The sequence below is a fragment of the Arachis stenosperma genome, chromosome 1, assembly GCF_014773155.1.
Source record: "Arachis stenosperma cultivar V10309 chromosome 1, arast.V10309.gnm1.PFL2, whole genome shotgun sequence".
Lineage (NCBI taxonomy): Eukaryota > Viridiplantae > Streptophyta > Magnoliopsida > Fabales > Fabaceae > Arachis > Arachis stenosperma.
In genome coordinates this window covers 3,239,578-3,300,550 of record NC_080377.1, presented here as the reverse complement: position 1 = coordinate 3,300,550, position 60,973 = coordinate 3,239,578, and the positions used below count along the sequence as shown (strand labels likewise).

The window sequence follows — 60,973 nt, the reverse complement described above, 5'->3', positions numbered from 1 at the left end:
TGACATATCAAAACTAATATGTTGTGAATTTGAACTTCATTTAAAAATATGCTGCTGATTAATAAATTGCTATAATATAAAGCAATATTCAAATTCTCGATACTTATTTAAATGAATGAATGAATTAGTCACAAAAAAAATGAATGAATGAATTGATTGCTCATGTGTTTTTAAAAGTTTAGGATCGTACAAATTAAAAAATAATAATTATTGAATAGAAATGTTGCCTTGTGTATCATTAATTCATTAGTAGTTTAAAAAAAATTTAAAATTTAATATCTATAGATACTTGTAAGTAACCGTCTTTTTCATAGAGAAAAATAACCGTGATGGAAATGAGGCAGGAACAGGAAGCATTTTATTAAATGGGAATAGGAACAGAAAAAGAATCATGTTATGCAGATTCATTGTCATCCTTATTTAAGATTCTCATTTTTTTTTTAAATTAAGAAATTTTTTTATTTCAAATTTTTTTTCAATCTGATGTATCAAGACTAATATGTTGTGTATCTGGACTCCAATATGTGCTTACTACAAGCAGTTGATCAACCAAACGTCAATCTATGTTGTTTGCTTGTAACGCAGTACTTACAAAACGATAAGTTTATCGATTTAAGCCCAGAAATGAGATTACGCTCCACAAGGATCTTCATGCCTCGTTCTGACATGTGGCCCAGTTTGTGATGACATATCATCGTCATTTCTTCTTGACTTGCTGAAGCAACTGATGCCTCTGCCTCTTGCATAGTATCTCCCATAAGCATGCAAAGATTTGTGGCAATCTTTTCTGCTTTTATTACCACAAGAGCACCTTTAACAACTTTCAATATTCCACCTTCAATATGGGTCTTGCAACCAAGTTCATCCAGTTGTCCAATCGACAAAAAAATTTTCTTCAAGTTTTTCACATGTCTTACCCCTTGAAGTGAACGAATAGAACCATCAAACATTTTTATTTTGACAGTACATATTCCAATAATTTCTAAGACATGATCGTTTTCCATAAATACAGATCCTTCAAAGACAGGTTCATATGTACAAAATCAATCACGATGAGGAGTCGTGTGCCAGGTTGCTCCTGAATCAACAATCCAAACATCAGTGAGCTGTTTGCTGTCTTTAAAACCAATTGTTGCTGCGGCATACAAGATTTCTCCATCATCATAGGTACTCACAACACATCCTTAAGAACTTGATCTTTGTGGAACCTTCTCTATACTCTTCTTATTCCGACAATCTTTCTTGAAGTTCTCGCTCTTGCCACAATTGTAACATTTAAATTGCTTCTTTCCTTATGACTTTGGTCTACTTTGGCTCCCATTGGAACTACGCTTCATTGATCTCCCTCTCATCATCAACAATGCCTTTATTTGCTTTGAGCTCTCTAATCTATCTTCCTTATTCTTGCGCCTAGATTCTTCTTCAAGAATCGCATCAACCATATCATCAAAGGAAAGATAGTTTGTCAAAACATTATTGGTTAAGTTAATGATGAGATGATCATATAAATGTGGTAGACTTTGAAGTAAAAACTCTGCACGTTCGTTTTCTGCTATGTTGTAATCTAATGATAAGAGTTGAAAAAATAGTATATTTAGATTTTTGATGTGATCGGTTGTCGATGTAGATTCATTTATTTGAAGAGTATAAAGTCTTCTCTTCAAGAATATCTTATTGTGAAGTGACTTGACTTCATATAATTTGGTGAGAGCATCCCAAATTTCTTTAGCTATCATTTTTTTTGCTATACTTGACAAGACTAAAGCATCCAGTGCTAAGGGTAAGTTTGCAATGGCATTGTCATCCATCTCCTTCCATTTTTCATCTATAATTTCAGTGGGCCTACCTTCAATTGCTGCCATACAATTGTCTTTCTTCGCAATTGCTTTTATTTTCAATTTTCATAAGAAAAAATTACTCTCACGAAATTTCAGAATCTCATACTTTACTACCATTTTTTTATACGTGGTAACTCGCAACGAAAGAAAAAATTATTAATAAGCAACCTTTGGCTCTGCTACTACTGTTAGGTACTAAACAAATGACACAGCAAAATATAGAGATAAAAAAATTAGAAATTTGTATAGAATAACTTTATTTAAGAATTATAATTTCTCTCTATCACAAAAAGATTATAATAACACTCTTTCTTGATAAAAGGAGAATACACCTCTCTCTAAATATAGGAGAAAACATCTCAAAGAAAAATCTCTCTATGTAACTATATGTTGCTATTATTCTTGTTGGATGAATTGATTGAAATGAATTAAGAAAAAACTCAATTTATAGGTGAGTCTCTTTAATATGAAACATCCGTCAATTAAAGATATATAATTCTTCTTTTTTTCAATCATTAAAATTCTATAATTCTAAAATAAGATTGTTTATTACCTTTCATTTTATTTAGTTATTATTTATTTATTTTTTAAAATTAGTCTTACTAATTTTCACAGAGTGTATAAGTACTGAACATATCTTTTATACAGATTGGATATTCCTTTGATATAATAATTAATTCAATAATGCTAGGGAACCAAGATAGTTCCAGCCAAATGCCTTTGGGTGAATCCAAAATCTCTATGTGAATGGTGTTTATGTTAGGCATTATGATGTTTCTTTTCTTTGTAAATTGGATGGTTCTGAATCTGTTTTCTAATTTATCATATTTTAGGCATTTGGAGAGATAAGGAGGGTAAAGAGACGGAAGCTAATTGAACCAGTTTCCGTGATTCACGTTGCAATGATACTGAACGTATCCCCTCCTAATTTAAATGTGGTGAAATATTTAATAACCAATATTTTAAATCATAAATAAATAAAACTAATTACTATACTTATAATTAACTAAGTTGTTCCATTCTTAACTGATTTGAAATTGGTTTCATATACTTTTCCTAATTAATTTGGTTAAGAAATTGTATCGAGAATTCGTGATAGAATTTGTGTGAGAAATTAACTTTATGATTATAAAACTCAAAAACCAAATTAATTAAAGATTGAAAATCCAAAGACCAAATTAATTATATCTATTTCATTTATTGTTATAATGTATGGTAATACTTAAGAATCAAGATATTGAATGCTAATAACCGTTGTTTTCATCACTGAGGTATTTTGAATGCTAATAACCATGGAAAATTTTGCTTTCTTGACTAGATAGACAGACCACAATCGAAAGAAGGTATGAATATATGATTATGCTTGCAATTTCGCATACACCAATGGTGAAAGATTGATCAAAACGGTAAATTTGTAATAACCTCTCTATGTGATCTATGATGTGTGTAATATTTGTATTAGTTTTTGCTACAGCTTGGGAGAGATTGATTAGCAAAAATATCTTACATGCACTATGTTAAACTTGATATATGATGTATTAAAATAATCTAATATGGCTCATCTAAGAGTATATCTTTTTATATATAAAAAAAGGGAAAAAATAATCTAATAGTATAAATCTAATAAAATTATGGGTTAAGTATGATTTTGGTCCTTAACATAGAGGTCGAAAATTTATTTTATTTTTGGCTTTTTTTTCACTACAAAATAGTCCTGAAAGTTCCAGTTTGTTTTAAAATTGTCCTTTGCACCAAAAAATAAATTTTAAAGACAAGTTTGCCCTTGATGGTTTCTTTCCCTTCATGTCATTCCCGCGAAATCATTTCGCCTTCCTCAAATAAGTCAGTCTTTGAGAAAACAATCGGTCTCTGAAACGTTTGTGTCAAACCCTACGAAAGCGTTCCTACGAGAACGATCTAGGCTAGTGGTTGAAGGCCGTCCATTGTTGGTAGTTCGAGCGAGGTTGTTGAAGACCTTCTTGCATTGGTCACTTGCCTTCGTTGCTACAGATAGCCCTTTTTGAGATAAGCTTTTTATCCATGCAATGTTGCCTTCGTTTATGCATCTAACTGGTGTAGGGTTTAATCTAGGCTGCGTGAACCTCTGTACAAGGCTAGGGTTTGTACTGATTGTTTTTGTTTTCCTTGTTATTTGGTTTAGTAACGTATTGTGTTGAATAATAGAGTTGTTTGAGTAGAAGATGGTGCTCTTTAACATGAGGGTGCATTATGGAGGTGCATTCGGATATGAGAACGGTGTCTTGAAGTATTTGAAGCGTCAAGCAACAGTCATCGAAGACATTGACGGCGATCGGTGGTCTATGTTTGAGGCGTACAAGGAGCTGAGACAGTTTGGATACTTGAAGTCCACCATCGCAGCGTTATGGTACAAAGATCTAAATACGGATGATTCTGAGAGTAACTTGAAGTTGTTAAAAGGGTCACTCATATGCAATTAAGATGTGCAACATAGCCGAGTTGAGGGGCTTCGTTGACTTGTTTGTGGTGCATGAGGTTGGAGAAGCCGATGGGTTTCCGGAAGTTGGTTATATTGACGTGGGGGAGATACTGGGAGTGTCGAAAGTGAAGAACCTAATGGTGGTGGTCTTCAGATAGTGGTATTTGAAGGAGACCAAGAGAAGACTGCTGTTGTTGGCAATGCGGTAGAAACTGAATGTCAAAATAAGGGTGTTGGAGAGGAGTTAGGCCAGGAAGGACAGATTGGAGGTGGTGACCATGAAAGTAGTGGTGAAGACATTGATGATCCAACATACTTGCCATTTAATGACGAAGGAGATAGTGCCAAAGACATCCACTTCCCTAACAGTGAGGAGAAGTATGACTATCATAGTGGATTTGGTGAAGAAAATTATGTGCCAAAGGACTCTATTTTGGACAAGGGTAAGAGGGTTGTGACAAGTGATTTGGAGAATGAGGAAGTAACAAACAGTGATGACTTGGAGAACGATCACATGATTGGAGGACATGACTTGGTGGCTGATGGTGCAGAGGAGGATGCTGATTGTGAAGGGTTGATGTCTACAGTCCATAAACTTGAAAAAGACATGAGAAACTACAAATGGAAGGTGGAAACACTTTATGAATCTAGGCAATAATTTAAGGACACCGTGGCAGCCTATGCAGTTCAGACAGCTAGGACTATTAAGTTTAAGAAGAGTGACTTGGTAAGGGTCTGGCTGTTTGTCAAAAAGACTTCCCCTTTTGGCTATATGCACACAGGGTTGGAAAGGAATCAACATAGTAGCTAAGAAGCATGAATTTGCAACATACCTGCATGCAGACACACAGGGTTGGAATAATACATTCCAAATTGTAACACCCTACAACACAAAATCTTATGCTTAAGTCATAAGACAGAAGTGGTGAGGTATTACGACCTCTAAGAGTAAAATTATATATATAATATAGTGAAAAAGGTTTATAACTAGGAGCATTTGAAGGAAAGTTTAAAACAAAAGTCGTAACACTCACGTAAACGAAAACTTGTGTATGAAGGAACGTAAGAGATATGTATATGAATAATAAAAAGGGAGTGTCAAAGTCTCAAAGATATATTAACAAAGCTTCCAACTCAGTTCGCGAAGATAAACCAGCCAGAAATATATATATATATATATATAAAAGAGGATCCCAAAATGACCCAAAGTAGAAAAACGACAATTTGTTTCTCCGAGTCAACCTCTAAGAGGGACAAACATAAAATACAAGGTGGAGATCCTATATACATACATAAATATAAACAAAGATACGATCCTGAATTTCAAGAATTCTTCATTTCATCAGTGTCTCCAGAATACAGAGTGGTGCTTCTAAACCTGCATCTGAAAAATCACAAATATTGTATGGGATGAGAACTAGGGGTTCTTAGTATGGTTAAGGTGCCCACATATATAATAAATAAGGTCCTAGAAAAGCCGAAGGTGATCCTAAAACCCCGACACTCAGATATGATATAATCTTAAAGGAAATAACTAAACCATAAATTCGGTTATAACGCTCTAAGGTATCCAAGTCATAATATAACTCTAACCCTTGCTTCCACTTTCACCTAACATAACATTCTAAGGCATTTTACCGCTTTCTAATAAATCATTGTTAACCAACCTTTACCATTGGTCCAACTAGTCACGACCTAAGGCCTAAATCAAACCAGCTCGACCTTCGGCCCAAATAAACTCAACCCGGCCTCTGGCCCAAATAAACTCAATCCGGCCTCTAGCCCAAATAAAAACAATTCATCATTATTATCAGTCCACCACCAAAGTACCCAAAATAGAAAGACAATTACAAACACAAGGAAATACAAGGCAAACATATTTAAAGAACAGTTACAACAAGTATCACAATTACCAGTTATACAGAATTTATCAGATAGGCAAACCAAAATTAGTATGCACACCCAAACAAAGCAAACAAATGCAACATGATGCATGCCTGTCCTACTGGCCGTGAGCTCACGTGTCGGTTATATCGCCAGAATCCGACACATCTGGTAGCTAACCCAAACATTTGTCTCTAGGTTGCGCATCTCCAGGAGGATTATAAACGAAGGAGAGTGCCTTTCCACATCGAAGGAGTGCGCCTTTCCACCTTGCAACCAGAGAAGAATGTAGGAAAAAACAATACGAAGGAGAGTGTCTTTTCACTTTTTCCACACCCTCATCATGACAAGAGAGGGAACTTCTATCCTCAACTTGCCATCCGAATACATTTTCAAGTTAACGAGCAACCAGGATCGCACCCAAATCTTGCCCTCTCAACCATTCCGGCCATACCAGGCATTGCCAGTCTCAACATTCACCCCTAAATTCTAATTTAGTCACATTTTTGCACTTTTTATTCTTAATTCGTCATTTTCCAAGTTTACTTCACCAAACCTCTTAAACCTCCATTTTTACGAAAATCAAATTTAATCAATGTTTTAAGGTTACAAACCACTCATCATATCACAGTCATATTGCCTCCACAACTTACCATAATCAACTATACCTCATTTCTACATAATTCTCAAGCATGAACTTTACAATTATAACAATAATTCATGCTCAATCATTTACCTATACATTCCATCATTTTCAACGTATCAAACATCATTAACCCATCATTTATCATCCTACTCTTATTATGTATAATAACCACCAACAAATACTTAATATATATCAACAATTATCATTAAAGGAGCTAGGAAAATATCATACTCATGTATTCACACCTATCATACGGTCATCTAGCCTAAGTTTTTACAGAATATTATATATATTAAATACGAGAAACCTAAACCATACCTTGACTGATTTTTCGAAGAACCCGAGACACCACCAAAGCACCAAACACAGTTCTATAAGGTCCAAAATCACCAACGCACGTCACCCAAACTCCACCGAGTTCCAAAACTCACAATTCAAGCTCCAACATGTACATATATACACCTAAATATATATATATATATCACACATACATACCCAAACTCAATACCCAATAAACAAATTCAAGGAATTAACTAGGGTTAGTGATCCTTACTGTATATGTGCTTCAATTAATCCAAAACCTACCAATTCCTCAAGTCAATTTGATCCTAAAACATCAAATTAACCAAAATTTCAATACCCCAAAACCTCAATATTTTCGAATTAAAGAAGAGAGAATAAGAGCTGGAAATATGATTTTTTCACCTTAAAAGGTACCAGATTTTGTAGAGCTCGTCACTGCAAATGTGTGGCCGCAAACGGTGCAGCGATCGAATCTCCGGATTGAAAGTTATGGCAAATTGAAATCAAAGCAAGGGGTTTAGGGTTCTTATTTGCTCCCCCATACCCCCATTTCAGCGTGATTCCCTGTTCTTGAAGGGAGGAGTGGCTGAAAGCATGGTTTTATATAAGGTGGAGTAAGTGGGTTTGGACCTTGGGCCCAATACGGGCCCGGTTCGCTCGGTTTGGCCTGTTTGGCCCAATCTTGGGCCAAATTTTTTAAAATTAGTGTCGAAATTATTATTTTAATTTTCTCTATCATATTAAACCATAAAAATCATATTTCTAATTATCTTGATTAATAATTAATTTATTGGCTAATCATTTACTAATTTCTCGGGTTTTACACAAATAGCTAGGCAACTAGTTTAAGAAGAAAGTGGAATCCAATCCAAGAATCAAGGTAAAAGATCTCGTGGCAAAGGCACACAAAAAGTGAAATATGACCGTGACTAGGGCAATGGTAGCAAGACCAAGCAAGAGGCATTGAGCCAAATCCAGGGTACATTTATGGAGCAATACAAGAGGATTAACGATTACTGTGGTGAGCTACTAAGAACAAATTCAGGATCATCAGTGTACCTGAAAGTGATTCGATCCCTAGATTTTGCTCAGGAGAGACAGAATCCAAATTTAATGAATTACTATGCCTTTCAAAGATTGTATGTCTGCTTTGATGCATGTAAGAAAAGCTTCCAACACTGCAAACCATTTATTAGATTAGACAGATGCTTCTTAAAAACTCCTCAAGAAGGACAACTGTTGACTGCAATTGGAAGAGACCCAAATGAGTATATTCTTCCAATTGCTTATGCAGTTGTGGAAGCCGAGACAAAGGACTCTTGGGTCTAGTTTCTGCGTCATCTTGCCAAGGATTTGGGTCCAGAAAAGATTGGAAAATGCACATTTATATCTGATCAGCAGAAGGTAATATTACATTTTACACTTAGCTTATGCTTAAACAAATATAGGTAAGCCTAAATGAAATAATGATTTATGTGCTAATCAAATTCATGCTCACCTTCTGGTCATAGGGTTTATTGCCGGCGTTTGAAGAGATCATACCAGGGGTGGACAACAGATTCTGCGTCAGGCATCTCTATAACAATTTTAGGAAGAAGTTTCTGGGTTTGGAGTTGAAGAACAGAATGTGGAGGTGTGCTAAGGCAAGTCATTGGAAGGATTGAGAGAAGGAAATGAAATGTCTGCGAGCTGTCAATGAGGGGGCATTTCGACATCTGAACGGCATTTCACCCAAGTTTTGGTCCTGTTCCAGGTTTACTTTTCATTCAAAATATGACACCCTTGTTAATAATATGAGTGAAAGTTTCAATGCTGTCATAATTAGAGGAAAGAGAAAAACCTATTATTAGAATGTTAGAAGATATTAGGGTGTATCTAATGATTAGATGGGCTGCCAATAGAGATAGGATTCACACTTATCAAGGAAACATTATGCCACTAATTAGGAAGAAATTGGAGAAACGAGCAAGCTTAGCTAGAAACTGGAGGCCATACTGGTCCGCTGCTAGTAAATATGAGGTTATGTGCGGATTGGATAAATTTGTTGTGGATCTGGCTGCTGCTGAGTGTTCTTGCAGGAAGTGGCAAATGAGTAGCATTCCATGTTCTCATGCCATCAGCTGCATCAGCTTTAAAGGACTTGATTTGGAGTCCTATGTGGATGATTGCTATAAGAAGGATGCTTACCTGAAGTGCTACCAAGAGGTGATACACCCTGTTAATGGACCGAATCTATGAGAGAGAACTTAGTATGATGATGTCATGCCACCTCCCTATAGGAGGCCAAGCCACAGACCTATGAAGAAGAGGAAGCGAGGCCCTGCAGATAAGGAGAATAGAAGCCAGAATCACCTATCACAGAGGGGTCAAATTCAAAGATGCTCCAACTGTAGTGCAATGGGATACAAAAAAGGGGTTGTACAAAGCCTAAAAAGAGGGTATGTAACATTATGTTCTAGGGTTTACTTCTATTATGCTTTCTATTTATTTCACTACTTGGTTATGTATCTAACTCTATGTATAATTGCCATTTCCTTAATAGGCCCAAACCTCAACACAACAAGAAGGGGGAGCCACAAAAAGAGGGAAGAAGGATACATCCAAGCTGACCCCTGGTCAAACAGTTCGAACAAGGAGAAAGAGAAAGACTTCAGCATCACTACCCAACCTTCCAACAACTCAGCCCAAGAAACCAGCAGCTAAGCCCAAGAAACCAATACCTCAGCCCAAGAATGTATCCACTCATCCCAACACCCAAGTCCAGTCTATTCCGAAAGCACCTTCAACCCAATCATTGGCCAATAACAAGGGTGTAGCAGTAGCAACCTCCTTTAGCAAGAAACAGTCACTGAGCCAGCCATCTGAGAGGAAGAGGTATTTTTCTGTCATCCAAAGTGGTGCACCACATGTTCCTCTACAGAAACTGAAGTTGATGGCCAAATTACCTCCAAGTCAATGAGGGACTCTTTAGATATTGCTTGTTATGATCTTTTGTTATCAATGTCTTACTAATATAGAAACAATATTTAGTTTTAGAACAATGCTTTATAAACACTAGTTTATGTCTGTATTTTGGTATTAGGTGTTTTAGCACACTTTGTTGAGTACTATTTTTTGTTTCAGTGGCATGACATCCAATGTAATCTATGTTATCCTCTTAGACTTATGGAAACCAACATCTGATTTGTGTTTGTTTTAACTTCTCTTTAATTAAAACAAGCCATTAGGTTATTACTGGATTCATAAATCTCATTCATGCATATTGTACTTTACTGCACTTCTTTATTAAGATTGCCAATTAAAACATCACACCTGATACACCATTAACCAAGTTCATATTAGATACCCCATTAAATAATACTTTCATTCATCAATTCAAACAGGTTCACACATGATACACCATTAAACCATTGTAACATCACAAATTATCCTCTAACTTTAACCCTACAACACAACAGATCTCCTAAAATTTCCTAGCTAAATCATCTATAATTTAGGTGCATTCCATATGGTTGCTTTAACTTATATAGATTCTGCAGCAATAAGAACAAAAACCCCATCTATCCAACAATCCCTAATGCAGCAACAATCTTAAGCTTCCGTTCAACATCCTTCAATCTTGATTTTAAGTTTGTAATCTTCCTCTTGATTCTTGCAATTTCAATCTCCTGCTGAGCTCCTCCAGGTTCCAGATTTACCCAACGGAAAAAATCACAACCATCCTAAATCTGATAAAAGCCAAAAAGATAGATGAAAAACTCCCAAAATTCACAAACCCAGAATCGAAAATGAGGAACAACAGCATACCTCATAGTATACGCAGCCCCAAAATCTTCGTTCCAGGTTATCTTTCGTGGATGAAGTTCACAAAATTGGCCTCTCGCCATGTCCGCATAGCAACTCCTTCGCATGTGAATGAAATTGTACAGCTCTTGAACTCTAGGAAGCCATGGACACTGTTTGTTGAACCCTAGCGCTACTGCTCTCCGTTGAGCTTTCGAAGAAGACGCTCGTGTTGTCCACTCCACACACTACACCCTTATTTAGTTTCATTATTTATCTATTTATTGTTTTATTATTATTATTATTGTTGTTGTTGTTGTTGTTGTTGTTGTTAATTAATATTAGGATAAAGTATACTTTTTGTTTTTGAAGTTTGGCAAAAGTTTCAAAAATACCCCTAAATTTTATTTTGTTCCATTTTTATTCCAAAAATTTTCGATTTGCATCAAATATACCCTCGATGACTAAATTTTCAAAAAATTTAAGACCAATCTAACAATAATGCATGAAAATTATGCTTGATTTGTTTTTGTTGAAGGTTGTTCTTATGAAATTGTTGTTGAATTGGTCTTAAATTTTTTGAAAAATTAGCCATCATAGGTATATTTGATGCAAATTGAAAACTTTTGGAACAAAATAAAACTTAGAGGTATTTTTAAAACTTTTGTCAGATTTTAGGAACAAAAAATATACTTTACCCTTAATATTATATTTGTTAAAAAGGGTGTAATGGACACTAACGAACTAAGGGGTCTCGAACGATTTTAAAACAAACTGGAACCTTCGAGATCATTTTGTAGTGAAAAAAAGGCCGGAGATGAAATAAATTTTCAGTCTCTACGTTAGGGACCAAAATCGTACTTAACCCTAAAATTATCAATATAATATTATGCTACAATCTATAATATTAGGTTCTCTTGACGCATGATGTACCAATTCATCATTGCAATGTCCTTGATTAGAATACTCATTGAATTAAAAATATACCCGAGGATCAACAATTATGTTAGAAGACATGATGAAAACCATCATTCTCCCCACCATATGAAGTGTTACCATGATTATATGGTTTTCTACTACAGAAGTATTTGCTAATGTAAATAGCGGGGTATCAAAAAAAGAGAGTAGAAAATCATCTAATATTTTAACAGCTAGGAAGCTAATAATAATTTCCAGAAAACACAATTTGGACATGATGCCATGCTTGTTTATCTGACGACAAACACAATCCATAAATATATAATAATGGTTACAACTTACAGCAGAAGATACAAAAGGCTCACCTAAAAAGATATGTACCCCTCATGATGGTCCATAGAATTAAACCAGGAAGAATAGATTGAGGAACTGGGAATGGACATAACTAGTGCTACAACAGTTAAGGGAAAGAATTTACTACTAGAAAAATAATTCTGGATTACTCATATGGGATCTGAATTCTGAAGTCAAAACAGCTTCATGCTACTTAATCCAGAAAGAGATGGGCAAAAACTAGGGGCTATAATAACAAGCACAATCAACTCTTTCTTCTTCCTTTCTTCCCTTTTTTTCCCCTCAATTTTTGTTTTGTTTGATTTTTCGTGGGAAGTTGCTCAAACCTCAAAGCAGAAGACAAGCTACAAGCACAGCCAAAGGGGACAAAAGGAAGGAGATGGTGACCTTAACCTGTGCATTTTTCGGTGACTGAGCTGCTGAATTGTTTCCTGCAGAAGATCCAGATGGTGTTGGTGATGGGGAAGCAGAAGGCAAAGGTGGTTCTTTCACTTCAGATTCTTTCAGAGGAGGGAGTGGAGCTGAAGCCGGTGGCAAGTAACCTTTGGGAACAGCTTGTAGAAGACCACCTATTTGAACAGGTAGCATGTAAACAGGCATGTTGTCACCCATAGTCAAGCATTTGTTTCCTGCAATAGGAAGAAGAATAAATCATATCAGTATATCAAATATGAGTTTTGCAGAGCTGAATTTTACACCTATGAAACTGGACCAATATATAACATGGAACATTGGATCCGCTAGTTCCAAGAATAAGAAACATGTTTTATATGAACTTACTTCTGTATCTGTTAGCTGTTTTTGGGAAATCTGTGATGACTCCATCAACTAATCCTTCCTGAACAAATGTATTGATTTCCACAGTTGGATCCGAGAAGAAATCCCATGCCTGAGATACGAACTCATTGCTAAATGTTTGTGCATAGACGGAGAGATTGGCATGATGGAGAGTTGTTACAATCTTCGTAGAGACAGTAAGGAAGAGATCAGAATTGGTAGGATACACAGATTTCTTCTGGAGAACTACAGAATTTGCAAAGCTTTTGATGTCGTTTACTGCCGAAACAACAGCATCACCAACTAGCTCATCGATTTCGTAGACACGTTCATAATTTGTTTTCCCTTTAAATTTCATTAGTACAGAACTATTGGTGGACTGAATCATAACCCTTGGGGCCCCAGTTTTATCATAACCAGCTTTGCTCAAAGTGTTCATGACAGCATCAGTCACACTCAAATCTTCTTTCTCTGCAAGATAGGCAGCATTCTGACAAAAGTGGAGAACAGCATAATGTTAGCAGACTTTAAGTTTCTACTTGGATGCTAATTGAACAAAGTAATGCAAGACAATTTTCATCTTTTCCTGTTCTTATTTCCCTCACATCTTCACATCTTTTAAAGCAATACAGTGCAATATGTAAAATTGATTATTAAATTAATAGGTAAAAGTTCTCATCTCTCAGTTTCTCACTTTCTCTATTGATGTACTGATACTAAAACGGAAAACTATGACTATTAACATAATTGAAATGGCATCTCTTAAAGATTCAATCAGCAATGCTTTTGATTATCCAAATTTTAGCACCATTACCAATTGAGGAACAACAATGATAACACAGAAAGCATTTCTCTAATAATTCACTTGAGATATTATTTGAACATGAATGTGACAATTTTGTATTTTCCCTTCTCTTACTGTGGCATGAATAAACCAATCCAATCTCCAAGACCTTATCCTATTTAAATCTGTCTACCTTTGCCATTTTAAGAGTCAAAAAGCTATTTGCAAAATAACTGAATCATATATTCTTGTGAATATCTTAGAAGTGATGCTTGAGATTTATGGATGTGAACTATTCTTCCCTTCCTTTATCCCTTTCATAATATATTCTCTTAACTAGACTCCTTAATTGAAGAGTGAGTAACTGTAAACTGTTCTCCTATTAACCCCAAAAGTTGCCGTTTGCAGGTAAAGAAAAGCACCCTTAACCACATGTAACTTCTTAGAATGGAAATCCTGCATAAAATATTTAGCAACTTCTATATGTTTGGAGAAACCATCTACTAAACACACACACCATGGGAGAAAAGCTACTTTGACTAACATTATTTCTCATCAAGGAATCTTGAAAAGGCTTACATAAACACACATCATCCAGGCACTTCATGTGTGATCCATTCATGTAAGAATCCAATATTTGGTCATATGTTATATTGTTATGTAATTACAGAACATAGTAAAGACCGCATTTACAGTGACATTTGCGTTTACAAAATTACCAATTGCAACATCATTCACGTACTTGAGATGTTGCCCCTCATTTTTGCCATAATAAGTAGAACTGTAAATAAAACAATGGTTACCTTTTAGTGTTTGATATTTATTTGATCTCATTTAATGATGTTTTTCTACAGTGCATGCCTATAGCAACGAGGGGAAAAAAACATCTGGGGTTGCATTTGATGCTAGTCAGATCTACTTCTATAATTTTGATCTCATTTTTATCCAATTCATTAGACATTTGGAAGAAAGGGAGTCTTGGAGCAATGGTTGAATTGTCTCCATGTGACCTCAAGGTCATGGGTTCAAGCTGCGGAAACAGCCATTGATATAATTATCAGGTTAAACTACATACATCCCCTGACCCTGCGTTACGTGGGATACTTGTGCACCAGGCTGCTCTTTTATTACACATTTGGAAGTAGTTTCAAAATATTAGCAACAATTTTTGACTCTCTTCTCAGTACACTTTGGTGTGTACAAGGATGATACTGAGGTCACTCATTAATCATAAGATCCATCACAATGTTGAAATGATTTAGCAGATATGAACAGGTAATGGAATGAGCTGTAAACAGAAATTGCAGGCATGAGCATAACGTACCTCAATGATGATCACAACACTCGATAGGGAAGTCTTGTTTCTGGCCAAGTCCAAGAAATCTGACAGACTTAAAAAGTTGATATTGCTCTTGTCATATTTTGGGTTGCGGAATAATTTGAATTTAGAATAAGGGCTTGATATTGAGGCTGCAAGAAAAATAAAAGTAAAACACTGATATCATATACTTGTCCACAAAAATTAAATATATCCACAGCAGGCAACGGATAATAAAAACAAACAAGGAGAGTCTTTTTAGAAGCTATAAAAAGAACTCAAGATGAGTAACAGGCTTGCAGCAAGATTCGATATGGCCCCATGCTGCCTTAAAGCGTGCCTTATAAGACATAGCTGTAACATTACAGAATATTTAAGTCGTTTTTTTTTCTTCTTAAAGTATGATATGTTTGTTTTGAGTTTATATATACCTCTTTCTATATGAATCCTCAGTAAATTGAATAAAGCATAGCTGACTATTTGACTTACGGGTCAAGGTTTGTATATCTTTCCATGTCAAGCTAAAGGTAAATATGCCAGTGCCAGATTTGATCTCTGGGATAGACTTGGCAAGCCTAGCGAACCGTGTTTGAGCAACTGTTGTGCTCTCTATAAGATCTGCAGAGCTTAAGCAAAACGGTGTTCCATCCTTTGACATTTGAACAGGACAGTCAATGACATCTGCCCCATCCGATATAGCCTTTTCATATGCCTTGTTGGTGCAACCGGGAAAATCTCCGCTTGCTCCACATTTTGAAATGACTGTGGTGTTAACTGAAGAATGGGCAAAATGGGAGAAGTAAATCATCAATGATGGAACAGCAAGAAAAAAGGTTAATGAAAAATATAAGAATACATGTTGATGAAGCATAAGATAGAAATGTACTTGTCTTTTTAGCATTGGCGCCTAGGAGAGCAAAGCAGCCTGCTCACAAAAGAAGATAATTCAGTACATACTCAAATAGAGGTCGAGTGAGAAGTGCTTAAGTGCGGAATCCACATACAACTTAAATCAATTATATACAAATCTTTGGAACGCGCAGAAATGTAGTAAAACAACGAGACAGAATTTTAACATGGGGAAATGATGAACATGCAAGACCTCGAGCAAAACATAAAGATTTCTTTTCCTCTTTATTTTTGTTAATGCGGCATGGAAAATGAACATAATGATGATTTTGCAATGTTTGCTTAAAGTATGCAGTTGAAACCTGCCTAAAGGAGTGTAGTCTAAATAGACTGTTGAGTCAAAAGGTTGAGGAAGAAGAAAGTTAATAAAAATTCTACTGGTGTTATTTCTTTGAATTGCACATGATAATATGATATAAATCTCAGTTGGATCATCTTGAAATCTGCCAATGTATATAGATCGATAACATATATCCTTACCAATTATTTTACACTTTAAGGTAAACCACCTTATAGAGGAATCAATATTATGAGGCATGGTGATCACATTATAAATCCTAGGTCCTAGGCTTAATGGATGCACGGACATTCAGACAATAAAAAATATGATAAATTAAAAATGCATGAAATGAAATTTCAATTGCTACACTGTCCAAGAAAAAATGATAGAATTTAGCCAGAATTTTCCAAAGCTGAAGGGTGATTTATAGATAAGTCAAATTCACAGGCACCACTCATCTATCAAACAGTCAATCAGATGACGACTCATTCAGCCAAAAATATTTGAACATATGCAACATCTCAGTGGAAAAAATATTAGGTGAACAAGAGTTGATCAGTTGAAAGGCATTATATGTATGCAAGGCAGAATGAAACAAAAATGATGAAGACACAACTCACCTACAGCTTCAGCTGGTGTTATGGGGAAGTCAGACAACACACCATCAACAGAGAAGTCTCCATTGTCAATGAATTGGAGGTACTCTGCTAGAGGGTCATAACTGTAATTAAAGGCAGACGGAACATCATTCACAAAATTCGATGCAAACACTTCCAGCCCCGCTTTATGTGCATCAGCAACCAAAGAGGTATGCGGTTGTAGATAAAGGTTTCCGTCTACAGGCCATATGTAATCCTTGGGAACAAGAATTCCCGAAGCAAATGTCTTGATAAATGTTAGATTCTTTAAGTAAGAACCATAAGTCTGATTGGTCGATGGATCTACAACATCTTTATCCATAAACCTGAAGACCAGTTTTGTAGTCTTTGCATTAAAGCGCGAAACTATACCTCTCAGGAAACCAGCTTCAGGTGATGAGATATAACTGACAACAACTCTTTTAGAAACAGTAAGTACAAAGTTTCTCATGCTCAAATTGTGCTGTGTATAGAATGCATCATGCTGCAAAATGTCAATTATACAAAACTTAGTTTCAGGACTAACACCCAGACGGAATGACAAAAGTGTACTATGCCTCAATTTACCTGAATATTCAACCACAGGGCTGGTGGCTTTGTTTCTTTAACTAACTCGTCGACAGTTAAAATAGAAAACAGATTACCATCAAAGTCGTTACTTCTGGAGTAAACTCCTTGAACCACTGTCCAGAAACCAAAACAATTGTCAGCAATATATATACATCTATCTATCTTTAAATATTATATGAATAGTCAACACTCCATAAAGCAAGCGAAGAGAGCAAGAAGTTCAACAACAGCTGATCAGGAAAACTGATTTAATTATGCTGGCGCAACACAACACAGCATCTAAGTGACACAACTTAATTAATGATCACTGCCTGAATCTTTAGTAATTGTTTTGGAGAACAAAGTCAAAAATACCAATTTATTAATAATTACTGTACAACTCATTTCAGCTCAAGCTTGTCCAAAAATCAGCTATTGCTACATATCCTTGACCCATGTCCCATACTCCCATACCTAAAGTATAATGAGGAGATATAACTTTACACATAAGCCTAAGCGTCTAGAAAATTTCAATCACCAAGAAACAATATCCCCTTCTAGCCTTTTTTTCAAAGAAGACATTAATGGTCATGTACCAGCTATAACTAGGAGACATGTCTTGTTACAGTTTGTTCCACTTTGCATAGGTCAGTTTTTCAATAATTTGATAATATGATTACCAAGTACACTATAGGTTTAGCTTATGAGGTGTTTCATTTGGATTTAATAGCAAGTTACTAAACTAATAAGGCAATAAGTTTTCTATCTCATGGGTAAAGTCTAGAATTGTTCCTCCCTCTACATGGTGTACTCTAGGATAACTAAAGGCTAAAAGAGTTTGAAAGTGGAGATACAATAGCCTAGTTTCTGAATGTTTTCAGCACTATCTTCAAGGTCCTGAAGTCCAATAATCCCAAATCTTCCTAGGTTTGTTCTTCTTCACTTCGTTCCACCATAATCTGAAGTGTTGGCAATTTTCAAAAATATCATAAATTGAAATCTCGTAAAAATTTCCCAGAGTTACATGCTTATATCGATTAAAGACCACTATATCTTGCAACCTCACATCATCAGTCAATTAACATCTTCCCTGCTTGATCTACTAGATCTTAACATCAGTAACTAAATAAAAGGGTATGACTTCAAATTAGTATATCAATTATTAATAATCGAATTAATATTTAAAATTACTTACAAATAACATTGGAAAGATCCTTGAGATTGTAATCCACAGAAAAGTATCCACGGACTGGTGCACCGTTAACTAGGTAGGTTTGACTTTTGTTTTGAAAAGCTTGAGCAATGCTTGTAGCATTATCAAGCTTGATATCCGGAATGCAAATCCCAAATGAATCTTTTGTTAGTTGAACATCACACCATGCAATGTAATTATTCCCTGATGTCTCTCCTACCAGACTATAGGCTGCATAGCTGGAATCAGGAAACACTCCCGAAAAACCACCACGTGCTATGACCACTGGTGGACTTCCTGCAAAATAACAGTACAAGTAAGTTGCAAGAAACAAACTACAGAATTGAAATTTCTACTATGCTGGTGGGCAGAGCTGCCAGATCCCACCCACCATATCTACCTACCACTTCTCAATTTGTGAAGTTCTCTCCATTGCTTACTAAATTGGATCTTTTATCCATAGAAAAAGTATCTAGCATATCTCTATCTCTTCATTTTTTCTTTTACTTTTATATTCTATATTCTATGAAGTTTTTTTGTTTGCTACAGCTGATAAAAATCGTAGTTTTGAACGATATATATGTACAAAGCCTTTTTTTTCTATAATGAAGATAGTCGCACGTAATGACAGATCATATGGCCATATATGTACAAAGCCTTTTTTTCTCTCTTAATTTGGTTACTCATAATTTTTTCTGTTATTAATTTATATATAGGCCAATCTGGGTTGAAAATCCTGAATTGTAAATTTTGCAAAATGTGTCCCAGAAAATTAATCTGAATATCTGATAGAAAACATGATACAAACTTCATAAGTTTTGATTAATGCCATGCAAAGTAAAGTAAATTGATCCATTTTCAATTACACCAACTTCTTTCCCGAACCATCACTTCCCTACTCAACTCAAGAAATCATCAAACCTACGATGCACACATATTCCAAAATGAGGAGTGCCAGGGAGCCAGCAGATTTTGTGATTTGTAGCCATCAATAGAGTTTTTAATAATGTAAGATTATATCCAATAGTGTGAGATTACTCACTTTTCTTTTGATGGTTAATTGTTGGCCAAATTCTAATAAAAATGCTGGTTCTCTAAACTTTCTCTTCCAAAATTGATGGCGTATTCGTATTATATACATATACATCAAATTCAGTGACTCAAAAAATTCAGTATTAACTATTAACACACTAAATTTTTCCTTAATAAATTCTTTTACAATCTTATCCTTGTCAAAATAATCACTAAAAATAGCAAACATTTACCCCCCCCCCCCCCTCTCTCTCTCTCAAGCTTTGATTATAACAGTTATAGTTATATTTTTTTTTTACTATAATTTTGTAACATTTTATAACTTTTCAATACATCTTTCTGCATAAGCATCTTTTCTTACCCAAAAAAAGAAATCTATCTTATTTGCACATTTATGACATCCAACAACTATTTTGTAAGCACCACCAAGCGCTACAAAATCTCAGCTTCAATTGTTAAATATCCGTTTTCCCCGCACCAAAATGAAAAAGTAAAAATAAATTAAGAAATAATTAAAAAAAAAGGAAATTCGTATTCATGAATTGAACAGATCCTCGTTTTGGTAACCGAACAAACACAGTAACACCTTCTCAACAAAGCTAAAAAATGTTACTGCAAATTAACATTTCGATTTTCGAGTAAGCTAAGCTAAGCTAACTCCCTCTAAACAGCACCAAGAACACGTGCCTCTTCAGCTTAATTTCTTAAATTAAAAAAAAAAAGTAGTGAAAGACAGAGACTCACCGGTGAGTGTCTTCCATGCGTTTGTTTTAGATCCCTGAGCAGAAGCCAGAGCAAACAATGAACAAAAGAGGAGCACAGAGAGCGCGTGATCAACGGCGCGTGGCTTCCACATTCCGACGAATTTTCAGTCTCCGATTAAGTCCCGGCCGCACTAGCCGGAATTTAAAAACTAAAAAAAATTATTATATATATAAAACAAAAAACAACACAAAATGAAGTGTGCGGTTCTCGGGAACTGCGTGAGTTAGATATAGTGCTAGTTGCACAATGGCTTGAGAGAGAGAGAGAGAGAGAGAGTTCTGTTGCTATTGCATAGAAGCTTTACAAGCTGGCTTTTCTTTCTATATTCGATTATGAGTCATTATATTTTTTTATTTATAGGCGGAATTATTTGACCTCTATTATGTACGAAAGTAACATTAGTTAATTTCAATTATGGTAGTTATATATTAAAACTAGTCATTAATATTATTAATATAAAATAATATATAAAAGTTTTGTTGTTGGATAGATATTTTTTTTTTTTTTTAGTTAATTGTGATTTGGATGCCGTTCTGGCGTTCTTTGTTGTTGCTACATTAAAGTTCTGTTAAAGTCTATTTTTATTTCCATTTTAGAAGGGAGTAGGTGAGGTACATAAAAAGTTTTCACTTTAACATGTTCTTTGGATATAGAAATTTAGATTAGACGAGAAAGTGGTGGGAGGGGATGATTTATTTCTGAAATTTTTTTAAATCTTTTAGTCATTTTAAAAATTAATTATAATTAATATATATTATAATATTTGTAAAATTGAGATTAATGACTAAAACTATTAAAATATTAATATTTTAAAAATATCTAAAATGCTTTTAGTTTTCTTTTTATAAAAACAGCTTAAACGGTTAAATTTTAAGATAAGAAAAAGATATGTGTCAGTTGAAATTGGTGCTCAATATTTAAGAAATTTCGAGTTCAAATTTTAAGGGAAAAAAAACAAACTAAAAGGATTTACTATTTAGTAATTATAATTAAATTTGAGTGGATTAATCAAATTCTTCATATAAAATTTGAATGTCAAACACCCCCTCCCCCCAATGAGTAAGTAATAATATAACTAAAAACAATTCTATTATATTTATACAAAAAATTAGTTTTATATATAAAATATTTGTTAAAATATTAAATAAATATTAAAAATATATAAAATAACACATATATAAAGTACAATATCTGAATTTTAATATATAATTTTTTTAATTTAAATTTGTATAAACTCAGCAATATTCGACTTAACTATAGAGTATACTTAAAATCGCTTAAGAGAAATAATCAATGAAAAAAAAATCAATGAGGGAAAAAGAATTTAGGTCCTGTTTGGTTCATGAACACTGTTTGTTTGTTGAGACATAAAATTTTGATGAACACGGTTACACAGATGTACATAAAATATATGTATTTTGTGTATCTCCTTCAAACTGTGACACTGAGACATAACCCATGAGACACAAATTTTTCAATTTTATCCCTAGTAATTTTTTAAAATTTCAATTTTATCCTTTACCCTATCTTCATAACTCTCCCTCTTCTTTTTCAATTAATTCCACCTTCCAACCTCTATTCTACCCTTGCCTTCTCTTTCCACCATTGTCACCGCCACCACTACAGGCTTCGCCACCTCCTCCTTTCTTTGTCCGTCTCTCTTCCTTTCTTCTGCCTTCTCTCTATTCTATCGCCGTCGCCCTCATCTCCCTCTCAGCGTTGTTGCCGTCACCATCATTGTGCCGCCTCCCTGTCGCCTTCCGTCATTTCCGTCGTCGTGCCGCCTCCAAATCTGCCTTGGTTCGCCTCTCTTCTTCGTCGCTTGTGTCGATGTTTCTGTTGCCTCGTTTTGCCTTTAGATCTACCTTCATCCACCTCCACTGCCTTTGTTGATTCGTGTCGACGCTGACGCCTCTGTTGCCTTTATAGATCTGACTTTTTTGTTAGTTCATGCCGGCGCTACCGCTTCCGTATCTGTTTTTCAAGCTTATTTCTTGTATTTTTTTTCATTTGATATATTTTGATCAAGTTTTTTTTTATCTCTGTTTTAATTTTTTATATATAAAAAAATTATTGATTTGATTATTCGATTAAAGATTTCGATGATATTTCATAGTTCTTTAGATTGAGGCTGAAAAGTTAATGACAGTAATAGTAGAAAATAATGTTAATAGTAATGTTGCTTAATAAGAATAAATATAATATTTGATTGAGATCAATGTGTCTTATACATCATTACCAAACATAACAAAAAAAATTGTGTATTATGTGTTTATGTCTTCCTGTGTATTTATGTCTAAAAGACATTATCCAAACACTACCTAAGGCACCTAAGCAAAGTTACTATCAAATACGTATCTTTTGCAAATAATTTAATAAAAAACAACAAATAATGTAATAGAAATATTTTGCAAGAATATTTTCACTCTAAAAATATTAAATGAATACATACCTTCACAAAAAATTAGTGTGCGTTTACCTTATATTTTTTTTCTTCTGTTTCTGCTTTTCAGTATTTTCTTTTTTAAAAATTTTATGAATAAGAAAGAATAATAATATAAAAATAATTAATTTTTAATTTTTACTTTTACCTTCTCTTTTTATTTTTATTTTATAAAATCCTAAAAATAAATTATATTAAAAATAAAAAATAAAAATATAAACTAAACACGTTCTACATTCTTCTTCTTTTGTTTTGTTTGAAAACTTTTTCTTCCAAATATATCTTAAGTACAGGATGTTGATTAATTATCAAACGAATATAATATTTAATAACCACACACGTAAAAATTGAAATGATAAATAATGAACAATTATGTAGTCATTCTTATCATATATAGTAAATAACTATGTTAATAATATACACTAAAAATCAATATTTAAACTAGTCATTCCTATAGAATATAAATTAAAATATAAATATATTAAAAAGTAAATTAAATAATATATATATATATATAATACACAAATATATACTAATTTATTTTTTATATGGACATGGTGTTCTTGTAGAACGAAATATTATATTTATGTAAATTGTGTAACACATGAAAACTACTCACGAAAATTCATGTCTGAAAATTTATTTATAAGTAGAATGAATTACCCAAAAAAATCATATCACAAGCAAAATTACTCATTACATAATTTATTCTTTCATAATAAATTCAATACTTCATTCTAGCATTTAGAAAGAAAAGACAATTTATTTATGGTTGAATTATTTTGTTGGTCTTCATAGTTTTGCGAAATTTTTAATTAGATTCCTATAATTTTTTTTTAATTGAGTTTTTGCACCAATTTTTTTTTTTAATTGAGTTCCTATACTTTTTTTTTTATTTTGGTCCTTGCATCAATTTTTTTTTTAGTTGAGTCCCTATAAAGTTAAGCCAATTACTATTAAGAGGGACCTAAATAAAAAAAATTAGTACAGAAACCTAATTAAAAAGAAAAAAAGTATAATGACCTAATTAAAAATTTTGCAAAATTATAGAGACTAATAGAATAATTAAACCTTTATTTATTTATGCAAAAAAAAAAGGTCATCGAGAAAATGCGTTTTTTTTTAATTAAAATTGTGGAACAAATTATCCTGACTCAACAACAAGAGAAGAAAATATTTATCAGAAACATATTTATTTGTACCTCCAAATAAAAAGTGTTTCTTTTATATGATTATCTATAGTTGTCATAAGTTAGACCTTTCAAAATTAATTTTGCATATAACATAATGTCTATTTCTTCCCCGTCTGAGTTGACTTCAACGTCTAGTGTTTTTTTGTGTATAATGTGACGTCGTCTCTACTTGTATACCTTTCTTTTCTTTTCTTTTTTCCCCATTCCATTAAAAGGTCATTATTCTTGAAAATGAGATAAATGTAAAATAATTATATATGCTGCTTATCGGTTTTAATATATATAGTTTATTAAAAAAGCTTATCATTAATGATTAATATATAGTAAACCTATGTACCCCTTAAGTAATCATTTACATCAATTTTTATTTCTGTTTTTCTTTTTCAGTCTTCTTCAATCCAACATGATAAAGATTAACTCATGGCAGATTTAAATTTTATTTAAGAAATTGTTGCTGGTATCAATAAATTGCTACATACACAAAACGATATTCAAATTTTTATCATTTATTTAAGCAGATTAATGAACTAATAAATAGACTAACTCAACTTGATTATCAAATAAATATGTTATCAAATATTAATTCGATATTATAGGTTTTGGGCCGTGGGATATGGAATTTGGGAGAAATTTTAAATAATTTTTTACCAAAAAAAAACATCTGTGACTTGTGTATTAATTATTTATATATTTAAATAAAGCAATAAGCAAGGAATATTGTTCGAAGCAGACTTAAAGAAAATTAAATGTTTTGTTTACATAATCATAGAGAATTAGTTCAACTGTTCATCAAAAAAAAAAAATAATAATAATAATAATAATAATAATAATAATTAAAAAATAAAAATTAGTCCAACTCTCCAATGCCATCACTAAACCGCTACGAAAAGTCCAGAATGGAAGTTGATCACAAAATGCAGAATTTTCTATGAAAGTAGTATATATTCACTTAAAATATGTTTGGCCTTTATTGTTTTTATTAAGCTATAATATCCAAATATTTATAGCTCAAATGGTACCGTATTTCTTCTTCATTTAAAAGTTTCGACTTTGAACCTAAAAAAACAAAACAAAAATTGGATGAGCGAATTCTCGGTGGACTCCGTCAAGGCGTCAACGAGCTGAGGTGATGACTGACGAGCAAAAGAGTAAAGACTAAAGAGTAAATAAATAGTTATTGTTTTGGCTTTTGACTGATGCAAAGAAACGTGTGCTTCAAATGTAATAATACAACCTTAATATTAAGGAGACAAACAATAATCAATTTGAATAATTTAAATTTATTTTATTTAATATTTATTTATTATAAATATAGTAAATAAAATTAAAAATAATAATTTTTAAATTTTTTTTGTTATTAAATATTTTCATAATAAAAATAACGTGCTACAACCTAAAACTTTGCTCAATGTAAACATTTTTCTTCTTCTTCTTCTTTTTCTCTGCTCTGGTTCTTCCTTATTGATTTGCATTGCCTTCATCGTTCTCCTCTGGTCGCGTTCATCTTCTCGTTTTCTTCTTTCGATTTAGTTATGTTGCATTTATCTTCTTCCTATTCTTCTTCGTTTTTTTCTTCGATCTGGACTTTTGAATTGAAACAATGAATGACTTAACTTCAAATCAGTTGAATGAGAGCCATTTGGATTCTTCTTCTGAAACGAATCAAACTAACAAAGTTTGGATTATTCAATTTTGAATCGAATTGAATGAAATGCAATTACTAATTTGAATTGAATTGAATGGACGGAAGTGTGCTGAATTGAATTGAATTGATAATATGTAAATTGTAGGCAGAGCTGTTTGAATTTGATTTTATACAATGGATTATATTTCGTTCACTCAATACTATATCATTGTTTCACCATGAGTACGTGTTTGGTTCATTATGCAAAAAACTATTTGAATTTGATTTTATATAATGGATTATGTTTCGTTCACTTAGTACTATACATTCGATTCATTTCTGTTATGCACAATTCAAAATTCTTCCTCCTCAGCTTCTACTACTTCTTCACCAGAGAGAAGGAGGAAAAGATAAAAACATTATAACAGCAACAACAACAAAAGAATGATGATAATGAGAAAATACGTGAAGAATAAAGAACGCAAAAAAGAAGGAGGAGAATGAGGAGGAGAAGGAAGACGAAGAAGAAGACGCTCCGTGTGTATAACGAGCGTGAGAAGAAGAAAAAAAAGCGCGGAAAAAAGAGAAGAAAAAGAAAAGATGCGTTGGGCAATAGCAATTTTGTGTCTATTGGACGCATGTATTTTCTATTTTATTTAATGGTATTTGATTTTTTTAGTGTCGGACTAATTTAGATAAACTTAAATACAAAATTACATGAATGTGTAGCATGACCGATAATATTATATGTACACTAATAATCAATTACTAAAAATCCAAAACAGTTACCATATATCGTTGTATTAAAATGTAATAATACAAAGTATTTTTAAATTATTAATAAATATAAATAATAGTAAAATTGATCCCCTGTTTTTTATCTCTAAATTAATTGAAATGTCTCTCCTATTATATCGGCTTTTGTAATAATATGGAAACTTTTTACATAAAATTTCTGTTAGTTGATTCAAAATTTAAAATTTAGAAGATTGAAATTCTAAAATAGGAGAATTGATTGACCAATTTAAACATTAAATATCAGCATGATAATTAGGTAAAAATTAAAAGATGAATTTAAGTATTTAACTGTTAACAGCATGATTAAATAACCAGCAGCATATTGAGTCTCACACAGATAGTGGTGGGTCACATGAGTGTGGACTGTGGAGCACAATGCATGCAATTGGATAACAGGCTAGCAGCTATGGTCTGGGGTAATATGCAAACTGTGGGGTCCACCATACGCTATGGCGAGTGGGCCATCATTTGATTGGTGTATTTGTGGGCCCTGCACTTGGTGTTAGTTAGTTACCTCAACGCGCAAATCGAAAAGAGAATGGCAATAAAAAGCAAAATAGAGAGATATTGGCTAATTTTTTTGGTTATGAAGGAGGGGCAGGTGCTGTGTTAGGTTATGGAATGAGGGAGTGTTATACTAAAATGTGGAATAGTTTTTGATTTAGATTTGATAGGAAAAAATCGGATCTTCTGAGTTCTTTATTTTAAAAATTTTATAAGCAAATTAGAGGATCTGTTTTACTTGTAGTATACGAAATTTACATAGAAAAAATAGACTGTACGATATGTCCTCACCAAAACAATCCGTTTTCTTTGGTTTTTTTTTTATTTGGTTATACTAGTTCTTGGGTTCGATTTGTGATCGAGAGAAAAAATTTTTTAATTTACAAGAAATCGGAGGGTCCGAATTCCCATCAGCAAGTCACAGGTCCAATTACTGTGTTCTTGACACCACAGCTCAGTAAAACTCCCCTCCTCTCCATATCCGCGTCTTACACTAACGTTGTCTCCATAATAAAATTTATTTGCAAGAGATATTAGCCACTTAAATAAATATTAATAATTTAAATTTTATTTTATATATACAATAAATTATTAATATACAATAAATTTTTAAGTAAAACTCAAATTTACAATAACTTAATTTTTAGTATGTGAAATTAAAAGATACATGTATATACATGTTGAGTTGATTTTGATTCTAATGGAAAATGAGAGAATGAAGGGGTTACATACTTGGTACTTACATAGTGTATGACTGTGTGCTAGATCCTTAGACCTAGTCAATGGAGCAAAAACACAAAACACATAGTACCTTTCTTCCTTTAATTTATTTTGTCTTAGCCATTGTCAACTATTTTTCTTCCTTCTTCATATGACCGATTCTTCGCTTTCTTTTAATTCACAATTTTTAAATCCACATTTAAAATCTCTTATTAATTTTGAAGTGGGGTGGGAAGAATTGGAAAGTGAAATGTCACTATTAAATATCTTTTCCCAAGATATAAGTACGTACATATTTGTTTTTTAAACACAAACGCGATGGTTTAATAATATACTACTTGAACGAGATATACTATTATATTAATATTAATATCACAATTTTGTATAGTCGTCGTTGATTACTCTATACAAGCCAATTATATAAACCATTTAACAAGCGCAGAAATACGTGTCCGCCGATGATGATGGTGATTAATTATTTGTGTTATAATGATGTTTACATGTAATTTGGTTTATTATTACAAAATCTAATTCAAGTCTTTGAGATATTTATTTAACTCGTTCTGAGACCAAGACTAGTTCAAATTAAATGACCTTTCTTGCTAAGCAATGAATACCAATGAATTGTAAGCAATATATAATAGATAAGAAAATGATGTCTTTTATATATTTCCACACAAAAAGACATTTAGCTGAGACGAAGATTCTTTAATTTAATCACCCGTTATTGCTGAATTGTCATGCATATTGGAAAATAAGAGGCTTTTATATTGGCAATAATGATCATCAACTTGTAGGAAGTGCAAAATGCTAAGACCTATTACTTCAGATTATTCTACTATTCTTAAATAACTATAATTTTTTATTTTGACTAAGTGTGTTAAGTAGGACTTTACGAGAAAGTTATTATTATTATTATTATTATTAAGTTTTTTCCTATGAAATATTTTTTTTTATTATATATAATTCCTATAAAATTAAATTAAAAATCTCTCTATTTTAATTAATGTCGTTATAGATGACAATATAGAAGATCGGAGATGAGGATAACCTCTCATTCTTTATCATGAGTTAAACTCTAAAATGATATTCGAGATTGAATATTTACACTAAAAAAAATTTTAAGATTATAATTGTACCATAAAAATTACTCAAATTTAAAAAATTGTCCTATATATGTTGATCTTCATTCTTTTTCCGTCGAGTTATTCATTACGTTGTGAATGACCTAATACATACTGTACCCTTTTACACTAACTACACGAAACAACGTTGTTTTAATTTTTGCACTAAATATTTGATGAAACAATATTATTTTACCTTAATTTAACCACAAAACATGTTATCTCAAAAAAAAAAAAGGTATGACCTAACCATGTCATTTCATTAAATATTTAATGCCAAAACTAAAGTGATGCTTCATTTAGTCTAATATAAAAAGAATGTTGTTCGGTGGTTCGTTGAGTCTATCGGTTGTGAAGTGTTGGAATGAGGATTAGAAACTGAGCGCCGATTCTGAGGTGGAAAGCTGTGCTAGCGGGTCATGAGTTGGTCGGCAGATAGAACCACCTATAAAGATTTTGTTTGGGAATAATACACTATTTTTCCTTGAGAAAATATCTTTGCCAGAGAAATAAAATAGACATAATTACAACACAAGAATTTAACGTGAAAACTTCAATTATTGGAGAAAAAACCATGGCCGTTGCCAAATAATAATCAGAAAATATCACTATGTGAAAATTGTTACAACACATAGACTTCTTTCTCTCTAACACCGGCACTCCAGTACACCCACACTCTCAAAGCAAATATTTAACTACACCTCACAACACTCTCTAATCAAAAGGTATAGAGGAAAAGAAAAGTCAGATACAAACTTTAAGTATTTCTGACTGGTGCAAAAAATATGAAGAATTTAGCCTCATATTTATAGCCTAGGCCACCCACTCCATTTGTTATCCTAAGCAATATGGAACTAATTCAACCAAATCCTAACAAAAAACACTTCAATATTTAAATTAGTGTTCATACGTTGAGGCAATTAAATTAGGGATAATGATGACGTACTTGAAGGAAAGGGTAAGTTCTTCTCCCTATTCGTTCGGGTGGATCTCCCTTTCTTTAAGGCTCAACCTTTTTGAAGCTTCTACTAGTTCAAAATTTTCGAAGCAGAAAAATGAATTATGTGAAAGACATTTGTCTATACAGATATAAGTGTGTGTTTGCTCAATCGATAGACTTCCGACTTTTATTGAATTGGCTAGAACAAATATATCAAATCACTAATAGTATAAAAAATAACTCAACAAAAAAATAAAAAAAATTAACATGATATAATTTTTTAAATTTTAAAAATATTTATAATTCAATTAGAATATAAAAAATCTTTTCAATAGAAGTGTCCAATATTCTTTTACCACATACCGTGGAATTTTTCTGTGTTATCATTTACATTCCCACTACAACCGGGATTTCTACGTGAATAATTTATTTTAATAAAAGCTATTTAGTTCTAGTATAATTAAGATTAATAAATTTAATATTTTCAACTATATCAAATAGTATAAATAATAAATGTTAAATTTTTAAATACTAAATAAATTTTAAAAATAAAAATAATATTATAACTGTTATTTGAATTTTGTTACATGATAACCCCTATATATATATATATATATAAACACACGAAGATATTCATAGAGAGACATAGTCTTCATTCTCACTTTAAAATTCTTTAAATAGTGTTTATTTGAAAGACAAAAACTAAAAAATAGAGACAAAAATAAGTATTAGTATTGTGTTTGATGTGAAAGTATATAAGATAGATTTATATCTCACTATCCTATTTAGTTTGAAACAAAAGTAGAGACTAAATATTTAAAATTACTAAAATGCCCTTAATTTTAATTAACAACCCAAACCCTCAAATCCAATTTCATTTTTCTCAGCATGCAATCCTAATCCTCTTTCTCCTCTCCTCTACAGTTCTATCCTTTCTCCTCTCCTTTCCTGTGAACGAATATTGTAGTCTGACCCGCCGCCGGTAGCACCTCCAAGGGTCCGAACAACGACGGCGCCTCTCCAAATCTCCATCGGTTCATCTTCGTGGTGTCAGTTGCTCCCCTAGGTTTGGAACGTTGCTTCCGTTTGCATGCTCGTGGGTTTGCGTCGCCACCGTCTCGGAGCTGTGTCTCTGGTCTCCGCTGTTTCTCTGTCAACGGACCTGGTATCTTCTGTCAATTTACCTTATTTGCTTGTTAATTTTGTGAAGTTCAAAGATGATAATTTTGAATGGAATTTTTTATTCCCTCATTTTCTGATTTGTGAAACCCTCATTTTTTGATTTGGCCTCATATGGATGAGAATGTGTAAATCTCTTATTATCTGATTTGAGATTTATCCTGATTTGCTTAAAATTGCTGATTTGTGCTTCACAATTGTTAAAGATTTTTGAAGTTGTTATATCCGAGTTCTTATTTGTCCTCATTTGCTTTATATTTCAGATTTCTGTTTCATCTTTTTTTTTAAGATTTTGGAATTTGTGATTGCTGAGTGTTGATTCTATGATTTGCGTATTATATAAATTTTTTTTACCTTATTTGTGCTTATTAATTGCTGATTTGTGAATTTGTGATTGTTATATTTGTAAATTTATTTATGATGATTACTGTATAGAAAAAAAAAAGATGATTGGAGAACTATTTATCATAATTATGTTTCTATTATCACTCTTTTTTCTTATCAAAATTAGTACACAGTGGTGTGTTATCTTAAATTGGAAATGTATTTTTACTACTGTCTAACATATTAGGAGTGTGAAAATTTATTGGAAAAGCTAAAAGCACCAACATTTGATTTTAAATATGACAAAGACATATTTTCCTTGGAAAGAGAATGATCCCTCTCCTGGCCATTGAATTATAGCATCCGCCGCCCCTTGACTTGAGAAGAAGTCTCCCTCCCCTCCTCTACTTCTTTTTGTACATCGTCATCCAAAACTGAAATCCAATATTTCCTTGAATCAAACCAGGATAGTTCATAACAACAATTTCTAAAGCAAAAAGAACAATGTAACAAGATGCAAACATTGACAAGATATCAAAACTGAGCTGCCTTACCACTAATGTCAATATTGTATACCAAATCACCACATGCCTTAACTGGTGTAGTTTCATCTTCAAACATGTAGGAGATATCTTGAATTGAAAAATTTATTTTGATTAGCTTCATTAAATAATTTTATTCGTACTAGTTGATTCATTCTTGTGTTATGTTATTGTTTCTTGATAGCTGTTTTGATTTTTGCTTACTGTTAAATGTATAGCAGCCTGGTTAACAATGGCTTCCACAAGTAGAATATCTACAACTGGTTCGTACGGCAACGGCAATGTAACGGGAAAATATTTTTGTGAGTGTGGTTTAAGAGCTCCGTTACGATGTGGATGGTTTATATGGGCAGGTCCAAGTATCCAACATTGGAGATGATCGCTCTTGTCAACTGAATTCTAATTTGAAGATGATCGAACGAGTTGAAAATCTTCATACTGATGTTGTGTATCTGAAATATGAATCCTTCATAGAAAGTTATGATACTCAGATATAGAATCCTTCAGGTAAATATGAATCATATACAACATCGAGTAAGCTCTACCTTAAACCTTCTCCATGTGGGGTCAAGACAATCCTCTTTAACTGGTGTAGTCTTGGCAAACAAAATGCTTTGAATACGTATTACAACCTTCAAAACTTTATTAAAATACTTACTAACTATCTCTCCGGACCTACAAAATCTAACCTGCAGACTACGATTTTTTTGTGATGCGCTAAGATAATTAAGAAAGTCGCAACCTACTCCGGCAGGCTTACATGACCATCCTCTTTAAAGTCCTCCTTGAATTTGGAGCAACTCACACAAATTAGCATAGACATTTATGTTCATTCTCAACTCCCAAATACAATTCCTATCTAAAGCCTCACGTCTAATTCTACTATTCATTCTTCCGCCTAATGATAGTTGGCCGCTAGTTCTATCCCTAAAGTAAACAAATAGCGTAAGCACAAAGAACAACATCAAATATTCATACTTGGATCTCATCTCTTCATAAAAATACACGCATTGCTTAATAATCTCTGACAGCTCAATTTCTTCCTAACAAAGTCATTACATTAAAAAACGCATAAACATTCAAATAAATCTAATGCTTCTTGATACAAAATCTGCTATATCTTCTTAGAACAAAAAACAAGATCAAGAAACTGGAACCAAAAGACAGTTAACACTATTTACTTCTCAATTTTAATTTAGTTTCAATTGAAAATCAAAACAGAAAATACAATAGAAATACACATTAAATGAAACTATCGATTTTTCTCTCTCATTTCATATACTGAAAGTCACTTTTTTCAGATATTTTAAGTAAATCAAAGTCTTCCAAAAGCTGTTGCGATTTAGATTGAAAGAGTTGTGTTAAGAGTTATTACTTTGAACCATCCATGATTATCATACAAACTATATTAATGTTGTTGAGATTATTCATCTTAAGAAGTTAACCAAGAAAATGTGAAAAGGCTATTAGACTTGTGCAGATTCTAAAAAAAGTAGTTGGAGTTATACTAACTAACAAGGTCTTAATAAGTCACGCAACTAAAAAGAGAAAAGTTAATTAGACTTGTGCAGATTAAATAATTCAAATGAACTTAATAATCATTAATTTTGAAGATTCAATAGACTCAAGACTATCTTACTTTTTACCCTTTAAGCTAAAATAAAAATTCCACTTCATTTGATAAGAGAGGGATTTAGTAAAGATAACGACAACTTAGCCAACTCCTAAAATATGTTAAATTTGGAAAACTGATGCTCATTAACATGTTTCCCTAACAAAGTGCAACCCAACTTCAAATAAAGTGTTTGGTGCAGTTATATAAAATTTTATTAGCTATAGTTGAATATCAAAGTATATTACCAGAGTACCACTACTCTTTAAACTACAATTAAGCTAACAAATTTTTCATCCATACGTTTTCAGAAATCACTGTGAGTGAGCTGGTTATAGCCACAACAATCATACATTTACAAAATAATTTACACAATTTCACAATAAACAGACGTAAATTATGCAAAAAGAACATCAAAAGTTCAAAATCAAAAGCTACATAAACATGAATTCCAAAAAAACCAAGCATGACCAAAACCAATTCATAAGAAGCACAACACAAACGAAATTAATGAAACAAGACATGAGAACATAAAACCAAATCAACAAAAGTTATCTACGCATCTATACATTAGAACAACGAACCAAATCGCATTGAAAAGAGAAAAAGAAAGATTCTTTCTATGCATCTAGTAGAACAAAGAACTAAATCCACAGAACATTAGTCACGACATAAAAAATGAATAAAATCAGTAAAGAAATTTGGCCACAACTAACCTAAGTTACACAAGCTATGACGACAACAAGGAAGTTGTTGAACTTGATAGCAACAAGGAGACTCTTTCAACTGGATTCCTCGAACGTTATCCTGTGATGGAGAAAATGAAGGCATGAAAACACGTGGCCTATGAAGACGAACTTCGACGACGACTCACTTACCTTGCGGTGGTTACAATGGCGGTGACGAGGTGGCTGTCCTGACACTGGCGATGTAGAGGCTGCAACCTAGACTTCGAAGAACAAATGAGAAGATGGAGTGAGAGGGCTACTAACACTGAAGCCCTAATCTGGAGAAAGGGTAAAGTTGACATTAGTTAATTAGAATAGGGGTATTTTAGGTACAAAATATTATTAAAGTTTCTCTCTTGTCTTTAAAAATCTCAGTCTCCAGTGTCTCTACTTTTTGGAGGTATTGAAATATTAAAATTTTGGAGACAGAGACACAAATTTAAGTACCAATATCTAACTCAACAAACATAATACCGAGTTCTTGTCTCCCAGTCTCAGTTCCATTCTCTGCAAATAAACGCTACCTTACAGAGAGACTTTTACCCCATCCTCATTCTCACAAGGTTTGTGATTTTTGCTCTAATTTTCGTCGTCGTCTTTAGGTATTTTGTCATATTAGCACTTAGTGTTTGTTTAAGTATCATTAAATTTATAAAAAATATTTTTAATAAAAAATTATTTTTTAATATATTTAGTAAATTTTTAATAATAAAAATAAAAATATTAGAAAAATTATAAAATATATTGTTAAATTTTTTTTTAAAAAAATATTTTTTACATAATAAATACATAAATAAATAAGTAGTTTTATATTATTATATCTAATTATAATTGATAGATAAATTTTTTTTGTATGAGATATTCAAATACAAAATTATTTTTATTTTTCTATAATTTTTTAAAAAAATAACTAAAAAAAATCTTTTTTTATAAACTCATCCAAATAAATCTTTAATAAAATAGATTAAAAATAAAGCTTTTACATATTCTGGACAAAAATAAAAAAGAAGAGATATATAAAGACCAAAAATTTATTTAAATCTTATTATTATCAGTAAAAATAAATAGAAAAAAATAATATTTAAGAAATAAAAAAAATTAATTTAAATAGTCTACAATTATATTATTTAATATTTATTAATTATTGATAGAATAGTTATATAATTTTAGATGTATAAATATATAATTATAAATATTATGTATATAAAATTATAGATATTATATTATATAAAGTAATTTTAGATATTGTTTCTCTAATATATTATTCGGAAAAAAAACCTTTTTGAAAAAAAAAAAAGAAGGAGGGATGGCAGCGGCACTTTAATGTAGGTCAATTTCAGTGTAAGAAAACAGGAATTATTGCTTTATAATTAGTAAATCATGCACGGTAAGCCAATAAAGTGGGAATCTAACATAGCTAAGTAGAAATCTATAAATTTCAATCGTTATAGATTTATAGCAATGCCACTTAGGCAGCTATAAGTAATATACATGTGGTATGTTGATAACCACCTTTCAACTAAAAGCTCAGAGAAAAGATAAAGACTCTTTACTCTCAAAATAGTACTGTGTTTCAGCTTTGAAAATTTTTCTTTAAAAAAATCACAATTTGTTTCTCTGTAAAATAAAAAATTTAGGATGCTTTAGTTTATGGGAAGTTAATATTTTTTTTTTAATTGATTACGTTACTTTTCTCTTATAATTTACAAATTACTTTTTTAATAAATTTTTTCTCATTCTGTGGAAAACAAATAAATAGTGAAGGTGGAAATTAAAAAGTCATTTGAAAAAATAAAAAAAATAATGATAATGTTAATTTTTTTTAAAGATAGGTTATTGCATTTTTTAATAAAAAAAGAATATATTGTCTAAAGAGGAACAAAATAATAAAATTGAGATTCTCCCACAAAATTTTATCAATAATAAAAAACAAATCCAAAAATACTTAAAGAGAGAAATAAACTCAAGTGAAAGATTAGGACACTCAGAAGTTTGTATGTTCTTCTCTGCCATGGAGATTATAATGCATCCTTCTCGCCAAGGACAATTTCTGTCACTGGTGTTCGTTTATTTTTAAATATCTCCAATTTTTTTGTCTTCCAAATATTTTAGGCGATACATGCAAACAGATCCAAAAAAGCATTTCTACTTGATTTGATTTTCATTGCTGCTAGCCACCACGTCCCAAAGTCTGAATGGGTCTGATTTAGCAAATCACCTCTAAATGGATTGTAATTTCATACTTCTGAAGCCGGGACACATCTCATCAGGTAATACAGGATCAATTCTTCAGCTGATTTGCATATGGGATACATTGCTAAAATTGTTGGAAATCTTTGATGCACTAGTTTTAAAAAAGGTAATTTTTCATGATTTACTCTCCACATGAACAACTTAATTTTTATTGGAATCTTTAATTTCCAAATTGTTTTCCATATTTTGGGTTTTCTCATCACTATTGGTAGATGTTCAATTGGGTCATTGAAGAATTTATAAGCAATCAAATTACCTGATGCAGTGTCATATTGTTTTCTCATATTCCAAATTCATTGTAATTTGTCAACACCATCATGGTTCACAGTTACGGAGAGAATATGAGAGCTTAAGTTAGAAGAAAAACGTTGGTTGATTAGAGTTTGATTCCATCGCCTTTCTAAGGTAAGTATGTCTTTCACCCATTTAATATCTGTACTAGAATTGTTGTTGCACTTGAGGTTAAGTGGGTAAGGGCAACTAGGGATCTTGGTATATTCGAAGTTTCGAACATGTTCTCTAGATCATGTACTTCAATTTAGTCTTTTTTTCAACTACTTTTCTCCCTTCTAATACACTCTTCCATTCCCAAGAAGGTTGAAACCCTTTCTCTACTAGCATAACTATAGAATATCGATGATATTTATCCTTTAGCATCCAAGCTAAAAGACAATTAGGATTTATTGCAATATGCCAGAATTGCTTGCTTAGTAAAGCTAGATTCTGCACCTTTAGATCTTTAAATCTCAATCCTCCCTTCTTCTTTAGTCTTGTCATATGATCCCAACTAGTCCAAGACATTTTCCGTTCCGATCTTCGTTGGCCCCACCAGAATTGTGTTAGTATCTGGTGAATTTTCTCCAAAAGTGTATATGGCAACCAAACGCATGACAAGGTATAAATTGTAATAGCTTCTTCAACTGCTTTAATAAGCACATATCTTCCACCAGCTGACAAAAGATTTCTCTTCCAAGCCTGTACTTTCTTTTGGACATTGTCCTTGATTTCTCCAAATGTAGCCCTTTTAGATTTTTGAACTACTGAAGGAAGTCCAAGATATTTATCTTGGACCCTTACATGATCAATATTAAGCAAATTATCCAAAACCTGTTTGAGCGGGGTAGGGGTGTTCTAACTAAAGAAAGTGACAGATTTTGTCAAGTTAATCTACTGGCCACTAATCATCTCGTACTCGTAAAGCAAAGTCAATATATTAGAATACGATTCTTCTAATGCCTTACAGAAAAGGATAGAGTCATCTGCAAATAGGATATGATTAATTGATGGACATCTCCTATGAATGTGAATTCCTTAGATACTTCTGTTTTATTTTACCCTGTGTAACAGATAGAAAAATTTTTTCGCACAAAAAAAGAGAGAGATATGATGACAAGAGATCTCCTTGGTGAATGCCCCTTGTTGGCCTAAAATAGTCGTAAGGTTGTCCTTCCATAAGAATAGAGTAAAAAACAGTAGTAACAAGTTCTTTTATCCAAGTAATCCATTTCTCCCCAAAACCCATCCTCTCCATAATATACCATAATAACTATCATTCGACTCTATCATAAGCTTTGCTCATATCTAACTTAATAGCCATCTCATATGTTAACCCAATTTTCTTGGTCTTTAAGTAATGCATGCATTCATGAGCAATGAGAATATTGTCAGAAATAAGTCTACCCTTTAAGAAAGTATTATGGTTTGGGCAAATGATATTATTCATGAAACTTTGAAGTCAATGAACTAGAATTTTTGAGATAATATTATAAAATACTGAGGATAAACTTATAGGTCTGACCTGTGACATATTTCCGGCGTCTGGGATCTTTGGAATCAAACAAATTTGGGTATGGTTAAAGCTTCTTAGAATTTTTTCTCCTCCAAAGATATTGCATACAACTTTAAACACATTACTCCCAACTATATCCCAATAGAACTGAAAGTACTTTGCTGTGAATCCATCATCCCCCAGAGTACTGCTACTATAGACACAAAAAGTTGCTCACTTTGTCTCTTCCATTAATACTGGCTTCGTCAGTCTGCGGTTCATGGAAGCTGTCACTATAGAGTTGAAATCTTCAAATCTATCCCCTGGATCAAAGGGATTAGTGGTTGAAAAGATTTCCTTGAAATAAGCCTCAGCCACCATCGCTATGCTTTCAAGGTCTGAAGCAATCTCTCCCTTATTCCCTACCATTCCCTGGTTTTTATTTTTCCGATTTCTGGTTTGAAATTTCTGGTGGAAGAACTTCATATTTTCTATCACATTCTTTAATCCACTTGCATCACGACTTTTTCTTCCAGTATTTCTCTTCTCTCCCCAAAGCTTCCTCCAATCTATTCTCCAGCATTTTAATCTCATTACCGCCCGTGGTTTTCTCCTTCATGCAGCTGCTCTAGCAACATTGCTAATTCTTCTATTTCTTTCTTAGAATTGGTGTGGCTTTGTTGTTGCTACTAAACCAACCGATGACGACAAAGCTTCAACTTTTGGGTTAGGCAAACATTGGTGAACCTTGAAAAATCATATCCCAGGCCTTTGAAATCAAGCTCTTCACTTCATCCATATCACATTACCTTTCTTAAAATTTGAAGTAGAATTCTCATTATGCTTTGTGTTAATTATTTGCTTTTGGACTGCATTAAGTTTTTTTTATTATTGTTTCAGTTTGTTGTTTTAGTCAATTAGTGGTTCCTGCACTTTAGGAGAAAAGTAGTTTTTGTTATTCCACTTCCTTATCTAGTGGGTATGTGGCAGTTTCTGTTCATCCCACTTCCTAGTTTAGTGGTGATGTGGTAGTGTCATGGATTAAAATCCTATAAATGTACTGCTTCAGTAAAGTAAAAATGTGTGATTCCCATTCCTTTCACCTACGTATTTTTCTTATATCTCTGTCCTAAATATTTCTATTTATACCATAAACCAACAAACTGGTATCACAGCATTCTTCTTACGGGGCCTGTGAAAATAGAAGGTGAAGCAAGTCTCTCACAAATTGCTCCGCCCACCTTTGATGGAGAAAACTATGACCTTTGGACAGTTAAAATGGAGTCTTATTTGGAGGCATTGGACCTTTGGGAAGCCGTGGAAGAGGATTACGAAATTCCTCCGCTGCCAAACAATCCTACCATGGCTCAAATAAAATTGCACAAGGAGAAAAAAACAAGGAAGGCAAAGGCAAGATCATGTCTCTTTACTGGTGTTTCATCAATAATCTTCACCAGAATCATGACTCTCAAAACACCAAAAGCAATTTGGGACTATTTAAAGGAAGAATACGCAGGGGATGAGAGGATTCGAGGCATGCAAGTGCTCAACTTGATGAGGGAATTCGAGATGCAGAGAATGAAAGATTCTGAGACAATCAAAGAATACTCTGACAGGTTGCTTTCTATTGCAAACAAAGTTAGATTACTCGGCACCGAACTCACTGATTCTAGAATTGTGGAAAAAATTCTAGTTACAGTGCCAGAGAGATATGAAGCATCAATAACTACTTTGGAGAATACGAAGGATCTGTCCAAAATCACCTTAGCAGGAGTGTTACATGCCTTGCAGGCCCAAGAGCAGCGAAGGCTTATGAGACAAGATCACGTGGTTGAAGGTGCTTTACCAGCCAAGCATCATGAAGTTGGAAGTAGTTAAAGCAGCCAAAGCAAAGACAAAGGTAAAAAGAAAAATTACCCACCTTGTGAGCATTGTGGCAAAATGGGTCACCCACCCTTCAGATGTTGGAGAAGACCAGACGCAAAGTGCAACAAGTGCAATCAGCTTGGACATGAAGCTGTAATTTGCAAAGGCAAATTTCAACAACATGAAGCTAATGCCAATGTTGTAGAGCAAAATGAAGAAGATCAAATCTTTGTGGCAACATGCTTCTCAGCAAGGAGTAGTTCTGAATGCTGGCTGATTGATAGTGGTTGTACAAACCACATGACATATGATAAAACTCTTTTCAAGGATTTGAAGCCTGCTAAATTCTCAAAAGTCAGAATTGGGAATGGTGACTATATTTCTGCAAAAGGAAAAGGAACAATTGTAATTTCAACTAGCTCAGGTATGAAAACCATTTCAGATGTTCTGTATGTGCCTGACATTGACCAAAATCTGCTTAGTGTGGGTCAATTGTTAGAAAAGGGATTTAAAGTTTTTTTCGAAAATCTACAATGTCTTATCTTTGACACTACCGGTCGGGAGATTTTAAGGGTTAAAATGAAAGGAAAAAGCTTCTCATTTGATCCAATTGTGGAGGAGCAGACAGCTTACATCACCCAAGTCAGTCCCACTGAACTCTGGCATAAGCGACTTGGTCACTGTCATATTCAAAGGATGCTGAACATGAAGAGGAAAGATATGATTGAAGGTCTACCAATACTCTCTGATCATTTGCCAAATTGCAATGCCTGTCAATTTGGTAAACAAAACAGAGTGTCATTTCCCAAAACAGTTTGGAGAGCCTCTCAAAAGCTGCAACTCATCCACACTGATGTGGCAGGACCTCAAAGAACTCCATCGTTACAAGGTAGTCTATACTTTATTCTTTTCATAGATGATTTTACAAGAATGTGCTGGATTTTTTTCTTGAAATTCAAGCATGAAGTGGCTGGAGTCTTTGTAAAGTTCAAGAATATGGTGGAAACTCAAAGTGGGTGCAAGATACAATTTCTAAGATCAGATAATGGGAAGGAGTACACCTCAACACAATTTGATCAATTTTATGAAGAAGCTGGTATTGTACATCAACTCACAACCCCATACACTCCAGAGCAAAATGGAGTTAGTGAAAGGAGAAATAGATCAGTAATGGAGATGGCCAGATGCATGCTGCATGAGAAGGAATTGCCTAAAGAATTTTGGGCTGAAGCGGCCAACACAGCCGTTTTTCTTCAAAATCGACTTCCATCCAAGGCTTTGAAAGACAAAACTCCTTTTGAGGCTTGGTATGGATATAAGCCTTCACTAACCTTTCTTAAAGTGTTTGGTTGTGTTTGTTTTGCACATGTTCCACAGGTTAAGCGCGACAAGCTTGACAAGAAAGCAATTCCGGATATTTTTGTGGGTTATAGTTCTGTTTCAAAAGCCTACAAAGTGTATCATCCTCAATCTGGAAAGTTGACTGTGTCTAGGGATGTGCATTTCAATGAAGATCAACAATGGGATTGGAAGAACCCACGAAAAACAATTGGACCTTGTAACAATATTGAAGATGATTATGGCGGAAACCAAACAACAGAGTTGTGTCAAAATGAATTAAAAGATGATCATCCCATCAGAGGCACAAGACTGCTGTCAGACATTTATCAAAGATGCAATGTAGCAGTATGCGAACCTAGTTGCTGTGAAGAAGCACTCAAGGATCCAAAATGGAAAAAGGCAATGGAGGATGAGATTTCAATGATTCAAAAAAACAACACATGGGAAAAGGTTGACAAGCCTCAAGACAGAAAAGTTATTGGAGTTAAATGGGTGTTCAGAACAAAACTTAATGCGGATTGCTCTATCAATAAATACAAGGCCAGACTTGTAGTAAAAGGGTATGCACAAATTTTTGGTGTTGATTATTCTGACACGTTTGCACCAGTGTCCAGATTAGATACAATTAGATTGGTGTTAGCAGTTGCTGCTCAACAAGGCTGGAAAGTATTCCATTTAGATGTCAAATCAGCTTTTTTAAATGGAGTTTTACAAGAAGAGATATATGTGGAGCAGCCAGAGGGATTTGTTATGCATGGAGAAGAAGATAAAGTCTATCTACTAAAAAAAGCCCTTTATGGATTAAAACAAGCACCAAGAGCTTAGTACAGTAGGATAAATGAACACCTATTGAGCATAGGCTTTGTAAAAAGCTTGTCTGAGGCCACTCTTTATGTAAAACATAAGGGAAAAAATTTTCTCATAGTTTCCCTCTATGTTGATGATCTTTTAGTAACTGGAGATGATACAAGTTTGGTTGAAGAATTCAAGCAAGAAATGATGCAAGTTTTTGAAATGACTGATCTTGGTCTTATGTCGTATTTTCTTGGAATTGAGATCAAACAAAATGAGGATGATGTGTTCATATGTCAAAAAAAATATGCTAAGGAAATCTTAAAAAAATTCCAGATGGAGGAGTGCAAAGCGGTTAGCACACCAATGAACCAAAGGGAGAAGCTGAGCAAAGAAGATGGTGCTGATAAAGTTGATGAAGGCTATTACAGGAGCTTGATTGGATGTTTAATGTATCTCACTGCAACAAGGCCGGACATTTTGTTTGCTGTAAGTCTTCTCTCTCGATTTATGCATTGTGCTAGTGAAATGCATTTAAAGGCAGCAAGAAGGGTATTGAGATATATTAAAGGTACTGTTGATTATGGTGTGAAGTTTGAGGCTATCAAAATTTCAAGTTGTGTGGATTCTCTGATAGTGACTGGGCTGGATCCATTGATGACATGAAGAGCACTTCCGGATATTGTTTCAGTTTAGGCTCAGGAGTTTTTTCATGGTGCACAAAGAAGCAGGAGACAGTAGCACAATCCACTGCAGAATCTGAATTCATAGCAGCAACAGCAGCTGTAAATCAAGTTTTGTGGCTGAAAAAGATCTTATGTGATTTACACCTCCAACAGAATCACAAGACAGAAGTGTTTATCGACAACCAGGCAGCAATTGCGATTTCAAAGGATCCAGTGTGTCATGGCAAGACTAAACATTTTAACATCAAGCTCTACTTCTTAAGAGAGATGCAGCAAAATGGAGAAATAACTTTGGTTTATTGCAGGTCAGAAGATCAATTGGCAGATTTGTTTACAAAGCCACTTCCTGTCAGCAAGTTTGAGCTATTGAGGCAGAAAATTGGAGTTTGCAGATCCTAAAGCAAGGAGGAGTGTTAATTATTTGCTTTTGGACTGCATTAAGTTTTTTTTTATTATTGTTTCAGTTTGTTGTTTTAGTCAATTAGTGGTTCCTGCACTTTAGGAGAAAAGTAGTTTTTGTTATTCCACTTCCTTATCTAGTGGGTATGTGGCAGTTTCTGTTCATCCCACTTCCTAGTTTAGTGGTGATGTGGTAGTGTCATGGATTAAAATCCTATAAATGTACTGCTTCAGTAAAGTAAAAATGTGTGATTCCCATTCCTTTCACCTACGTATTTTTCTTATATCTCTGTCCTAAATATTTCTGTTTATACCATAAACCAACACTTTGGGTGCCATTGAACGGTTGGCACCTTCCACCATCTCAAGCTCCATAGGCTACTCAATTGAAGCCATATTCCAGATTCATCTATCTTCCGTATCTTTTCCTACTATTTGCTTATTCTGGCTCCATGTTCTAGTTTTTTCTTGACCACTTCTTGCCATATATTTAATTCTCTTGAACTGACTAGTGTGATCTCTACAATTAGAGTTGTTCGTACGATTTTCAATGAGGATTCCATCATAGGTTGGCTTCTTGCTTTTGCGAGCATAAGGAATATGTTGGCTTGTTATCACAATAGCATTATGTCTGTTGTTAGTACTATTTTCTTTATCAACTGATGGAGCTTTATTCACTTGATTCACTTATTACTAACCACAATATGATAATTGTACAATGAAAGATAAAAAGATAGCTAGTTGTTACTTGATTCACCCCTTGTGGTCTCCTTGACACTTAGCCCTGAAAAACCTTCAATAATACAATCTGAAAGGGGTTTTTTGATGAACAGTGCATGCAATTTGAGCTCCCTTCTCCTGATTCGTAATTTCAGCCTCTTTCAACTCCACCCTTATGCCCACTTGATTAGCTAGCACCCACTCCCTAATTTTATCTTCCTTCAGCTTATTCTCTTTTGAATCCTCCATAAAATTAGGACACATTCTGTGATCATGGCCTATTTTTGCACAATAGGTATAAACAATTTCAAGTCTTTCATATCAGACAATAACTTCAAGCGGGTTTTTATCTAGTCCAGTCATTCTAACCGAGTCTTTCACAATATTTTGTCACATAATATTAAATTTGAGAGTGATAATTTTACCTTTCTAATATTTTCGACAACTACTTGTCTTAATATGGTAGGTTAGAGTGGTATTGAAGATAATAGTTTAAATATGAATATAACTTAAGATAAGTAATTTAGTCAAATAAATTCATTATTTAATAATTAAAAATTATTCTAACTAGAGTTAAAATTCAAATAAGTCTTTAAAGTTATACTCGCGTTTCAAATTGGTTCCAAAAGTTTTAATTTATTCAATTTGGCCCCTCAATATGACATTCGTGACTCACGTTATTTTATAGCCCTGTTTTTATCACTAAGCCATTAATGTTTATTGAAATAAATTGACCAATGTCACACTGAATTTTCTAATGGCTATCTGATATTGCAATTAAAATTTTTTACTTCAAATTTTTCCTAAAAATCTTTTAAAATGCTCAAGTAAAATTAGAACTAGGGTTTAGAGACTTCTAGGGAGAAAATTAAGGTTAAAATATTTCAATTACAATATCAAATAGTTGTTAGGAAATCAAATGTGATAACTGTCAGTCCATATTAATATGTAGTTAATAATTCTTTGACGAAAATAAAATTAGTGACCAATGTGAGTTATAAATATTAAATTGTGAGATCAAATTAAATAAATTAAAATCTTAATAATCAAATTAAAACGCAAATGCAACTTCATAAACCAATATGAATATTTCTTTAATACTCATACTATCACTCATTCTAATTCTTTTTGTGAGTTTAAAATATAACTTTTTGTTGTACCGTTCCGTTTTTTGTCATATAGGGCCGGTCCAATTTTATGGACTAACATTTTGCAAATTTCTATGATCCATTCACAATTTATGTCAAACAAATCTGTAAGTAATTAAACGAAATATGCCAAAATTTTCAAAAAATAAAATAAAACACGGTCCTTACCAAAATAAATAAATAAATAAATAAAATAAAATAGAGTCCCTTGCTATTTATTTTCATTGACTATTCATTGGAAAGAAATTTTAAGAGGTAACATTTTTATTTAATCAATTATAATATTATTTTATTCTAAAATTATATATTGATTAATTTCATGAATTCATGAGTGCTTTTTATAGTATTCATGAAGTTTTGGCTTTAAACCTCATTGCCATTAATATTAAAAAATGTTAAACCAAAAAATATTAAAAAAATGTTAATCAATTGAAATCCATAAAAAAATTAACCTATTTCAAAATAGTTCAAATGTTTTTCAGAAAAAAGTAAAACACAAAAAATACTAAATTCATATATATCTTTCGTTAATTATTGAAAATCGATTATCGCTCTGATTTATAGACTAAAACGATTTTTTTTTCTTGACAAAAAATTCGATGTCCTTCTCTTCAAGAGGGTTAGTACTTAGTAGTTCTTTTCTCTATAATATTTAATCAATAATTTCATATTACACTTTATGCTTTTTTTTATCAAAAATCAAAATTAATAAATTTATTTTTTACCAGTTATATTTTTCTTTTCCTTTACTAAAATACCATAGTTTTCTCCCATAAAAAGGGGAAAAAATGAATAGACAAAAAGAAAGGGAAAAAAAACCTGAAAAATGATTATAATTATTATGGCCTCTCATTGCAATAAACTCGGCTGAAAAATCACCAATAATTATTTGTAATCAATAAAAGGGCTCTTTCGCCACTCTTCTGTTATTCTGCTTCCTCCGCCACTGTTTTCAACACTTTTTGAATTGCTGCCTCTTGAAATTATTTATCTTGTTAGAAGCTCTTGGATCATGGTGATGTCATCTACAATGTCAAAGAATTAAGGCTAAACAACGACAATGATAGTGGTGGAAGGATCGTTGATATCGACAAAATTGCAGTGTAAACTGTAAATGACATCAATCTTGGCACAAAGAAACTATTATAAAGAGGGATGGGATGTGTTATAGTTATTAAATTAAAGATCATCACTAGATAATTGAAAGAAAAAAAAAAGTAGAATTATAAAAAAATTGAATTTAATTAGTTTTGGACTTCCGTCAAAAATCACAAACACTGCAGGGTCATTTTTTAAATATTATAGCAAGTGCACCAATAATCCCATGTTCTTGTATAGCTTGTTTCTCCTGATGTATACTACAATAATTTCTGCAAACAACGACAGAAATTTTACAGCGATTTTATAAAACTGTCGTTAAATGAATAATTGCGGCGCATATTGCGGTAATTAAGAGTGGGACTGCAATCAGTCTTATATTTAGCGGCAGTTTTCTTAGAACCACTGCGATATGCACTTAGGTGGATTATTATTTTATATTTTGCGACGATTTTCTTCCAACCGCTGCAAATGTGTTTAACTACATATTTCAATGTTTTTTTAGTAATAACCATCTGGGATAATCTAGTTAAGTTAATACTACTTTTTTAAAATACATATGTTTAAATCATTGTTACTTAAACTCGTAATACTATTTCTAGATTCGTTTTACGTAAAAAAGTTCAAAGTTAAATAAGTTATATATGTTAACTCATGTGAATAAATTTACCAACGAGATTTTCTCATTTATTATATTATCATTTAAATTTGCATTCAAACATAAATGTAAAAAAAAATACAATCATAATCTGAATTTATAAACTTAAAATAAAGTTCTAACGAGCATAAATTAAAATTACTCTTTTTCGAAGTTATGCCTTACTAAACCGAAATCAAGAAATTCTAAAAGTAGATAAATATGTAAAATTGCGATCCAAACCATTAAATTAAAGGAATCAACGTAACTCTTATAATAAAAGGTCAAAATTTCTTTTCACTCATTCTTAAATTAATTATATTTTTATTTAACAATAATTATCAACCTACTTATTTTTTCTTTTCATAATTTTAGATATCTGTTCTTGTGAAGGTTGGTTGTGGTATAACTTGTCCTCCCATGATTATCTTCTAGTCTTCAGTCGGAATGAGTTATACCTCGGCACTAAGAGAACATAGAGGATGAACACCTACAAAAGGTACTCCTTCGCTCAAGGTAGCATATGAATAATCGATTATTCGTTCTTGAAATATCTAGATCAGTTTCTTACCTCCATTTTTATATATTTGGGATAAGTATCAATAGTTGTTTAACCGATTGATTTATCTAAATGGGAAATAAAGGCATTATAGACCATTTTAATGTTTGTTGTTGATAACCGCTCTATAACATTTATAGCCGAGCTATAACATGTAACCAATTTATAATGGACATATTATAGCCCCCAAACTTGGCCTAGTGATATTTTGATAAAGCAGGTTGAACTTTAAATAATGAGTTATAACTCAGCATTTTTCAGTTATAGGTATAGGATCTCCAGTTCAACATACTTTATTAAAATTACTAAAAATGTTTTGAAAAAGACAAAGAGATTATGTTCAATGTTCAATGACTGTCAAAGCCACCTTAGTGGATTGGGTAACATATTCTCGAAGGTTTTCATGTTGTCTCTGGTTTGATTGTGTTTAGATAATCATGCAAATAAATAGAAGATGCAGCAAACTGATTTTCAAATAGTTTAGCCAGCTCCTGAAAATGTAGATTCTATAGAAAAAGAAGAAAATCAATTAAGTGTAGGACCGTCTAGAAAAGTAGGGAAACAACGATATAAAATAGGGTCAAAAGCATTATTTACTATCTTTATGGAACGAGATTTTTTTACGTATTTTTTCGGATCTCCCATACCATCATAAGGAGTTAAAGTCATTAATAATGCGAAGTTCTTGGATAATGGAAAATTCATGACATATGCTGTGAATGGACCAACTGTGGGGTCCAATACGGCTTCTTCATTGGCTGGTTGATCCTCCTCTGATTCCTGGGTTTCAAAAACATGAGTTGGATCAGAGTTTGCTTCCTCATCGTTCGATTGTTCGAGGTGATCATCATTATGAGTTATTCGAGCATTGGTAAGCTCGACTATTTGATTTGTCATTCTTTGATTTTCTTTCGCCATGCACTGATTAGCCTATTGTAATTCCATTACCATCCGAAGAAGTTTGAATGGCGTTGGAGGAGGTCAATCAGCCATAGGCAAATCTGAAAGTTCTGCAGCCTAAAGAAAAGTTTTAAATCTTCGGCTCACATTGGGTGCCAATTGTTCTTGTAAAAGTTGGTTGTGGTAGAGCTCGTCCTCCGAGAATTATCTTCTAATCTTCCGTCGAGATGAGTTTTACATCGGCACCAGTAGAACACAGAGGGTAGACACCTACAAAAAGTACTTTAACGCTCAAGTTAGTATATGAGTAATCAATTATTCGTTCTTATTATAATATCTAGATCAGTTTCTTACCTCCTTTTTTTATATATTTGGGACAAGTATAGTAGTCGTGTAACCGTTTGATTTACCTTAATAGGAAATAAAGGCATTATAGAGCATTTTGATATAGCTTTGATGTTAGTCATTGATAACGGATCTATAACACTTATAATCGAATTATAATATGTAACTGAATTAAAATAGACATGTCAATATCTATTAATATTATTTTTTTAATAAATATTTATAGTATATAATAGTATAATAGATATAAATTAATTAATAAATTATTAAAATTTAAAAATAATAGTTATTTTAATACAAAAACAAATAAAAATATTTATAATAAAAAATAATAAAATATTTATTATTTTTGTTTCATATTATTTTAGAATGATTTGATTATTCTTAAATTTTTAGTAAAGATATATATATTTTTAATTTTAAATTTAAATTTTTAAATATTTCATATTTTTAATTTACAGAATCCAATTAACAGGTTTATCCAATAGCTCCTGGTTTAAATCAATAAACCAGTAGTCTATGTTGGTGAAAAGTGAAAACTGAAAACCATGCTATTTAATAATATTTAGAAGCATCCGACGTAAGGCAGTTACATTAGCTTGAAGGAACCAATAGGAGATGACCTTATCCTATCGGAAATCTTACTCACACCACAGCCACCAAATAATATTGTGGCTTCTCGATTCTCTACCAACACACAAAAGCACTAAAAACCGAAACACACACGAGCTTCAACAGAGATAGAAGCAACTAACAATGGCAGCATCACTTCAAGCAGCGGCTACGCTGATGCAATCCCCCAAGCTGGGCATCAGCGGCCGCACCAGCACTCTTCACTTGAAGCCCACTCACTCCCTTTCAAAAGCCTTCGGTTTGGAACCCGTTGGCTACAAACTCACTTGTTCTCTTCATACTGATTTCAAGGACTTGGCTCTCAAATGTGTTGAGGCCACCAAAGTTGCAGGATTTGCCCTTGCCACCTCTGCTCTCGTTGTTTCTGGAGCAAGTGCAGAAGGTGTTCCAAAGAGATTAACCTATGATGAAATCCAGAGTAAGACATACTTGGAAGTGAAGGGGACAGGAACCGCGAACCAGTGCCCAACAATCGAAGGCGGAGTAGAATCATTCGCCTTCAAGCCAGGCAAGTACAATGCCAAGAAATTCTGTCTTGAGCCGACTTCCTTCACTGTCAAGGCCGAGGGTGTCACCAAGAATTCTCCTCTGGAATTCCAAAACACCAAGCTCATGACACGTCTTACCTACACTCTCGACGAGATCGAAGGACCCTTCGAGGTGTCCTCTGATGGAACCGTGAAATTTGAGGAGAAGGACGGCATTGACTATGCTGCAGTGACTGTTCAGCTCCCGGGAGGAGAGCGCGTGCCGTTCCTCTTCACCATCAAGCAGTTGGTGGCATCAGGGAAGCCAGACAACTTTGGTGGGGAGTTTTTGGTGCCGTCTTACCGTGGTAGCTCTTTCTTGGACCCCAAGGGAAGAGGTGCTTCCACCGGGTACGACAATGCAGTAGCATTGCCGGCCGGTGGAAGAGGAGACGAGGAAGAACTGGCTAAGGAGAACAACAAGAGTGCTTCATCATCCAAAGGGAAGATCACTTTGAGCGTGACGCAGAGCAAACCAGAGACTGGAGAGGTTATTGGTGTGTTTGAGAGCATTCAGCCATCAGACACTGATTTAGGTGCCAAAGCTCCAAAGGATGTTAAGATCCAAGGAGTGTGGTATGCTCAGCTTGAGTCATAGACCTGTTTTATATGGTGTAATTTGTGTCTTATTTGATTTAGATTTTGTTTGTAACTTCCACACGGTGTTGCTCTGCGATCTCTTGTGGAATCGTGAACAATGAGAGGTTTATCATGTTTGTATATTATATTGACTTCAAATATAATGCTTAAAATTGTGGTCTATGGTACAATTCTCCGTGTGCAATTCTGCATCATCAAAACTGGTCCTAATATCATGTCACATAAAATTTCTTTCGAAAGCTTAATCTAGTAGACAAAAGCCAACAAATTATTCTCCATTTGTTGTGCTCTCTAGAAGATCTGTAGGATAATCTCCAATTTTAGAAATTTTTAGCATATATCATTTTGATACTCTTTTAACTTGATTATTTACGTGTCAAATACTAAAAATATTTTGAATATTATAATTTAAACAATATTTATTTTACTATAATTCATTTTAATATAAAAATTGTCAAACATAAATTACGTTAACACAAACTTATTTCCAACAAAATTAAATTTATAAAATTAATTCCATACAAATTTATTTGTAAACTATAATCTAAATACACACTGAATTACAATTTGTTGTAGAATCAGAATGTGATACAAGTTGATATCAGAAGGCATAGTATCTATAATACATGCAGGGTTGCATGACATTCCGCATTAAAGAGTAATTACCTTTTAGGAGCCAATAAAATATTTGTACAATATATATAATGAAAATTTATAGAATATTGAAGTATTAGAGATAAAATTTATTAACTAACGTCAAATTTAAGGGTAATGATTTCATATAACAATAAGTCAATAACAATATTCTATTGGCTAACCTGGTGTGGTGTATAAAATCTAAATCCACAGCAATACTCTAGTCTAACATGATTTAAATAACAATTATATTAAATATATATTAAAACTGATTAGCCACTAAAATTAATTATTAATGTAAAATATATAAAAAAAATTAAATAAAATATAATTTATATATAAATATAATAATAACTGATTTTAATAATATATAAATAATATTTTTGTTTAAAAAATAAAAATTTAAATATAATCAATTTCATGTAAAATTATAAATTATAACAGAAAACGGTTAGATAATTTGATTAATTTAACTAAATTTTTAATTAATGATTTTCAATTATCAACTTCACATGAAATTGACTCCACCTAAATTTTCATCTTAAAAAAAATCTAACGATTGTGTATGTTATGTGTCAGCTATAGGAGCTTATCATACCTATGAAAGGACACATGTTACCACATTTCATGCACTCTCTACTACGTGTTCTTCCTTCCTCCCACCGCCTCAAAGTAATCCATAACATGCATCTTTGTTTGTTTGTTTCTGTTCTTCGCTCGTGAATAAACACTGCACTTATCAAAAAATAATCCAGCAAAAACAATCAACCTAACTAAAATCTTTATAATATATCACACATATATAGCTTGCTACCTTTCTTGATTAGATATACGCAAACAAACAAGAAGAAAAAGCTTAGGCTGGTGTACGTTTATGTGTGTGTAATCATTATTATTACAATAACTTCTTCTAAGTTTGAGAAGAAAGCAAATAATAATGATAAATAATTTGTTGGTTAATTTTGCTCATGAACACAAGAAAGTGGTCCCAATATCACTGTTTGTTGCTGTTCTGTGCCTTTGCTTGGTCATTGGTCACTTGCTTGAAGAAAATCGATGGGTTAATGAGTCCATTGTAGCCATTTTAGTTGTAAGCAAGCCACTTTCACTTCATCTCTGTTATTTCAATCTTCTACTTTTGTTCTATATTTTGTTATATGTATGCATGCAACATTATTTGTTGTTGTTAAAATCAATGAATATAACAACAAAATGAAAAAACTATTGAATTTTGGGAGAAGTCTGATAAGAAATTAATCACTATTTTATTTCCCACTGAATTATGTCATTACAAATTTACAAGAACAAGAAATAAAAATTTAATTTGTTCTATTTAGTGTCTCTAACATTCTCCTTGGTAGGGATGCATAGCTGGAAGCATACTCTTATTAGTCACCAAAGGAAAAAGTTCCCACATTCTTACCTTTGATGAAGAACTCTTCTTTATATATCTCCTTCCTCCCATAATCTTCAATGCTGGGTAAAATAAACTTTTCTCTGTTCTCTTTAATTTCTTGTATATATATATTATATGGTGAAACTCACATGCAGGTGGTGTCTGAAATTGATAGCTGAGAACGTAAGATGATTTATCAGATTTGATTAAATTATCATCTAACGGTTATTTATTATTAATTATCAACTTCATATGAATTACATGTGAGTTTTCACCATATTATATAGCACTTGATTAATTTCTTTGCTGCCAAAAGTTTTGATGTTTTGATCTTTCCTTTCAAACAGATTCCAGGTGAAAAAGAAACAATTCTTCCATAACTTCTTAACCATCATGATGTTTGGAGTGATTGGTGTTTTTATTTCGACTTCTATTATTACGGGCGGTAATACAAATCTCTTAACTTTTTATGTGAAATTTATAGTAGCATTAGTATAATATGGATCACCATGAAACACTGTTTTGAAACTTACCTTCAAATGTTTTTGTATTTGGTACACCTAGGCAGTTGGTGGCTGTTTCCTAAGTTGAACTTCCTCGGCTTGAGTGCCCGGGATTACCTCGGTGAGATTGGTAAACTGAGAATTAGAGCTTTGTTTTCTTATTTTACCATTTTTTATATTTTAGAGAAGTTTTTCTATGTTTAAATGTGCCTCTAATAAGTAATAATATGTCGAGTAATGTTAGAGAGGAAAAAAAAAAGTCAGGACTTGTTTTATTTAGAATTAATGAATGCTACATGCTAAATAAAAATTTCTGACTGCTTTAGGCTAATTTTCTTTGGTTATCAAACATTTTTGAATATGCCTAACATTTAACAAGAAAAATTGGTCTTTTTGGGAGCTTTAGTTAATGACTTAAAAAGAGATACATTTAGCAAGGAAAATTGGTCTTTTTGGGCGCTTTAATTAATGACTTAAAAAGAGATTAAGTCTGATTGGTTTTATTTTTATCTTTTCTTACTTTTAATATTTTTTATTTTTAAAATTTCATGAAGAAAATTGATTTCACTATTTTTCTTCACGTTGAAAATTAAATAGAAAATGAGAATAAAAAGCAGTCAGTTTGGTTCAATTTTTATGATAGGTGTTGTGTATATTGACAAATTTGTTTGTAGGATATAAGATGCCTGTTATTGTTCCTTTAATCCTTATTATCATATTGTAATGATAATTAATTATTAGCTCACCTTAATTTAATTGAATTGAATTCAGCTATAGGAACAATTTTCTCATCAACAGACACAGTTTGTACACTGCAGGTTGGTTGAAATAACCCCCCAAGTTGGGATCAAATGAACATTAAGGTTGAGTTTGTTTCTGAGAACAGGATAGGACAAGATACTAAAAATAAGATAAGACAAGACACGGATGGACAGAGACTCAAAATTTTGTGTTCTTGTATTCTGTTTGGTAATAAACTAGAACAAATTATGAAAATCCAATTTATTTTCATTTTTTTATTCAAAAAATTTGAGATGAAAAATATAATAATAAAAAATATAATTATAAAAAATTAACAAAAATAATGAAAGAAAAATGAAAAATAAGATGTGCCCCTTGTTAGTGTCTGTTTCTTTGTCTTTCCTGTTAGGATGGACACAAAATACACTAATTCAGTGTCTCTGACACATTGTCTCTGTTCATGTTTCTCCTGTTAAACACGATTTTGTGTCTCTGTGTTTCTGTCTTAGTATTCTGTCTCTATAAACAAACGCAACCTAATAGTCCCTAAAGTAATGCATGTTCAAACTTAATAAAAAGGAGTAAAATGCAAATAGAGTAAAGTTAGAAGGTTGGTTGTGTTGTAGGTGCTGCATCAAGATGAAACTCCTTTACTATACAGCATAGTGTTTGGGGAAGGAGTGGTGAATGATGCAACATCAGTTGTTCTCTTCAATGCTGTTCAAAAGCTTGATGTTTCCAGACTCGGTGGCAGGGCATTCCGCGTTCTCGGAGATTTCTTGTATCTCTTCTCATCAAGCACTGCTCTTGGAGTATTAGTAAGTTTCGGATGTTAATAAAATAGTTATATGATGATCACATGTAACATGATCATTTTGCAATGTGTTACTGTTTAATTAGCAGGAGAACCAATTTGACTACTACTAATTTGAAACGTTTAACTTTGAGTATCAATTTGGTGAATACGTGATCTTTAAGGGGCATTTTGACTAATAGTCCTAATATGTTTTAGAAATGTGATTTCATACTATACAAAACTTAAGTGAGATTTACAAAATTGAGTAATGTTTGAGGCTAGTAATTTTTATTTATGCTGATCAACACTTTATATACTTTAACACTATAAGGTAGCGTTTGTTTTGAGGTAATGGGACGGTGAGACTGGACTCAATATCATATTTGTTGGCCTTAGTACTAAAATTTCAAAAAAGTAGAGACACAAGAGACTGAAATTTTTGGAGATGGAGATTGAAATTTTAATAACATTTTATACTTAAAATACTTCAATTTCAATTAATTAATTCTAACTTTATATTTTGTACAAATTAAATTAGAGCTTTATTCTTATTTCAGTCTCTGTCTCCTATTCTATACCAAATACAATACTAAGACTTATTTCAGTTTCTGTCTCTCAGTCTCAAACGCTATCTAAGTACATTTGACTTTCTTTTGACATCAGTAAGTTTGTTGGCTAACTGCGGTAAAAAAAATTGTGAAAGAAAGTCTTGTATGATATAAAATTACTCTTTACAAAATTAATTAGGAGTCCATTTCCATTTATGGTAAGTTTCATTTTTGATTAAACTAGCTTAGTAGCTTTTACATGTAATACTTAATAGTTTTCATGGACAATTTAAATAATCGGATTATTCCACAGACCGGACTACTCACAGCATATATCTTGAAAGGCTTAAGTTTTGGAAGGTATGTATGTATGTATGTTTTCCAAGAATGGTGTGAAATTGGAATATCAAAGTTCATTGATTGCATACACAATAAATTTGCTTCTGCATATTCCTGCAGACATTCAAGTGTTCGCGAAATTTCATTGATGATGTTAATGGCATACCTATCTTACATGTTGGCCGAGGTATTTGAAGTTCATGCAATGTTATTATTGTTTTCTGTAGAATAATATATGCAGGCCATTTACCTTGGCCATTAAATTAAATTATCTTATAATTAATCTATTAGAGTGAAAGATAGTTCAGAGCAGAATTGGAGTACACATTTAATTTCTTCTTTATGTTGGTTCACCACTATAGGCAATAAACATTAATACAACTATAGCTCAATGTTTTAGAATTTTTAGCACTCAACTCGACTGGTTTGACCAAATTTGACCGGATCATTATACATTGCATAGATATAAACATAGGTATAGAAAAATAAATTAAAAAGGAAAAAATATGTTGGTTACAAAGTGTATCCATATTATATGGATATAGAGTAGAATTAAAGTATACTAAAATATAAATATATTTATTTAACTTATTTTCAATGTGTACTTTGTATTCTAAATATATATTTTATACTAGTGGCTGATTTTAGTATATATCTAATATGGTTAGAATAAAATAGATGTAACAATAATTTTCTCCTCATTTGATTTTTCAAACCTGCTTTTTTCTTTTGGAGTGAGCGAGATATTTTAACAAAAAACCTTGTATTTTTTATTTTTTGGTTACATTCATGGCAATGAGATTCTTTTGACCTGCATACCAATCTATTTTCATAGTGCAGATACAGTGAACTTGCGAGTGATTTTCTTTTATTAACATCCATGTTATTATTATAATTCATAGGTAATGTTAGAGAAACAGTATCTAAATTTACTTTATATAACAACATTTATAGTTTCATCTAAAATTGCACAACTATTCTAGCAATAATTAATTAATACTAAATAAGATAATTTTTTTACTGTTTGGGCCGATTTTTTATTGTCTCCTAAATATTATTGTAATTCTATTAACTTCTTATGCAGCTACTTGAATTAAGTGGAATCCTCACTGTTTTCTTTTGTGGGATACTAATGTCACATTATGCATGGCATAACGTAACTGAAATTTCAAGAATCACAACCAGGTATTAATTAATCATTTCAAGATTCAGTGCCTTCAAGTATACAGCAGATTCAATACATGTGTTCCTCTCCTATACAGGCATGTGTTTGCGACAATATCGTTTATTGCAGAAACTTTCATATTTCTTTACGTGGGAATGGATGCACTTGACATTGAAAAGTGGAGAATGACCAAATTAAGGTGCTAGTCCCTAAGAAAATGCTTTTTTTTCTTTGGTTAATTTAGATATTGAGTAGATATTGCATGAATTAGATAATGTGATAATATCATATAGTATACTGCTTCAATTAAATTTCACACTCCTTTTTTTGGTCAAAATAAATAAACCACATAGGCACCTACTAATGATGATTCTCTTACTGCAGTTCCGGAAGTTTGATGGGAATTTACGGTTGCTTAATCTTACTGATATTAGTTGGGCGTGCTGCATTCGTCTTCCCGCTCTCGGCTTTTGCCAATTCCATGATGAGTAGGCGCGCCGAGAGCGGGTCAAGTATCACATTCAAACATCAGGTCATTTAACCATGTTTATTAGTATATTGTTTCCAATTTCTCATGATGTTCTAGTTAAAGGATTATTTGTTATTTTCTTAATCTTGGTTATTCCAGATAATTATTTGGTGGGCTGGTCTAATGAGGGGAGCAGTCTCAATTGCTCTTGCTTTCAAACAGGTACATACATGCATGAAATTTAATAAATTTTGACATTATAATTCAAAAGAAATTGTTGTCACCAATGACCAATAATACAATTGGATTATTGTCTCCTTTTTATTTATGCAGTTCACATTCTCTGGTGTTACCTCTGATCCCGTGAATGCAACTATGATTACCAACACTATTATTGTTGTTCTTTTCACCACATTAGTAAGTTTACTATTACTCTATTTAATAGTAGATCTTTCAACACTGTTGAATAGAATTGTTTGTTCATGTGCATATATTGGTGAAAACTCGTGTGAAGTTGAATTCACATGAAGTTGATACTTCAGAACCGTTAGATGAAAATTTAATCAAATTAGTCAAATCATCTAACGACTCTCAGGTAACGTGAAGTCAATTGTACCTGAGTTTTCACCTTTCTAATTATCTTAGGTGTACACAAAAGAGCAGTCACAAAATCAGTCATCTCTATAGAGTATATATTGGAATATAAAATAACATTAAAAATGAGTTAAACAATACATATATTTATATACAAATTGATTTGATGACTGATTTTTTGTATGCATATATCTCCCAACACCAAATTGTTCATATTTTGGGAAATTCGACAAGTATTTAGAAGGTACCACAGAATTTCCCTAAATGATTTAGAGAAATGATATTTTGATAATATCCTTGCAGGTGTTTGGTTTTCTAACAAAACCACTGATTAGATACATGCTTCCCCACAACAATGGAACAAGAAGAAACACAAACCATGAAGCAGCAGGGACACCTGGTGAGGACTTGAACTTACCTTTGTTGTCTTTTGAAGAGTCAGCAGCAACAAACATAAGCCGTGCAAAGGAAAGTCTTTCCATGTTCATAGGGTCTCCAGCGTACACCATACATCACTATTGGAGAAAGTTTGATGATGCATATATGAGGCCTCTGTTTGGTGGACCCCACCATAACAGGTCGCGGTGCTAGTCAAATACTGTGTAATATACGAAGTAATTTATTTAAAGATATCAAATTATTTAATAATATGCAGTTATTATTTCATGTCCCTTCATGAACAGTCCTTTAAAGCAATGAAACCTGTGAGCATCTATCTTTAACATTGATTTTCATTTGAGAAATGGCTCTATTAATTTAAAATTAGTATTACCACCGCTTTTTTTTTAACAGAGATCAAGCCAAATGTAGATTTCAACTTCTTGTAATCTTATTGTTGTACAATAAAATAACCTTGTTTAATTTCATGTTCTTTAACATCTCTCCCATAACCTTTTTTTGTATCATTGGATGTGAAAGTATCTTCAACAACCAAAACATGCACTTTCTTATCTATCTCAATGTAACTAAGACCATGTGTTTTTCACTTTCCTTTCGTGGATCAGATAGCATCCTAAAATCTAAAATGTGAGAAATCTAAAATTCTAATGAGTTTATGGTTGATTTTTTTTTTAAATAAAGAAAGCTCGACACATTAGAGTGGAGTAACTAAAGAAATAGTCATAACAAAAAACAAATTAGAACGTAAAAATCGAACTCCTGTTATTTCTCGTATTGTCATTAACAACTAAGAGGATCAGTCCATTTTTTGTAGTTTAAAAACGTCTTCTTTTCTATAATTTCAACACCTGTTTTTTATTATTAAAAATTTTGTTGTTACATTCTAACCAAATATTTTAAATTATTACAAAAATTTAGTCAGCCACATCCTTTTCTGCTATTTTCTGTTAAGATAAATCAGACTAACTCTCAAACAGTTCTTTAATGGTTCTTGGGACAACCCAATTTTTATCAAAAAAATCTCAGTCAAGCGCATCACATCTGTTACGTAAACTCACACGAAAAAAACACCTGTTACGTAAGCTCATACGAAAAAAATAAATGATGTACAAGTTTCAAGTCTTTTTTACATAAAACACATATAATGTCACTCTTTGGAATAACTTCTAATGTGCTAAACCTCTCTTTAGAATTCACTCTACGACTAGCACAAATTAAGCAAAAAGCTCAATTTTCGGAGGTACCAGTCCTCTTTATGGTTGATTTTTTTTTAAGTTAAGAGTGAGATTCGAATTCAAAAATTTTAGACGAAGATAGAAGAACTATGTTATTTGAGTTATAGTTTATTAACAATTTATGATTGATTTTAATAAAGTAAATCCTTAAACATAACAAAGTTCAGTTTAATATAAATCGAGCTGAATTTCATGTATTTTGAGTGTTTCGATTAATTTATTCATTCTTATTATAGCGATATCTAAATTTTTTTTATATTATGTTTAAGACATATTTTTTTTAGGCAGTAATTTTATTTATTTGACAAAACTTGAAAATCAACTAATTATTTTTTAGTAAAATTTTTTTAAAAAAATTAATTTTTTTATCTATTATTATTCAATTAAAATATAAAATACTAAATAAATATAATAAATATACTCCATAATAATAATTATATTATTATTATAACTTTTAGTTACAAATACTAATTAAATATAATAAATATACTTCATAATAATAATTATATTATTATAACTTTTAGTTACAAATATTAAAAATTTTACGACTTCTACATATTAATATTCTTACTACTGTATTATTTAGTCTAATGCATATTACATAAGACTTTATTATTTTTTATTTTTTAATCTCTCACACCAATTAATAAATTTTTTTTAAGTAAGTTTAAATTTGTCACGTTTGTTTACTAAATACATTCAAATATATAATAATTATAAAATTAATTCGTAATTTTATATTATTATTTTTGTGTTTTTTATTCTTATTCATTTTAAAAAATTTTTCTTTAATTATTTGCAACCCAAGACAAATTATGACAACTAAAACAAATATAAAAATAAAAGCAAATGAAGATTTAGTTTTATACAACTCTAATATAAAAGGTCTATGTCTTATTTTTTAAAATAAATGAATTTAAATTTTTAAAATAATAAACTATATTTTAATTTATATTACATTTTAGTTAAATACTTATAAGAAATTATATATAAATTATCAAATAAATATTCTGTAAAATATTTTTAATATAATACAATTCAAATTTAACATTAGTTTACATACTATCTAATGATCGATTGAAAGTTCTTACACAGTTTCATCTTACAATGCAGTTGCTTTCTTTGTTTCAATCGAATACCAATTGTCGATAAGACTAAGCTTTGAAAAGATAGAGGTCAAGAAGTTTCGAAAAGCAAGACAAGACTTGGGCACCGTAGAGCAAGCTTTCAGGCGACAAGCAGAAGGATTGAGGCTGACTATAGCCTCAGATGATTAGGTAAGGGCAGGATTCGAACTTGCAGTTTAATAATATACCACTAATTAGAATACACTATAGTTAATTAATTTTCCTCTCCACATATCGCGCGGATCTCACCCTAGTTTTAAATAAATACGTGGCAACATATACAAGTTATATAATATAACCTAAAAATGAGAATTTACTCTTTTTTTATATATTTTTTGGTGATTGGAAATTTAAAACTAAAAAGAAAAGGAAAATAAAGTCTTAAGAGACTAAGAAGGCGCAGGGCAATCCCTCTGAATACTCATTTCAAACTCCTTCCAAGGCACTGGAAGTTCTACATGCTGAGAATGCAATCTCAACACCGTCTTCGTCATGATGTCTGCCGTTGTGTTTGCATTTCGCGGGATGAAGCGAAAATTAACTCGCCTCTTCCAAGTCATGATATCTCTTACTTTAAACACCAAATGATCTACA

At 32.3% G+C, this 60,973-nt stretch overlaps 3 protein-coding genes and 1 long non-coding RNA gene across 4 annotated transcripts; 2 read left to right on the top strand and 2 right to left on the bottom strand.

Annotated features, from left to right (window-relative positions):
- Positions 1-7,218: 7,218 nt before the first annotated feature.
- LOC130963961 (uncharacterized) lies at positions 7,219-7,685 on the bottom strand. The gene is made up of 3 exons (XR_009080080.1): positions 7,532-7,685; positions 7,380-7,434; positions 7,219-7,288 (listed from the first exon to the last, which is right to left on the bottom strand). It is a non-coding gene; the product is annotated as an uncharacterized LOC130963961 (long non-coding RNA).
- Positions 7,686-12,054: 4,369 nt separating this feature from the next.
- Positions 12,055-20,740, bottom strand: LOC130982241 (glycerophosphodiester phosphodiesterase GDPDL4). Its single transcript, XM_057906195.1, has 9 exons — positions 20,408-20,740; positions 18,635-18,928; positions 17,458-17,573; positions 16,873-17,374; positions 15,950-15,988; positions 15,553-15,837; positions 15,070-15,215; positions 12,965-13,451; positions 12,055-12,813 (listed from the first exon to the last, which is right to left on the bottom strand). Exons 1-9 carry the CDS (start codon positions 20,517-20,519, stop codon positions 12,512-12,514), a joined length of 2,283 nt encoding a protein of 760 aa, XP_057762178.1. The 5' UTR covers positions 20,520-20,740; the 3' UTR covers positions 12,055-12,511.
- Positions 20,741-42,841: 22,101 nt separating this feature from the next.
- Positions 42,842-58,209, top strand: LOC130973763 (sodium/hydrogen exchanger 4). Its single transcript, XM_057898419.1, has 16 exons — positions 42,842-43,221; positions 43,726-43,808; positions 52,036-52,157; positions 52,429-52,547; positions 52,811-52,908; positions 53,028-53,087; positions 53,738-53,784; positions 54,334-54,525; positions 55,365-55,411; positions 55,511-55,577; positions 56,475-56,575; positions 56,653-56,754; positions 56,940-57,087; positions 57,184-57,246; positions 57,358-57,441; positions 57,922-58,209. Exons 1-16 carry the CDS (start codon positions 42,842-42,844, stop codon positions 58,207-58,209), a joined length of 2,001 nt encoding a protein of 666 aa, XP_057754402.1.
- Positions 49,358-50,601, top strand: LOC130966431 (oxygen-evolving enhancer protein 1, chloroplastic). The gene has a single exon (XM_057891237.1). The coding sequence runs from the start codon at positions 49,428-49,430 to the stop codon at positions 50,427-50,429; it is 1,002 nt and encodes a 333-aa protein (XP_057747220.1). The 5' UTR covers positions 49,358-49,427; the 3' UTR covers positions 50,430-50,601.
- Positions 58,210-60,973: the final 2,764 nt, after the last annotated feature.

Coding starts and splice junctions, on each gene's coding strand:
- LOC130982241 (XM_057906195.1), bottom strand. CDS start 20,519: ATGTGGAAGCCACGCGCCGTTGATCACGCGCTCTCTGTGCTCCTCTTT. Junction 15,216..15,552: donor AGATATACAAACCTTGACCC/GTAAGTCAAATA, acceptor TTTTTCTTGCAG/CCTCAATATCAAGCCCTTAT. Junction 13,452..15,069: donor GTGTTGTGATCATCATTGAG/GTACGTTATGCT, acceptor CACTTTTGTCAG/AATGCTGCCTATCTTGCAGA.
- LOC130973763 (XM_057898419.1), top strand. CDS start 42,842: ATGAAGAGCACTTCCGGATATTGTTTCAGTTTAGGCTCAGGAGTTTTT. Junction 54,526..55,364: donor GCACTGCTCTTGGAGTATTA/GTAAGTTTCGGA, acceptor ATTATTCCACAG/ACCGGACTACTCACAGCATA. Junction 56,755..56,939: donor TGGAGAATGACCAAATTAAG/GTGCTAGTCCCT, acceptor CTCTTACTGCAG/TTCCGGAAGTTTGATGGGAA.
- LOC130966431 (XM_057891237.1), top strand. CDS start 49,428: ATGGCAGCATCACTTCAAGCAGCGGCTACGCTGATGCAATCCCCCAAG.